General features: G+C 43.1%; 1 protein-coding gene across 1 annotated transcript; it reads right to left on the reverse strand.

Moving 5' to 3' along the window:
• Window positions 1-1,926: 1,926 nt before the first annotated feature.
• On the reverse strand, window positions 1,927-58,606 carry RBM28 (RNA binding motif protein 28). Its single transcript, XM_068275930.1, has 19 exons — window positions 58,415-58,606; window positions 47,798-47,956; window positions 47,610-47,701; window positions 47,265-47,340; window positions 46,682-46,774; window positions 43,077-43,148; window positions 41,457-41,664; window positions 37,069-37,244; window positions 35,093-35,156; window positions 32,461-32,570; window positions 29,313-29,386; window positions 26,525-26,660; window positions 21,185-21,249; window positions 20,137-20,295; window positions 19,205-19,354; window positions 13,899-13,973; window positions 13,176-13,612; window positions 12,252-12,351; window positions 1,927-4,267 (listed from the first exon to the last, which is right to left on the reverse strand). The coding sequence occupies exons 1-19, from the start codon at window positions 58,530-58,532 to the stop codon at window positions 4,127-4,129; spliced, it is 2,505 nt and encodes an 834-aa protein (XP_068132031.1). The 5' UTR covers window positions 58,533-58,606; the 3' UTR covers window positions 1,927-4,126.
• Window positions 58,607-72,089: the final 13,483 nt, after the last annotated feature.

Raw genomic sequence — 72,089 nt, forward strand, 5'->3', positions numbered from 1 at the left:
TTGAAATGCAGGGTTATATTCCGCTTTAAGCATCTGGAGGGCTGCAGGGGAAACCTTTTGTGTGTCAAGCTCTCTGCTCTGCTGCATGGGGGGGTAGAGAAGCTTGATCCTCCCGAGAACGTTGCATTCTTTTAGAGGGAGTAGCAGGAGACGGAGGCTGTTTCATATTGGCTCTCTGCTTCTGTCACGCATGGGATATCGTACCCTGAAGGCATGCGGAAGCTGGTTTTCGCCCCATCAAACTACCGGTAATTAGAGAACATGTTAGTGGGCTTTACCGCATCTTCTAATCTTTGTGAATTGACATTTTACTGACGTGTTGAGTTATTTGCCGAACAAGTGGGTAATTTACCTCACTGCTCGTAATTTCAGCTTGCATTGCGGTAACAGCCCTAGTGAATTGACATTTAACTAAATGATCGGTAAAATAAGGTGTTTTCTGCATTAACGCATGCAGTAATGCTTTGTGAACGCTGGCCAAAGTGTCAATCAAACCCCTGGTGCTGATTAAAGTGGATCCGAGGTGAACTTTTACACATTGCATAATTGTGTTCCTTTCCTATTGTTTATAGGGCATTCCTCAAGCCAAATACTTTTTTGTTTTTGTTTTAATACTCTAATTCCCTATAAACTAAAAAAGCCACGCCCACAGGGTTTCAGAGAGCCTTGGCAGTAGCAAAGGCTCATGGAAGCTCAGTCTGGGCAGGAGGAGGGGGAGGGGTTACTAGCCATTGATTTCAGAGGCAGAGGGGAGGAGGAGAGAGGATTAGACTGATGGCTCAAGATACAGATAAGCCTGCCTCTGTGTAATGTTTACAAACAACATGGCTGCTGTCATTGTATCACAGGAATAAATAATCATATTGTATTAAAACGGTTTGCAGCTAGATTTGCTGTGTAAACCATCTAAACTTTAGATAAGAAATATAGACAAGTTACTTGTTATAGTTAGTTTTTCATCTCGGATCCACTTTAAAGCCTGCAAATTTTCAATGAAAAACCTAAAAATTTTGAGTTAATCAAATCATCAGCTACCACTACATCTTACTGGCCAAATTCCAGGCAGAATACATTTACATATAAATTGCATACAATTAGTCAATAGCATCTCATTTACTATCCCTGGTATGGAAAAAGATATTTAGACTGATGGATCCTAGCATAATAGAGTCACTCTAATAGACTGCCTGGGAGAATGTGGTTATCTTTGTTAGCATAGCAAGAGGTAGGAACCAGTGCTGGGCCGAAATTACGCATGAGCGTAATTACGCATCGTAATTCAATGTAAATTTACGCGTAAGCGCTACGCGTAAATTACGGTCTTACGCGTAATTATTTACGCGTAAGCAGTAGAGTGGTATCGTAATTACACTGTCTACCGTAATTGCTAGGTATGCGTAATTTTACGCGTAATTACTAACGTAAAAACTCCCCTTTTCTAAGAGTAGCCAATCAGTCAACATCCTAAGCAACCAATAGTATCTTCTCCCGCCCTTCAGTATAAGCGTACGTTTTGACGCATACGAATGATATGTACGCAATAACTGTCACATTGACGGCTATTGCGTACATATCGTCCGTATGCGTAAAAAAATACGCATTAATGGGTATTACAGCACTACGCGTAACATCGTAGTGTAAGCGCCTACATTACAGTATCCTTACGCGTAACTGCGTAAGTTTACGCGTAATTACAGTGATGTACCGTAGATAATTTCCTACGCCGTAACCGTAATTGCGTAATGCGTAATATTACGCGTAATGATCCGTAAGCGTAGATTTTTCCATTACGACCAGCAGTGGTAGGAACACCTTATGGAAAGTTACTTTTCAGGGCCACAAAAATAATCTTTAAATGATCTTTTAAAGCAAATTATAAGCAAATAGGTAAAAAAAAAAAAAGTGTTAAAATACGAATAATAGATATAACTTGAGTAATACTTTTTATTTCATGCCTCATGCCTTTAAGCAGGTTTAAAATACCGTGGCTGGATGGTGTGGGTGGTGGCTGGAAGTGTAATGGTGAAGGGCTCTGCCTCTGTCACAGGAGACCTGGGTTCGAATCTCGGCTCTGCCTGTTCAATAAGCCAGCACCTATTCAGTAGGAGACCTTAGGCAAGTCTCTCCAACACTGCTACTGCCTATAGAGAGCGTCCTAGAGGCTGCAGCTCTGGCGCTTTGAGTCCGCCAGGAGAAAAGCGCAATATAAATGTTCTGTGTTTGTTTGTTTGTTTAAAATGAAGCTCTGGTCAATAATGCTATGAACATGCAATTTTAAGATACAGGCTTGTCAGCCCCAGCATGTACTATATAAGTTGTTGCAAGTGTGTATACTGCGGGGATACAAGCTGCAGTGTGTGCTAATTTCAGCTTGATTAATGTGCTGCTTTGAAGCTATGCTCCTGTAGGAGATGCAAACACTGAGTGGGGTGTATGTGCTGCTCAGGACTTTTTTTTGTAAAGTAAACACTGACAGAGCTAAGCTTGTATTTTAGCTCACAAGCAACATCTGTTGTAATACAAGCACCTTGCATTATTGATCATCTTAAAGAGGATCAGTGATGCATTTACAGCATAGTAAAATAAACATATAACCTTTTTCCCCCGTTATGACCCCTCTTCATTTTTTCTATTATCGCCGCTCCCTACTGACAAAAAATAGGTAAATTAATACATTTTAAGTTTTAATCCTGTGGCCAAGATGGCTGTGATGCAAATCAACTACGGAACTGCTTCCAGGTCATCACAGTCTGCAGAGGATGAGAGGAAAGCTCTGTCCCTGTCTATATCCTTCACAGGGACGAGCTGAGCTGAAAGCAACACGAGGCAGATCTCCTCCCTGCTGTCAGCCTCACTAGAGCGAGGCAGATCTTCCACCTGCTGTCTGTAGCGAGCACAAAGGTCACTGATGACTCATATAATGATGTGCCAGCAGGGGGAGGGAAAGGTAGATAGCAGGGAGGGACAGCTGCTGTTAAGCCCCATCTACACGATACGATTCTTTGTGCGATTCGATTAAATCAGACATGTCCGATGGGGATTCGATTCATTCAAGTCGATTTGCCATTGTTTTGCAATGGCAAATCGAAATGAATCAAATCTTGATCGGACATGTCAGATTTAATCGGATCATAAATAGAATCGTAATCAAAGCGCACAAAAAAAAAATCGCATCGTGTAGACTGGGCTTTAGTCTGCCCTTTTCCTGCAGCACAATATTCGTCTAGCAAGACAAATAATTGGAAAGGAGCAGGAGAGAGACAGCACAGCTAATTCAACACAAGAAAGGGAAAAAAAGATTTGTACTTATCAAAGTAACAATTCAGTTCATTTAAATTGCAATTTGAAAAAAAGGTCCACAGAACCCCATTAAGTTATTTTAAGCCACACTAAAATACACTGGCCCACAAACAGTGTTCCCCACAGGCTTAACCACAGAGGTCCTCAACTTTGAGGACGTGAATTCGCCAGGCAAAAAAAAAAAAACGAGTTCTTCAGAGCTACAGCACTAATCAGCACTGTTTCAACCATGTCCCATTCGATAACTTCTTGCACCAACCAGAAATCAACGCACTCCAACCTTGCACTCTGCGGGTTAATATACTGGAGTTGGTCAGTGGCTGTAGCAGCCATGTTGCCCACTCCAGTCAGTGGCAAAGAATTGGGGGGAGGAGCCTTCCATAGTGATCAATGGGCCAATCTGACAGAATTGGAGTTTTAAAACAATGATTTAGATAGGCTTTCAAAATTCTAGTTTATGACTAAATAATACGCTTTTGAAATAATCTATGTGACAAGCTGACTACTGATAAATATGAGCTATATACCTACTAAATCTGAGTATATCATCATGAAAGGCCATTTCTTCTTCTAAAACTGCTTGTCATGTCTATAAGGGTATAGAGGTGTCTTCTGATGTGTCCAAAAATGATTTACCGGTATTCTAATTTATATAAAGACAGGTCTTATTTTAAGACGGGATCAATTGAATCTGGATATTTGTTTCTCAATAAAAAAATATTTCGAATAAAAAAAAAGCATCCTTTTATATAGTCATTTGAAAAGGTAAAATACAGCAGGATGGGTAACCTATACAGTGACCATTGTCCATTAGCAGACATTCTGCTCAGTCATCAAACCACTTGCTTCTTTTAGCAGGGGCGGCTGCAGTGGGTTTCCCCATGATCTTCCGCTTATACTGTTCCACAAGTTGATTAAACCTAGTTTCTGCTGGATTCCGCTGTGGCTGTTTTTTCTTTGCACCTGCCTGTGAAATAAAAATTAGGTTAATTTGGGAAGGGAAAATATCCAGATTAAATAAGAACACTTCATATAACATTGAAAACAGGAGGGCTACATTTTCCAGATTTATGGCTTTAGTACAATGCTTGTAGATTTGCTCTTGGAAGTTGGATCCTAGGCAGATCTCTGGAGTGCATCTGTGGCTTTGAATACACTGGTGTTATTGTATGAGGCTTCCTACACATATCATATAACAACGTACTCTCAACTGTTATATTATCAATATAGGTATGGATTTCATCTGTGTTCATAGAGATCTCAAAAGCATATGATTGTTCAAAGTTCAGCTGGTGTGAGGATATACCAATGTGGATTTAAAGGCCCGTTTCCACTGGCCGCCGCACATCCTGCGAGACGTGCAGCGGCACTTCCTTGTTGAGAGAGTACGCAGCAGAATCCCGGAAGCCATGGTCAAGATTTGTTGGAAGTTATTTTACTGAAAAGGACTCATTTAAGCATATCTGATAGGACTGCATAGTGTCACAAACATTTGGAAGAGTAGAGGAGGTTATATATGATTAATTGCTTTCTAAAAAGGACCTGACTTTGTGGGTAGCCTTATTTAGCTATTTAGAGCCTGCGGTCCCTAAACCTCTGCAGTAGATATGTTTTGAAGAGAGACAGAGGTAGGCTCATAACTAGGAAAAAAAAAAAAACCTAGGCTACATGATCCAGGGTGCTGGGCACATTAGGTAGCCGCCATCCCCGCCACTCCCTTGGCCTGCTAGGGCTCACTTTCACTTTCGTGCCCTCTGGGTCACAATGCTGGAAGGAGAGAGATCCCTCTCTCCCAGCATGCATGGAGGCAAGGGAGTGGCAGAGGGCAGGGCCAGGGAGAGAGAGCTGACCAATGGCAACTCTGGAAAGCCTGCAGGAACGCCCCTAGTGGGTGTTTGAGGAGGGAATCCCTCTCCTCCCATTACCCTTTCAAGATAGCTACAAGTATTGCTGCTAATTTGGAAGGGGGGGGGGGGGCTATAGTGCTGAGGAGGTGGGAGGGCAGAGAGGCGGGTCATGAGTCAGAGAACATGCCTCTGTGTCCCATCTGCGCCCCCCCCCCCCCCCCCCACACACACACACACACACACACACACACACACACACACACACCGCCTTGGGTTCTCTAGAAATAACACATTAGTCCCTTTATAGACAATAAAGAAAGAAGGGCCTACCAATAGGAATACTGATTGAGAACATTATGCAAAACCAGGAAATAAGAAGTATTTTATTGGATAAAATAGTCAAATGCACAATTTGGGAACCATGGTTCACGTACGGTAAGCCTAAAGCTTAACATTTTCTACAAAAAGGTAGAAAAAAAATAGTGAAGGGGAGGATTTTTTGTTTTTTTCAGGGTTTTTTTGTTAGCGACTTCTGCATTTTGAACGTCTAGCATTTGACAGAGTATCTTGCACTTCACACAAATTGATGCAGCCTGCCTGGTGGTTGTTCTGAGCTACTTTTGTTTGTTGTGCCTTTTATTTGGTACAATTAAAAATCAATAAGAAAATGTGATTAAATAAAAAACTACAGGTGACATTCTATTACTGCAGGAGAGAGACTTTACGTCTGATAAACACATGCAGCAACCTTCTATATCTGAAATCATAATACATAAACAGCAGAAGAAAAAATACAGCAGAGGTTACGTTTATAATGAATCTTTTAACAAATTGATAAGGCATATAAAGATTTTGACAGCAGATAAATTTAGATATGTGGAACAGTTTGACACCCTCCTCTGTCAATGTCATCAGTTTAGGCATGAAATGTTAATACAGCATCGTTCACACAGGATTTCTTAATCCGAGTGGCAGAACATGCTGTAGGTCAAATAATAATTGGTGGCGACTGGAATTTTGTGTTAAATTCAAATTTAAATTGAACTTCAAATATTTAATCACAAACACTTTCCAAATTAATCTTAAAGCAGATAGCTCAATTTCCTTTAACAGATCCCAGGAGGGAAATGAATCCTCCCGATTGGACATACACATTTCTCATCTCCACGTCTCCTGTTCCAGGATAGATTTCTTTTTAATAAATCCTCTAAGCTTGGACAACACTCTGCAAACAAAAATCATCCCACTGCATGGTCAGACCAGACTCTAGAAGGTATAGAAATACAATCTCAATGTAAGAGAGAGGCCTTGTGAAAACTCAATTACCCCATCTTAAAAATATAAATATATCTGAAGTTGTATTAGAAAAAAAAAAAAATCACATTAAAGCTATATTTTAGATTGAAGGGCCTGAGCACAGACTTCTATGCTTATTTAAGCAGTGTGTCAGTATGTGACACTGATGTGATGCTCAAATCAGCACAGAAAAGCACAAGTATGCTCAAGCCCTAATCAGACTTCTGCCATACTCTGCTGACAGACTTAAAGGGAAGGTTCAGGGACTGTCAAAAAAAATAAAAATCCGCATCCACTTACCTGGAGCTTCCTCCAGCCCGTGGCAGGCAGGAGGTGCCCTCAGCGCCGCTCCGCAGGCTCCCGGTGGTCTCCGGTGGCCGACCCGACCTGGCGCTCCTTCCGCGTTCCAAAATGCGCCTCACGGCGGCGCGCTGAAGTCATCAGGCGTCCTCCGGGCTTTACTACGCAGGCTCAGAACAACTGAGCCTACGCAGTAAAGCCCGGAGGACGTCCGATGGCGTCAGCGCGCCGCCGTGAGGCGCATTTTGGAATGCGGAAGGAGCCCGACCTGGCCAGGTCGGCCACCGGAGACCACCGGCAGCCTGCGGAGCGGCGCCGAGGGCACCTCCTGCCTGCCACGGGCTGGAGGAAGCCCCAGGTAAGTGGATGCGGATTTTTTTTTTTTTAACAGTCCCTGAACCTTCCCTTTAAAGTGAAACTCCAGACTAAAAATCTACTTGGCAGCACTGAAGAGGCTTGGTGTTTCTTTAACAGTTTTACAGCATCAGAACTTTGTTTTTCTTACGCAAGCCTCATTTGTAGCTGCTCAGAAGCAAAGCTCCATCACATCAAAGAAATCTGCCCGGGCATTTTTCCCCTGATGCTGTGCAAAGCATGATGGGATTTCTGATGTTCGCCTTCTGCTGTTGTGGCGCAACTTTGTTTTTTTTTATTTTGAATTTGAGATTTGAAGCCTAGCACGGGAGGCGTGATCAGGACATAAGACAGTTGGAACTGTGTCTCATGCTCCCCGTCACCTCCTTTCAACCAAAAAGATGTCTGCCCCCATGAAATCACAAATATTTGCCTGTTCTTTTAAAACAGGGTGGGTAAGAGATTATATTACCGATCTATTTTTATTAACATAACTAATGTAACTTTATGACAGTATGTTTGTTTAGGCTGAAGTTCTTCTTTTAAAGCACAACCAATGAAAACGAAGTGAGGCTAATTTGAATTGCCATCAGGTTGATAAGTGAATCTAAACAACGTATAAAAGCAAAGTGGTGGATATGAGTTACATCTGCTTGTCAGTGCACTATGGCTACATTCCTGCTACAGGACACCAGCCAACATGGGGTCCTGAATCTGTACAGATGTACAAGTCCATAAAAAAAGTGTGCGATAACACACAGTCAAATACTGTACAAGGACAATAGCAATAAAAAATAGCAAGCAGTTTCATACTGTTTATCCCCCGCTAGATGGCATATTAGAGCAAGGACTTCTGCCATCAAAGCCGGTATAGCCCCAGGTCATGTGATCCCGAAGTGAAGTGACCACATGGGTTTTGAGTATACTAGTTTGCGAGGCCCTGTACCGAGCTATCTGCTATGAGAAAAAACCCCGCATTCTGAGCTTATAGCATTTGCATGAGAGTATCTTACACTTTACACAAATTGATGCAACCTGCTTGGTGGTTGTTCTGAGCAACTTTTGTTTGTTGTGCCTATTATTTTATACAAAACTAAAAAATTAATAAAAATTTTTTTGATTAAATAAAAAAAACTACAGGCCCAAAAGGAGAATAAAATATACCATCAAGTTAAAGAGATCCTGTATAAAAAGAAACTCCCCTGGAGGATACTTACCTGGGGGAGGGGGAAGCCTCAGGGTCCCAATGAGACTTCCCCCATCCCTCCAGCGTTGGCAATCCAGCGCTGGCTCCCCGAAGCCTCCCGCAATCCTCCCCGGACTAGCCTGACAAAGCTTGATATATTTACCAAGCCGAAATCCAGCGCAAGCGCAGTAGCGGCTCTTCCTTCGGGGTAGGTGGAAATTGCAGAGCCAAATCGTATCCACTCTACTGCGCAGGTGCAAAAGGACTCGCACCTGCGCAGTAGAGTGGATCGATCGGGTTCAGCTATTTCTGCTTAGCCTGAATAAAAAGCCGCTAGTACACCTGCGCTGGATCGCGGAGGGGTAAATATTTACATCTCCACACTTTGGGGGACCCGGGCAGGCTAATGGAGGGACACCGGAGGATGGGGGAAGCCTCGTTAGGATCCAGAGGCTTCCCCTCACGAGGTAAGTATCCCCCAGGGGACGATTTTCTTAATACAGGTTTTCTTTAATTAAACTTCTGTGATATTGATCTGGGCAGTTAAATAGCATAGCAGAGGGGGATGTTAATTAGTTGTAGTTGCTTTGGTGTTAAATTGTAAAGTTAAAAATTAACAGGTGTACTAGAGAGGCAACAAAAGACAACCCCAGAACAGGAATTTTTTTAACAAGTGGAGCCCACTGACATTTTTTTCCCATCTCACCTTTTCTGTTTTTTTTTCACTAGTTTTGGATTTCTCTATGGTCAGAGTCACTACTGGTAATATGAGGCAATACCTAGACCCTACAGAGTTTTCAAAAGTAGTCCAGCTCCTCCAGGATGGCACACCAATAAGTGTCAGTGCTTGTGAGGTTTGCAGTGTCTTAAGAGCATGGATGAGATTCCATGAGGCAGGTAAGTTCTTCTAGGAGAGCTGGACAGGGCCGTTGAAAGGTCCTTAACACATTGAAAGGTCCTTAACACATCAGCAAAACCAGTAACTACTCCTTTGAGCAAAGAAGAACAGTATGAGCACTGCTAGAGCCCTACAAAATGATTTCCAGGAAGTCACTGATGTGTCCATTGCTGACCAAACAACAAAAACAGACTTCATGAGGGTGGCTTGAGGACCAGACGTCTTCTAGTGGGCCCTGTGCTCACTGTTGGGCACCACGAAGTTAAACTTGCATTTGCCTTCACGTACCCAGGTCTGCCACTGGCACCCTATGCTTTTCACAGGCGAGCACAGATTTACCCATTAGGACAGACATGAAAGGGTCTGGAAAAGCAGCAGAGAGCATTATGTTGCCTGTAACATCATTCAGCATGACAGGTTTGGTCTGTGGATGCATTTCCATAGAGGGACACACAGAACTCTACAGGCTAAACAATGATACCTCGGCTGCCATTGGGTATAAGGTTTAAATCCTTGGATCCACTGTCAAACCCTACACTGGTGAAAGGTATCCATGGTCCCCCCCCCCCCTGCACAACAATGCCCAACCTCATGTGGTGAGTGTATGCAGGGAATTCCTGGAGGTTGAAGAAATCGATACCATTGACTGGCCCCTATGCTTGCCTGACCTAAATCCAATAGAACAACCTTGGCACATTGTGTGTCTGTCTATCTGCTGCCAGGTGGCACCTCAAACTGTCCAGGAGCTCAATGATGCCCTGACCAAGATCCAGGAGGAACCCAGGACACCATCCATTGTCTCATTAGGGACATACCCTGAAGTTGTCAGGCATGCAAACAAGCAGGCAAAGACAAAACAGTAAACTGAATTCTGATTTGCTGCAATAACATTTCATACAAATGGAATAGCCCGCCGTGTATTCATTTCACTTTGATTTCCATGGTGTCTTTGAATTCATCCTTGAGGTGGGTTTTCAAAGTGTTTCTTCAAAGTTTACACTTTTACACACACACACACACACACACACACACACACACACACACACACACACACACACACACACACACACACACTTTAGGACGAGAGCAATTTTAACATATCAACGCAGATTCCAATGATTCACCAATAACTTTATTACTACTTATTACACCTAAATGGTTGTTTTTTTCAGGACAAATTAGGCTTTTATCGTGTAATAATTTTTTTTTTTAGTAATTACCTTATGTTATATGCATTTCAAAGGGAAAAACAATGGAAAAAATAGAAAAAACACACCATTTCTCCATTTACATCCAGTATAGCATTACAATAAACAGTGCTAACTATTAGTTAAACCCACAAATTTATTTGCTTATCCTTCCTGATTACAACATTTAGATTACGTTCCTAGTACAAGGTATCGTGACATTATTGTATTTGGAAATAAAGTATTTTTTTTCTATTTCTTGTATTTTGCTTTCTTATTGTACACTATTGATGATTACAAGACCTTATTTGCAAAAATAATAGTAATATAACCTTGTGGCATATATATTTAAAAAGCCAAGTTCCTAAGGTAAAAATATGTTTTTTCTTTTATATTCTGTAATTTTGTTTTCATTTTACAAGCATTTTATTTTGGTACAGAATATGCAAAATTTGAATTGCTTTTGATTCAGTTTGTGACTAAAAGAATACTCAAGGCAAGGGCCTCAACCCTAAAACTCTCAACTCTATTCTACTACCCATCACGGTTTAAAATATTACCACATATGTCTCTTGTAGTTTTCCTACAACTTTCCCAAGTTTGATTATAATTTTGAAATTTACTTTTTATGTTTTGATTAAGTTTGTTCCTACCTATTTTTTATGTGATGGGGATCAAAGCTTTAAGACACTCCAAAATGTATTCTACAACTTATCACGGTTAAAATTATACCACATATGCCTCATTTAGTAACAAACTGGTGGTGCACTTTCCACAACTTCACAAGATGTATATATACACTTCGTGTTGTCATGAAGTGGTTAATGTCGTTGCTGCATATTTCAAATATCACTGAAGGGCTTATTGAAATAGTGCTTAGAACCAAGCAAAAACCGTAACCCAAAGCGACTACAGAGATGCCAGAGCAATACAAGAGAGGCTGGGTGAAATTACCTCAGTACTCTCCCTTTAAAGAGAACCCGAGGTGGGTTTTACAAATCCTAATTTCATACAGAGGCTGGGTCTGCATATGATGCCTAGCATCTGTTGCTATATTATATCCCCCCAGGCCCCCCCCTGCGCTCTGCTGTGCCCCCCAAAGTAAACCGCCATGTTAGCGACACACAGCGTCTCGCCAGCAGGTGGTTTACCTCTGCACTGTCACTCTCGCCGCTCCCCGCCTGCGTCCCTTCCCTCCAATCAGCGAGGAGGGAAGGATCGCAGGCAGGGAGCGGCGACATAGAGGAGACGGGGAAGCGGCGAGAATGACACTATGCATGTAAACAGCCTGCTGGTGAGATGCTGTGTGTCGCTAGCACGGTGGTTTACTTGGGGGGGCACAGCAGAGTGCAGGGGGGGGGGGGGGGCTGGGGGGGAGATAATATAGCAACAGAGGCTGGGCATCATATGCAGACCCAGCCTCTGTATGCAATTAGGATTTGTAAAACCTACCTCAGGTTCTCTTTAACATTTTATTTTTGGTATAATATTAACAAGTTCTAATAATAAACTTAAAGGTACTCCGAGCTCACCCAAAAAAAGAAAGTTGTACTCACCAGGGGCTTTCTCCAGCCCAGCGCTTTAATCGCGCATGCGCAGTACTTTCACGCCGGCCGCCGTGATGACGCGGAAGGAGCAGCCCGACACTCTACCGAGTGTCGCCCGGGCTGCGGCCTGTCAGCCATTCCAGAGCGGGGAGAAGGAGAGGAGCCAGGACGCCGACGTGGGACCTCCCGACCAGCACTGGGCTGGAGAAAGCCCCTGGTGAGTACAACTTTCTTTTTTTGGGTGAGCTCGGAGTCCCTTTAACTTATCTGCAGTTTTAAAGTATCTGCAGTTTGTGCCATGAAGCATACAGGACATTTATCTGTACTAGAACATACCTGTGATACTGCTCCTTTCAACCTTTGTTGTTGCCGGCTCGGTCTGTTGGTTTTAGGTTTGTTTTGTGGCTGCTGTTTAGGCTTACCCTTGTCCCGTGCCCTAGGACAGGAGAATACAAGCATTCTTATAACAATTCATTCTAAATAATTCATAAGAATAGGTCCAAATTAAAGAAGAATTGCTATAATACACGTGAATGTAACTACAACTACATTATCTCTTCTCAATGCACATCAATGCCCATTAAGGCCAGTAACCGGAAATCTAAGCCAATACTGGTCAGCTAGGGCAGGTTATGAATGGAACAGCCAGTAGAAGAGAAAACAGCAAATCTGGATCACTGTAAATAAATGTAAAACCTAAAATGTACACACAAATGTTTATAGCTGACTACCTGCCACCCCCAAAACAATTCCCCTGAATGATTGCTCTTAGCTTAAAAAAAAAAATCTGTTCTAGTGTATGACTTTAGTTGAGCACTGGGTAAGTCCATCTCCATTCACCTCCCTATCACCAGACTTGGCTTGACTGCTGAAAGAGAGCCGCTAAGTTTATTTCAGCAGATGTTAAGTCTGCAATATCTACATGGACATCTGTAGCTGGTCAGCATAAGTTACTTGTCTATGAGTAATGTCTATGTGCACCATAACGTGGTGGGACTTACATCAAGACATAAAATAATGTTTGAAAAATCTTTGTGCAAATACCCTATATGTGTGAGCATCCAATTGCATTAAGGATTACATGTGTATTCTAGTACTGGCATTACTAGCAGCCAGGGGTACCACTGAACAGATTTATTGTTGAACATTTTGCCACCACAAAGACAGAGACAGTCGTCAGACAGGGATCACCAGAAGGCAAAGTATACTTTCTACATAAAAATACAACTGAAAGTTATAGCACTAAAAGAAATGCCTCACCTTATTTTGGGTCCCGTATGAGATGGCATAGGTAACACTTTCCTCCTTTTAGCTCCATTTGCAAGCTGTTCTTGTTCGAGTTCCATCTTAGTTTGGAATCCTGACCACTGAACATGTTGTGAAGGTTCTTTACTTTCTGCCGGTATTTCAGTACTTACATCTGTTTTCTCCATCTTTTTGATGTTTTTCTGCATGGTGGATTCTGTTGGTTGTGTTTTAACTGCTTGTTCTTTCCCAGATGAGACTTGAAAAGATGTGCCTTTAGAGCTTGCAGGGTTCCCAGCTTTGTCCTTCTGTTTTAGCTCTGCTTTTACAGTTGCAGCAGGCTGGGATTTTTCAGCACCTTTTTTCAGTTTCTTCTTTATGTTTCCCTGAGTAGGTTGTGCCTGAGGGGTGCCTGCAGCTTGGAGCTTTGCCTGCTTCTGTCTCAGTACTTCCTGCAGGCAAGAAAATTAACACTTGAATTATTACAACGACTGACAGAAACACAGCATCAGAGGCTTGCTAGCAAGAGACTGTTCAGACCATTTAACGCTCGTGTACCAAAAACAGAGCCAGTTTCCTCCAAATCATCAAGCTTTGATTCAGATTTTATCAGTAAAATACAATTAGGATTTCTCTTTTTGATGTCAAATATTAGCTTTTATTGAGAAAATATTTTCATCACTGTTCACAGGTTGTACTTTTAATTTTACATAAACTTAGCTGCTGCAGTTTCCTCACCAGGCTGCGTTGTGCTCTCCTCTCCTTTAGTTTGAGTTTATTCAGATCCTCAAGTGAAAATTCCACGATTGGTCTCTATAAACAGGAATTACAACACATTAACAAAGGGTTAAAATCTTATAAGATATCCAGAGGTTTCTGGTAAATTGCTGAACAACTCAAAGATCATTTGTCTTCGGCTAGGTTCACAGTGAGATGTTACAGTGCGGTGTATGGCTGCTTTGTAACACGGCTTACCGCACTGCGATGGACCACCTATGCGACCTTCACAGTGCAGCGGGAGCATTGTGGCATAAGAGGCTGTGGCATGGTAATGCATTGCATGTGGTGCGTTACCACTAAATGCGCATGTTAACAAAGACAGTGAAGCATACTTTATACTACTATACATACTGTAGGTTTCACTATACTTTACTGCACGCAACGCAGCTGTACATGCAGTAAGACTTTTTCATTCTGTTACATTCCTGTTATACTGAAAACGTAACAGCCCACCGTAGACGTAGTCTTAGTGTCAAATATTTAGTACTGGCTTTTCAGTAGTGATAGTTCTGACACCAATACATTCTGAACTGTAAAGTTAACCACTTGCCGACCGCACACTCATACCGTGCGGCGGCAAAGTGGTAGCTGGAGGACCAGCGACGCAGTTCTGCGTCGCCAGGTGCCTCCCTAATTAATCAGGAAAGGCCACTCGCGCGAGCGGCCGTTTCCTGTCAGATCACGGAGCGGGTCTCCGTGAATAGCCTGCGAGCCGCTGATTGCGGCTCGCAGACTAAATGTAAACGTAGGAGACACCTGTCTCCTTTGTTTACATTGTACAGCGCTGCTGCGCAGCAGCGCCGTAAGGCAGATCGGCGATCCCCGGCCAATCAGCGGCCGGGGATCGCCGCCATGTGACAGGGGACAGCCTGTCACTGGCTGCACAGGACGGATAGCGTCCTGTGCAGCCCCGATCACCGGGGTGGAGCAGGTAGGAGAGGGAGGGGGGAATTTCGCCGCAGAGGGGGGCTTTGAGGTGCCCCCCCCGCAACACCCAGGCAGGCAGAAGAGATCAGACCCCCCCCCTGCACATCATCCCCATAGGGGGGAAAAAAGGGGGGCAATCTGATCTCTCTGCCTGCTACCTGATCTGTGCTGGGAGCTGCAGAGCCCACCCAGCACAGATCACTAAAAACAGCGCTGGTCCTTAAGGGGGGGGTAAAGGGTGGGTCATCAAGTGGTTAAATAAACATGCATTTCGCTTGACATTACTTGCACTCAGGCCCGCCATCAGGGGGGTACAACTGTGACTTCCGTCACGGGCCCGCAGCCTCGGGCCCGCAGCCTCGCCCCCCCCCCAGGCATTAACCTGCTAAATGGTCTCTTCCGGCCCCCCTCCCCCAGCGGCCGCCGCTGTTAATACCTTAGGAGCAGCCGCTCTCCCCTCTCCGGCGCCTTTACTTTCCAGCAGCATCTCCCGGGCTGCTGTGTGTGATGATGCGGCAGGAAGCATGGCTCGGTTCCCATAGTAACGGCGATACACATCGCCGTTACAGGAAGCCGCTGCCCTGCTTCCTGCCGCATCACACACAGTAGCCGGGAGATGCTGCTGGAAAGTACAGGCGCCGGAGAGGGGAGAGTGGCCGCTGTTAAGGTAACAACAGTGGCGGGGACGAGCGGGGGGCACCACCTACCCATACTGGGGAACTATGCTGGGGCACTATACTGGTGCGCTATACTGGCTATACAGGGGCCCTGTACTAGCTATACTAGGGCACTATACTGGGGGCAACTATACTAGCTATACTGGGGCACTGTACTGGCTATACTGGGGCACTGTACTGGCTATACTGGGGCACTGTACTGGCTATACTGGGGCACTGTACTGGCTATACTGGGGCACTGTACTGGCTATACTGGGTATACTGGGGCACTATACTGGCTATACTGGGGCACTATACTGGCTATACTGGGGCACTATACTAGCTATACTGGGCACTGTACTGGCTATACTGGGGCACTATACTGGCTATACTTGGGCACTATACTGGCTATACTGGGGCACTGTACTGGCTATACTGGGGCAGCAGTCTGTAGGGGGGCCCAGGCTTGATGTTGTGTGAGGGGCCCCAAAATTTCTGATCGCGGCCCTGCTTGCACTATGGTAATTTTGTCTAAAAATTAACATGGAACATACACACACTAATTTTCAGCCTGTTGTGTTGGGATTTACATAATCTTTAGTTGAAGTTATTGTTAAGGATAAGCAGACGAACACAGAATGCAGTTTCTCCTGATGCAAAAATGAACCTGACTGATGGGGCACGTGGACCTCCTTCGCCGGGGGACCTTTCTTCACAGCAGAATCCCTGTGAAGGAGGAACGGTCGGAAGAATGGGGTGCAGCAACCAAAGGCAAGTTAACTCTTCTTCCTGCAGCCCTCATGCCCCAGCAGTCAGGTTCAGTTTCACCTCAGGCAAGCTGCATTCTGCATTCACCTGTTCATTGTAAGGCCTCACACACACCATTCAATGGGCGGTATGTGTGAATTATAACATTCGCATAACACAATGCAAAGTACAGGTGTTGAAACGTGTATGTTATATCATAGTGTGGTTAATTTGTTTTACATGTGCCTATTCATAAATGTCAAAAGCAATCCTGCTGCAGAAGGCATGATAAAATAACAGTCCGTTGCAATGCCAAGACATGAATGTGCCCACTAAATTGTAGTACAGTTGTTAACATGTTGCATTCAGGGGAGGACTGGCCCAGGGGGACGGGGGGGGCAATTGCCCCCCGGGCCGCCCGAATCTTAAGTAATTAGGGCCAGCCGCTGCTGTACGCAGCGGCCGCAGACATACCACAGGTGACAGGTTCGCAGTGGGGATCGCAACCTCGCGCGATATTTCCCGGCAAGTTGAAGTATCCAATCAGAGAAGGGGCTGAGGCGGAAAGCCGTGGTGTGCCCTTGTGCGTGGCTGCGCCTGCGGTGTATGTGAGCGGCACAAGGACACAAATAGCTTAGGTCCTCTCCGGCCCGGTCGGTTGACCCTGCTTGACTCTGCCCCCCACCTGGAGCCATTGCCGCACGCAACGTGCTGCTGTGCCTGCGGTGTCATCGGAGTGAGCTGTCTCACACTTCAGCTTTCTGTGCTGGGGGGGCTGGGGGCCTGGAGCTGCGGCTACGTGTGGCTGGCCTGGTTGGAGGAGTCGGACACAGTCCTCCCCTGTGCTGCTGTGCCTGAAGTGTCGTCGGAGTGAGCTGTCTCACTCTTCAGCTTTCTGTGCTGGGGGGGCTGGGGGCCTGGAGCTGCGGCTACGAGTGGCTGGCTGTCCTGGCTGGAGGAATCGGACGCTCGGGGGGGCTGGGAGTCGGAGAGCCACCTATAGCTGCTTGCTGCTGTGGAGGAGGAGGAGGTGTAGGACTGAGGAGACAGGAGGATAGAGGAGGTCGGGTCCAGGTCGCCAGAGGAGAAGGTGGTTTTTATAAATTTTGTTTCTGTACTTCTCCCTTCTTGTCACTGAGTTACTCACACTTTGTTGCCTGCCTGCTACTGCTGTCAAATTCCATTCTCTGCCCAGGCCAGTGCCCTCTGAGTTGTTTTTTTTTGTGTGATAATCATCCCCATTCTGACCCTGGCCTGAGGGGGAACGTTTTTTATTCTTGTGGTGTGATTGTAGGCAGGGTAGGGGGGAGGCAGGCAGTTAGGCACTGTCAAACAGGTAGTTGGAGGGGGGGGGGGGGTAGGTGTCAGACAAGTAGTTTGTATGGTGGGTGGGCAGGAGTGGGGTTAGGCATCACCAGGTAGGTAGGTAGGTGTGTGTGTGTGTGTGTGGGGGGGGGGGGGCCATGTCCCTCGCCGCAGCTCTGCAGTCAGCCTCCCAGTCCCCGGCGATGGCACCAGTCCAACCTGGATGTCGGACCTGTGCGAGCAGCACTGTCAATCACCGCCACGTGGACCGGAGTGCACAGTACGCTCTGGTCCATGTGGCGGTGATTGACAGCGCCGCTCGCACAGGCGCAGTCGGCCTGACGTCATCGCCGGGGGCTGGGAGGCAGCGAACAGCTGACTGCAGAGCTGCGGCGAGGGACATGCTGGGAGCTTGGGGCTGGACGAGCCCTGGGTAAGTAGCACTTATTTTCATAAAAGAAAAAAAGCCTGATAACTTCTTTAAGGTTAGGCATCAGACACAGACAGGTAGATTGTGCGGAGAAATGGGGTTAGGCATCAGGGGGTGTGTGTGTGTGTGTGTGTGTGTGTGTGTGTGTGTGTGTGTGTGTGTGTGTGTGTGTGTGTGTGTGTGTGTGTGTGTGTGTGTGTGTGTGTGTGTGTGTGTGTGTGTGTGTGTGTGTGTGTGTGTGTGTCATCACAATTTGAAGATTTGCACACAAGAAAGATATGGCTTTGGGCTGGGGATGCCGTGAAACAGGCCTCTAGTTTGTGTTGTCCCCCCAGGCCAAAAGGTCCCAGTCCTCCCCTGGTTGCATTGTTGCACATTCTGCAAAATGTGTACTGAGCCTTACTAATGGGGTAAGAGTTAGTATCAAGCTTATCATAAGAATCAAATATATATTCAATCAAAGAAATTGGGCAGTAACGATCCCCATGTGGCCATACGGAAATAAAATTCCCTATTATAACTAGGTGACTTAAGCCCGTTTAAAAACGGGCTCTAGGTCTGTGTGGAATCCCCATCCCTTCTCCTCCCCTCCCACTCTCCGCAGTGGTGTCACTGCGCATGCGCTGATCCGCCGCAGAACCGGCTCCCTGGTCCCACGCTATCCCTGTGTAGCGTTGTCCGTGCTGCGCAGTGCGCACAATGGTTCAGCACGGACAACGCTACACAGGCACAGCGCACAGGCACAGGGGTTTTATTATAGAGGATGCCCTCTCCTATAGATTCACACATTGCTGTTGTGCTCGCTTTTCTTCTGTAGCCTGTTTTGGAGACAGTAACAGAAATTGCTACCCAGACTCAACACAGAGATAACACATCTACATTAATTTTATTTTGACCTATGCCTGATAAAAAAAAAAATCAGCATAATTAAGTTGAGCAATGAGCTGAAGAAAAGTTGAGGCAGTTCTGAACACTTGCTTCATGAAATGCAAGTTGATATCTATCTATTAAAAACTTTTAAATGAAAATTATACAGCTTTGCATTGGATACAGGAAAGTGGAATGTAAGTGGAACATTCAAATTATGAAATGTAAACCTCATTTACTTACAGTATATCAGCAACCACACTGCAATCATACAGTTATGCATCTGGCCATGTCAAATAAAACACAAAGCAAAGGGGAGGTGCGGTGCTCACCTTTTTTGGACCAAATATTTCAGGGTTGTTATTGACCTGTCTCAGAGCTGCTAGAGCATGGTCATGGTCAGCAAACTCCACAAATGCATAGCCTAGAGACTGGCCCTTCTGATTTCCTCCCAAACCTTTCAGGTCTCGCATCACTCTGCACTAAAAAGAAAAGGAAAGAGGTAAACCGGCAAAAAATGGCAATTGAGATTATTCTTCAAACTGGCTATAACAAGATAGCAACGTGTCAACAATATTGCCTGTACAAGCAAAATAGCTTTTAATTCCATCATCTACAAGCCCAGAATCCAAGTAAAGGCGGAAGCAAGATGTGTGATACCTAATGAAATAAATTTATATATACCGTATTTTTCGGACTATAAGATGCTCCTGACCATAAGACGCATCTAGGTTTAGAGGACAAAAACCAGAGGAAAAAATATATACTAAACCAGGTGCATCCATGGTGAAGGGGCATCTTGTGGCTTATGCCCCCTTTGTACCACATGCCCCCTTGTACCTCTTATGTCTCCCTGTCCTCCTCTATCCCCCTTGTGTCCTCAATAACCAAAACATCTTTGATTTTCGTGTACAACCAATTGTTTTTATCGAATGCCGTTGAATCAAACCTTTTTATCATATCACATGTGGCGGCTCATCATAGATAACTGCCAGATTTAGAGAGACTGCATCTCCCAGTAAAAACTGATGCTTGTATGGCCAGGTTAATACAACATAGATATGGTAAGATTGGATAGGACTATACAATGAAGATTGTATTGGGTAAGGTCAGACTACAGCTCCTTTGGTCTCCAGTGTCCATGCTTTCAAAAGAAACCACTATGATGGAGTCAGCATCTGTACATTTCAACATGCACAATACATTCATATACAAATTAATAGATAAATCACAGAAAATACTGGAGTAAATATAATGTCTTTACCTCTTTGATTTTAACATTGCGTCCTCCTCCTGCAGCAGTCAGAAATAGCTGACGCAACTTTTTATCATCCACAGATTTGGGAATGTTGTGAATGCACAGGCGGGTCTTTGAGACAAAAATATGCTGGAACTTCAACTTCTGACGTTTAATCTCTTCAAACTGGAAATAAATGTAAACCAGCACACTTTACACTTTAGATCAGGGTGTCAAACTCAATTATGTAAGAGGTCAAAAACCAAAACATAGCCCCAGTTGCAGGCCAAATGATTTACTGAGAATTAACATTTATTGAACAGTCTCAACTCAAACTGGCATAACTAATGGATCAGGCTCAATTTGCAGAGTAGTGCAGTTTGCAGTAGTGCAGTTTATCATTTACCTGCTCCAGTGTCATATTGGATCAGCCAAATGCTCTATGTAGTATACCTCTGGCTCCCAGTGCAAGCCAAGTGATGATGAGCTGGAGGTATCAAGGGATAGAGCGTGCGGCTGCCAGGTACAATAGAGGAGTTGTGACAACGCTGGAGCAGGTAAATATTACGCTGTTCTGCTGCGTTGCTTTACAATGCGGGGTGAAGGTGACTGGAATGAGGAAGGGGGTTGCAGGTGTGCGTTTTACCAGTAACATGGGGAGTTTGGATCCATATGATCCCCATGCTTATTTTGCTAAGGGGTCCTGTGGGCTGTTGCGCTGCCAGCTCAAACAGCCAATGTTTCAACCAAAAACACTGTCTCCAGTGTGCTTTGGATGGGAGGACGGTGTACTTCTGTTCTTATACAATGGTGCCCATTTAAAGCTTTCAAAGGCCACATAAAATGGCAAAGAGGGCCGGATTCAGCCCGTGGGCCTTGCATTTGACACCTGTGCTTTAGATGGTTAGAAGCACTGCAGTCTTCAGATCCTAAGACCACTGCCCATAAAAACAAATTTATAAATGTGTTTGGGAAGCACACGTCAGATTTCTGTACCACAATTTTATCCTTTTTGAAAAGAATAAAATCAGTAACAGCTTTATCAGCTACTATACAGTGACATCACACTATTTACCCGAGCTCTTTTGGCCAAGTCCTCTGCACTCAGTCCTTCTGCAGCTTTTGTTCCAGCTCGAATCACTGGAAATTAGGATTAAAGTTAGTTCAATACCGTCATACATGTAAAATTCTACTCAAGATATTTAGAACGCTACAATAAATAACAAGCAATACATTTTTAAAATACACCAACCAAACAATACACTAAAGACAATCAATTCGGTCTAACTCACACAAGCAGGTTTTGCTTTCCAAGCAGTTAGCAGTCAGGAAACGGTTATTTGCTGTAGGTGGAATCTATTGGATCCTTGCAGAAATAGTTGCAGGAAATTATAGCAATTGTGTAAGCACTTGCCAGTCACAGCAGCACTTGTTTTTTCAGTGTTGAGTAGAGATAGTCAATGACATAAGATTTCCAGCTTGCATGCAAATTGTATGCAGCTTAAAAAATAATCAAATTAAAATCCTTAGGAATTGGACCATTTGACTGGTCCAATTCCAAGCTGCAAATAGTTGGCATTACATTTTCATGCAAGAAAGAATCATTAGCATCTCATTGACCATCTCTAGTGTTGAGCTTTACTCCAGAAGCTGCATTACAACTCCAAATGAGAATGTATCAGGACCAACGAGCTGGCGGTTGCAACAAACCACAGTAAAGGTGGTGATAGTTCCCACATAATTACCTCTAAGTCATCCATAATAATCTGTGAATCAAGGGGACTAATGGATTTAAGAAATCTCGGCAGCTATAAGGTGATAAAAGACCAGAATACTAATAATCCGGACATTTGTATAGCACTTTTCGCCTGTTAGACTCAAAGCGCTCAAGAGCTGCAGCCACTAAGAGCGCACTCAATGGGCCTCCCTGCAGTGTTAGGGAGTCTTGCCTTGAACTCCTTACTGAATAGGTACTGACCCTAGCCAGGATTTGAACCCTGGTCTCCCATGCCAAAGGCAGTGCCCTTAACCAGTACTCTATTCAGCCATCCAGCCCTGGAGAATACTCACCAGGGACATATCAAACCATAGTGAAGACAGAACTAATGGTTGTGCAACTGCATGGAAAGCTTGCACAAAAATAGATGTGGTCTTTTGATTATGTTACACGGGTATTTTGGAAGCAATGCATTTCTACTGAGACCCTTTGTCTACTCACTCTATATTGTGTTAGGCAGCTCCCGAAAACCCATAAATCTATCATCATTAAAGAGACACTGAAGCGAAAAAAAATTATGATATGATTTGTATGTGTAGTACAGCTAAGAAATAAAACATTAAGATCAGATACATCAGTCTAATTGTTTCCAGTACAAGAAGAGTTAAGAAACTCTAGTTGTTATCTCTATGCAAAAAAGCCATTAAGCTCTATGACTTTCAAAGTGGTGGAGAGAGCTGTTTTCTGATTTTTATTATCTCAACTGTTCTTGAACTATTTACATTTTCTCTGTCAGAGGAGAGGTCATTAGTTCACAGACTGCTCTGAAAGAATCATTTTGAATGCTGAGTGTTGTGTAATCTGCACATATTATAGAATGAAGCAATGTTAGAAAAAACACTATATACCTGAAAATAAAAATATGAGAATATTTTCTTTGCTGCTAATCTTCTAGTAATTATTCATAGTACACAACCAATTCACTATATCATATTCTTTTTCCGCTTCAGTGTCTCTTTAACCTTTTTTGGTTCCTGGACGTAGAAACTACGTCCAGGAACCATGCGCGTTACCGCGGCTGATCACACGCGTACACGCGCGCTCCCGGCCCGCGGTTCGTTAGCCAGGCAATCAGTGAATCGGGCTATGGTGCCCGATCACTGATTCCTCTCCCCCGCTGAAAAAGCGACAGCTTCTCTCGGAAGCTGCGCCTTTTCTGGCTGTTACCTCCCCCATGCGTCGCTCTAAGCGTATGTTACGCTTAGAGTGACGTCATGTAAACAAACTCATGGCCGCCATCTTGTGGCCAAAAAGTAATACTACAACTAAAAGTAAAAAAAAATTAAAATGAACACACATTGACATTATAAACCTATTGTTTACACCCCACCCTCCCAAAACTACCCAAATAAAATGTTTAATATAAAAAAAAAAAAAAAAAAAAAAAAAAAAAAATTTCATTCCATTCATTCACCAATAACTTTATTGCTACTCATCAGATGTAAGTGATCTATATCTTTTTTTTTTGCCACAAATTATGCTTTGAGAGGGTGATATTTGCTTTTAGTAATTATGTTATTATCTGTGCATTTTAAAGGTTAAAATGAGAAAAAAAAAAAAAAAAAAAAAAAAGAATACACTATTTCTCCATTTCCATCCACTATAGTTTTCAAATAAACAATGTTACCATAGGTAAAACCCACACATTGTATTTGCTAATTTGTCCTGGTTATCTCAACATTTAAATAATGTTCCTAGTACAATGTATGGCGATAATATATTAGTTTCTGGTTTGTGTTTTTTGTTTTCTCATTGTACTCTATCAGTAATTAAAAGCCCTTATCTTCATGATTTAGGGCCTGTTTCCACTACGCGCAGATTCTGCATGCAGAAAACTGACTCCAATGAATGCCTATGGGAAATCTGCATCAGAAAAATCGCGTTCAGTGGAAACAGGCCCATAGACATTCATTGGAGTCAGTTTTCTGCATGCAGAATCTGCATGTAGAGGAAACAGGCCCTCACAGTAATACACTCTCATGGCATACATATTTTAAAAGCTAAGTCCCTAGGGTAACTATGTATTCTCTTTTCAATGCTGTCACTTTTTTTTATTTTTTTTTTATTTTTTATTTTTTTACAAGTATTTATTTAGGGGTATAGAGTACATGAAAATAACAGTTTTATTGCTTTTCATTCAGTTTTCCGGTAAAAAAAAAAAAAAAAAAAAAAAATCACATGACTTAGCCCTCAGTTGTCAAACAACACAAAATCTATTCTCTCACTTGTCACGGTTAAAATGATACCCTATATACATAATCAAATAGCTTATTGGGCATACAGCACACTGTTTACCACAAGTACGCCTATCTACTCCCCTGAGCTTCAGATGAAGTTTTGTGGGGAGTAGATAAGCGTAGCAAGGGATTCAAAGTGGTTAAATATCAATGTAAAGATGATATATTTCTATATTTTGTTTATTTTAAACTTGTAAATAGTGATAGATGCAAAACGAAAAAAATGCACCTTTATTTCCAAATAAAATATTGTCGCCATACATTGTGATAGGGACATCATTTTAACGGTGTAATAACCGGGACATATGGGCAAATACAATACGTGAGTTTTAATTATGGAGGCATGTATTATTTTAAAGCTATAATGGCTGAAAACTGAGAAATAATGATTTTTTTCCGTTTTTTTCTTATTCTTCCTGTTAAAATGCATTTACGGTAAAGTGGCTTTTAGCAAAATGTACCCCCCAAAGAAAGCCTAATTGGTGGCGGAAAAAACAAGATATAGATCAGTTCATTGTGATAAGTAGTGATAAAGTTATAGGTTAATGAATGGGAGGTGAACATTTCTCAAGTGAAAACGACGGAACGCGAATGGGTTAAGTAGACAAAATGGCAATGTGCAGTTTGTTTTTTCTAAATCAGTACATATGCACCCAGTTATGCCTCTTTCATTGCTTAAAGGGGAACTGAAGAGAGAGGTATATGGAGGCTGTCATGTTTATTTCCTTTTAATCAATACCAGTTGCCTGGCAGCCCTGCTGGTCTATTTCTCTGCAGTAGTATCTGATTAAAACCAGAAACAAGCATGCAGCTAGTCTTGTCAGATCAGACTTATAAGTCTGAACCACTGAAACACCTGATCTGCTGCATGCTTGTTCAGGGGCTATGGCTAATAGTATTAGAGGCAGAGGATCAGCAGGGCTGCCAGGCAACTGGTATTGTCTAAAAGGAAATAAACATGACAGCCTTCATATACCTCTTTCTTCAGTTCCCCTTTAAGTTCATAGGTGTGCAGACTTTTTTGTAATTAATTGTCCTGGATATTCCAGTTAGCACTTCAATATAAAAAACAGCATCCATGTGAAATGGCACCTGTGTGAAATACATTTGTAGTACATTCCCAAACTACCATACCAAATTATCACTCTGAAAAATGACAACAAGAACTGAAGGGTTTCTTAAAGGGAACTGGAGTTGAACTGATGGCAAAGGATTTGTACGTACTTGAGGCTTTGTCCAGTCCCCTATAGACTGTCAGCTCCCTTGGCGTCCTCCTGGTCTGACCTGCTGTGCTCATGTGAATCCAGCTGGGTTGCAGGCCACTGCCCTTGCACTATTCCAGGCTGCGCACCTCCTCGATCTCGCTCCTTTTGCCGGGAGCATTCTGCGCAAGCAAAGTTACAGCCTTAATGAACCGTCCATGTGCAGAACATTCCTGGCCATCGAAGCAGGATTGGGTGGTGCACACTGCAGGGACTGTGCATGTGCAGTTGCCCGCATCTGAGTTGAGTCACTGATTTTATGGGCTGGCAACAGCACAACTGAGGTGATTGGAAGGATGGTGAAAGAACTGATGGACTACAGGGGGCTGAAGGAAGCCCAAGGTAAGTAAAAAACCCTTCGCATCAGTGCATCTCAGGTACACTTTAAAGAGACTCCGTAACAAAAATTGCATCCTGTTTTTTATCATCCTACAAGTTCCAAAAGCTATTTTAATGTGTTCTGGCTTACTGCAGCACTTCCTGCTATCACAGTCTCTGTAATAAATCAATGTATCTTTCCCTTGTCAGACTTGTCAGCCTGTGTCTGGAAGGCTGCCAAGTTCTTCAGTGTTGTGGTTCTGCTATGAACTCCCCCTTTCAGGCCCCTCTCTGCACACTGCCTGTGTGATATTTAGATTAGTGCAGCTTCTCTCTGCTCTATTATCTTTTACAAGCTGGATAAATCGTCCTCTGAGCTGGCTGGGCTTTCACATACTGAGGAAATTCAGACAAGGGCAAAGCTGTTTGCAGGAAGAAAAGAGCAGCCTGAAACTTCAGTGCATGAGAGATGCAGGGGGAAAGAAACACACAAATGATCTCTTGAGATTCAAAAGGAAGGGTGTATACAGCCTGCTTGTGTATGGATGTATTTTGTATGTGTGGACATACTGTACATCAACCTACTTCCTGTTTTGGTGGCCATTTTGTTTGTTTATAAACAAACTTTATAAAACTGTTTTTAACCACTTTTAATGCAGCGGGGAGCGGCGAAATTGTGACAGAGGGTAATAGGAGATGTCCCCTAACGCACTGGTATGTTTACTTTTGTGCGATTTTAACAATACAGATTCTCTTTAAGCACATGTTGTCTGGTCAATCGCTTGAGCACAGTAGACTATACACAATGACTAGGTACTCACTTCCTTCTCTTGCCAAATACAGATTCCTTGTGCCCGTGGGCTTTTTCACTTTCTTTTGCCGTAGTTTTCCAGCTTCCTCCCTGCTCACGGCAAGATCCACCAACAACTTCCTCCCAGCAAGCATCAGACCTCCATCCTGAGTCACACCAAAATATTGATAGTTAAAATATGCTGCATGTAATACAACTTCGCAGTTCTATCCTTAAAAGGTCAGTCATAGTCAGCAGTGACTTTCTAGGTTTTAGTAGATGCTGAGAGATTTAAACCACATTGGGCTCTATTCACAAAACTTCTCATAAATGTCTTATTTATCACCTAATTGATAAAAATAACCTTTTAGCACATTTACAACCAAAATAATCACTCGGCATATTCACAGTGGGACGTTGCGTTGTAATGTGACATTAAAGTCGCAACGCAGCATTACAACGCAAAAAAAGGTGGTAACACACATTGGCATACTGTAGATACAGTGGAGCATACAGGCAATGAAAAGTATGCCTCTGTATCTGTTAACGTCTGCGTTTGGCGGTAACGCACTGCAAGCAGTGAGTTACCATAACGCAACATTTACGACGCAACGTTAACGTCACACTGTAAATGTCACATAGGCTTAATATTACAGTGTGTCAACCTGCATTATGACTTTATAATGCAGGACAATAACGTCCCACTGTGAATGCGACCTCAAAGTAAGTTGTTACTGATTAACTTCATTTCAAGATTACTTTTCTTGCCTTAATTATATGACATTTTTTGCTCTTTGTGAGCTTAAGTAACAGATAAGGTAAACACAGAGGACAACAGGTGGAAAAGCTTTGCGAATGCTGCCCATAGTGTTATGTATGGACAAAACTGGTCATCATGGTGCTTGAATATTTGGGAATAAGGAGTGCCTTTAACAATTATAAAGAAATTCCATCCCAATAGGCAAGTGCAGAGTGTATAGAGTGAAGGTCAGTACACACGTGCAACCATTCCGCCAAACTATTGTCTAAACTTGGTCTGTTGGACAACAGTTGTGCATGTGTACCCTGGCAAATGACAAGACGTCCAACTGATAATGTTGTGTGGTTGATCGTGCATTAAGTTGCATGTGTGTACAAGCCTTTAGAGTCAGGTTTATTTGTTAGGCCTAAAGCAAACATGAATGTTAATGAAAATAAACTGATGAGATAAACAAAAAGTATCATTAGCCTTAATCCTAAATAGTACTTTTCAGCAATTACTGATGCAAATGGATTTTTTTTCTCTACAAAGGATTGGCTTTGTGTTACTGCGCATCTGCAGCTCATACTCACACCTGCATTGTACAGCTACGAGAGACAGTAGAGCTGGGGGTCAAATAGGCCATAGGAACCCTCTGGACTATCCAATAAATAAATATTTTATTATTATTATTTTTTTAAATATAAACACCTTTTGATCCTTCACAGGAATGCTTTAAAGGGACACTGAAGTAAAAAAAAAAAAAAGTTTTACTCACCTGGGGCTTCCAATAGCCCCCTGCAGCTGTCCAGTGCCCTCGCCGTCTCCCTCCGATCCTCCTGGCCCCGCCGGCAGCCACTTCCTGTTTCGGTGACAGGAGCTGACAGGCTGGGGACGCGAGTGATTATTTGCGTTCCTGGCCACAATAGCGCTATCTATGCTGCTATAGCATATATCATATACCATATAGCAGCATAGAGGGTGCTAATGTGTCTGGGAACGCGAATAATCACTCGCGTCCCCAGCTTGTCAGCTCCTGTCACCGAAACAGGAAGTGGCTGCCGGCGGGGCCAGGAGGATCGGAGGGAGACGGCGAGGGCACCGGACAGCTGCAGGGGGCTATTGGAAGCCCCAGGTGAGTAAAACTTTTTTTTTTTTTTACTTAAGTGTCCCTTTAAAGAGGAACTCCAGTGAAAACATTGTAATAAAGTGCTTAATTTTTACAATAATTATGTATAAATGATTTAGTCAGTGTTTGCCCATTGTAAAATCTTTCCTCTCCCTGATTTACATTCTGACATTTATCACATGGTGATTTTTTACTGCTGGCAGGAGATGTCAGGGGAAGGAGATGCCGCTTGCTTTTTTGGAAGTTGGAAACAGCTGTAAACAGTTATTTTCCACAATGCAACGAGGTTCACAGACAGGAAATTGCCAGGACCATGGTCCTTAGTTTCCTTGTGGGAGGGGTTTCACCACAATATCAGTCATACAGCGTCCCCTGATGATCTGTTTGTGAAAAGGAATAGATTTCTCATGTAAAAGGGGGTATCAGCTACTGAATGGGATGAAGTTAAATTCTTGGTCACTGTTTCTCTTTAATGTGTACCTGAGATGGTGCCAGAAGAATAAAATATACATACCTGGGGCGTCCACCAACCTCCTCCGGCCTGATCGCTCCTACGCCGTCCACTGAAAATCTGTCGGCCGGGTCTAGTCGGTGCATGCGAAGTCCGGCCAGGAGCACTCCTGTCTTTGGGAAAGTTCTGCACCTGCGTGAGCGCAACCGGGGCCACGCATGCGCAGTTGGCCCTGGACCAGAGGACTTTTCGGGAACAATTGCAGGTGAACGTGAAGACAGAAGAGGACGGCATGGGAGCGATCAAGTTAGAGGGGACTGGAAGAAGCCCTAGGTATGTATGTGTTATTCCTGTGACCACCCCCATCCCCCATCTCACGCTCACTTTAAGAATCTCAAATTTTAAGCATTTTCTTATTAAGAAATATTGTATATGGATATGCATTCCAACAATGTTTGATGCACATTCATTGCATAAGTGTCTGAGCATATCAGTCATACCTCTGATTCATCTCTGGCAGCTGCCACACATTTCGCTGCTGCTTCTTTATCCACAAACTGAACAAAAGCACAGCCTTTAAAATTAAGTCACATAAAAAGATCGTAAGTAAATGGAGTATTCAGCCAATATATACGTAAAAACAATGTAAAGCAAGTGCATATATAGCAATAATAAGTCGCTAATTTAGAATTTAGTTTATATCTTGATGACCAATGACCCAAATGAGCCCAATATACTGTATGTCATGAAAAAGGTCAGATCCTGCCCCTTTATTGTTTCCACAGCATTGTTTTGGAGAACAGACAAAGCAGTCATCTCTTGATTCCCCTATGAATGTTTTCTCTCTCATGTAAACAATTTTCTTTGCTTCTTCTCACCTGTGTGACTGTACACTATAAATAGGGATGTCACCCACCTAACTAATGTCTGGTACACACAATACAATTTACCATAAGACAGGTTGAATCAATTATTTCCAGCAGGTCAGATCTGATTTCCAATTGCTTTTCTGATTGATTTTCCGATCACTTCTAAACAAAATATCAGAAAAACGATTGGAAATCAGATCAGACCTGTCGGAAATAATCAATTCGACCTGTCTATCTATTAGCTTAGCTGAAGCACAGCTGCAACATTAAACTAAAAAAAGTTAGATACTTACCTCAGAAGGGGAAAGCTTCAGGATGCTCCAGAGGCTTCCTCGATGTCCAGAACACCTCCGCTGCTGGCCAGGATCCTGTTCCTCTTCGCAACCACAATCCCCTCCATGTACAAGTGCGGCCAGACTGCACAGGGGCAGCCATTGGTGCATCCGAGCAGTCCAGGTTGCATTCATACATAATCGCAATCCAAGACTTCAATGTGGAGGCTTCCTTAGAGGATCCCAGCATGGCACAGGAGGGGAAAAGGAAGACCGTGGAAGCCTCTGAACCATTAAGAAGCTTCTCCCTACTGAGGCAAGTATCAAACCTTTTTGTTCCCCATTGTGATTCTAAGTACCCCATTACAGTGATAAAGCCTTAGTTAAGCCTTGCAATTTTTTTAAAGGGAACCTGAAGCAAGTAAAATTATTTAAAATAAACACGTGATGTACCTGCAAATGAATATTACATACTCACCTCACTGTCAGTTCCTCTCAGAAGCTCACCATTTTCTACTTACAGTGATCCCTCCAGTTCTGACAAGATTTTGTCAGAACTGAAATATACCAGTTGCTGTCAGTTATATATCATTAGCTGTCAGTTACAACTGAATGTGCAAGGTAATGTCCATGTTTCCCTATGGCTCAAGTGGGTGATATTACAGTTTACCAGTGTGCTGACCAGGAAGCGGTTATGGTGTAATGGCCATTTTTAAAATGGAGGACGGAGAAATCCATTGATCACAGGGGACAAACAGGATGCAGGAGAGGAGAAAGAGATTGAGCAGTAGACTACACAGTTGGTAAGTATGACCTGTGTATGGTTCTTTTGACTTTTTATTTTCAGTTCAGGTTCTCTTTAAGCATTTGATAGTACACTTGTATGGAATGTTTTATGCATTGCCCATCTGAACATTTTGCAATGGTCATTTCAAATACCCAACATGCTCTTTTAGCTCCTTGTTCTGTTGAAATTTCAGTGTAATCTTATTGGAGAGACAGCTGTCCAAGCCCTCCCACTACTACATGCAGCATCCATTGCTTTTTAATGCAATTTTACTGTAATGTGCGGTAAAAATGGGAGGCTGATCTGGGAATTTAACTGAAACTTTGGCAACTAAAAAAGCACATACAGGTAGTCCTCGACTTACGAATGATAAGGATTCTGTGTTGCCATGGGAACAAGCCCAATGTTTTTAAAATTGGACTTACAGTTTGAGAAAAACGCAAAACAAAATTGGCTTTTAAACTTGTATAAGCAGGTAAAGAGGGCAGAGGTGACACAGAGGGGGACACTGGAGGCACAGAGGAGGTACCGGGGACTACCTATATAGAAATTTTCATCACATGAACAGCCGTAACATACTATACTGACCAAGGGTCAGTCACACTAGATCTGCTACTACATTATCATTTATTGGAAGGGGTGGGGTATCAGAACAGACCCATGTTTGCATATGGCCCCCATTCATACTGGATATAGGAATGCCTGCTGCAATATTGCAATGAACATTGCCAACATGAACAATAATTAGCAGGTTGCAGATGCGTTGCCATATCTGACAATATGACAATTCCTCTCCGCAGACAGACTACTGGAGTGCATAGGGTGTTTTACTTGCTCCAGCTGGTCCAGGATAGTGTTACCCATCTCGGACTCTCACTTTCTGTGGATGGAGCTGCTGCTCAGATTGCATAAATCCTTTGTTCAGACTGAAACAGAAGATTGCAGCCTATAGCAGTAACAGTCTGTGGTGCATAAAGTGACCAGTGTTTCATCGGGTTCTGGTGGATTCTTAGGGTTTTCTTTGTTTTCAACAGCATTTCCTGAACAGCAGGTCTAACCGACAAAATAGTGTGCAAGTGAGTAGGGAGGCTGGCTGGCATCTTACTATTTTGGCAGTTATACTGCTGTTCAGGAAATGCTGTTGGTTCCTTTCCGTGATAGTGGTCCTTTAAAGAGAACCTGTACTGAGTAAAAATATTTAAAATAAACACGTGAGGTAACTTCAAATGAACATTACATAGTTACCTTGCCATCAGTTCCTCTCAGAAGCTCAACATTTTCTTCTGACAATAATCCCTTCCAGTTCTGACAATATTTTGTCAGATCTGAAATATATCAGTTGCTGTCAGTAAAATATCAGTTGCTGTCAGTTATAGCTGAGAGGAAAACTAATGTAGCTGGTAATGTCCATGTTTCCCGATGGCTCAAGTGGGCGATGTTACAGTTTAATTGTGGGCTGACCAGAAAGCTGTTATGGGTAATGTCCTTTTTCAAAATGTAGGACGGAAAATTCCCTTGATCACAGTGAAAAAACAGGATGCGGGACAGGTGAAAGACACTGAGAAGCAGATTACATGGAAGGCAAGTATGACTTGTGTATGCTTATTTTGACTTTTAAGTTTCAGTACAGGTTTTTTTAAAAGAAGCTATGTGCCTACACAGATCTGGGGGGGGGGCTGGGGAAGACGGTGTCTAGAGTGCATCATTAGGTTACACCGACCTTTAGAGTGCTCTGTGTCAGGGTGCACCACTATCCGGATGTACTTTATGTTACCAAAGCGCAGGAAAAGTTCCTCCAGATCCTCCTCTTCAGAGTTAAAAGACAGGTTCCTAGCAAGCAGAAAAACGTATCACATTAGTGCTTAGCATCTGATAGTGTTTTTAGAGATAGAATGATGGTGATATGACTGGAGAACATCAGGCACTAGCACTGTACAATATACAAATCTGCCTCCTTTGATCTGTGCAGCAGATACTACTCAAGTTTGCTAACGACACGGGGGGGGGGGGGGGGGGGTGTCAAATAGCCGAGATAAGGTGGCTGATTTTTTGCCTGCCGGAGTGCAGGGGTCCTTCATGGCTTCAGTATACGCTGTAAGGAAGGCAACGTTACAACTGTTTATAGCGGGCGGCTCGGCTTGTGAGTGCGGAGAAACCAATAACAACCAGATAACAGGGAAGTGAGATCTGAAAAAAACAAACAGTCATATCAGATGTTCCCCTGTAACTAATGTACTGGTCTGTTAGTCCGACGCATAGAATGCAAATGACGGGCTACTGAAAGCTAAAGTGATTGAGCAAGCAGCTCTGTTTATTTTTCTGAAACGAAAGCTTTTTTTTTATTTTATTTTGGATGCTGGCTTAAAGAGACTCTGTAACGTCAAAAAGATCCCCTGAGGGGTACTCACCTCGGGTGGGGGAAGCCTCCGGATCCTAGTGAGGCTTCCCACGCCGTCCTCTTTCCCACGGGGGTGTCGCTGCAGCCCTCCGAACAGCCGGCGACAGAGCCGACTGTCAGTTCAATATTTACCTTTGCAGGCTCCAGCGGGGGCGCTGTGGCTGCTCTCGGCTCCGAACTACACGGAAATACCCGATCTCAGTCAGGTCCGCTCTACTGCGCAGGCGCCGGAAACTTGCTCCTGCGCAGTAGAGCAGACCCGACGGCGATCGGGTATTTCCGTGTAGTTCGGAGCCGACAGCCGTCAGAGCGCCTGCGCAGGAGCCAGGAAGGTAAATATTGACGTCATTATTCTCGGAGGGCTGCAGCGAGACCCCTGAGGGATGGAGGACGGCGTGGGAAGCCTCATTAGGATCCGGAGGCTTACCCCACCCGAGGTGAGTACCCCCCAGGGGATCTTTTGATGTTACAGATCCTCTTTAATTTTATGCTACATTTATTTTAACAGTAATTCGGCATAGCGCCCCTTTAAGTGGGAACACGCCTAGCAGTCCAAATACAATCACGTACAATTAAAGGTTCACATTTTATTAATACACTTGATTTGATAGGAGAACAATAAAAACACAAAAAAAAAAAAATTGCGTGGTCAATATCAAGTTAAATACAAAGAGCATATGTATAGGTCTGTAATAAAAGACAGATGAGCTGCTCTGCTGTTTGGCAATATTCTTAGTTGGCTCACATCAAGTGATGGGTTTGTCCGATATATGGAATTCGTGACCTGCATATTTATTGAAGGTTGTCAACTAGTGAAGGCACAGGGATGACCATAATATCCAAGGAACTTGATAGTGCGTAACTGTGCACAGGGCCACAACACAAATTAAAGGATACCCAATGAGATATGTGGCATGATGAGATAGACATTTATATGTACAGTGCCTAGAACACAAATGTGCTGTGTTTCTTTTTTTATGTTGCTGCCTGAAAGAGTTAAACATGGCAGTTCCTGTCTGGGTCAGGACTGAGTGTGACCCTCACTGATAAGAAATTACAACTATAAAACAGTTTCCTAGCAGAAAATGGCTTCTGAGGGCAGGAAAGAGATAAAAGGGGTCAATAGTTCATAGATTTTAGCTCTGGCATACTTCAATGAATGTGTCATTGAGCAAAAACAAAACAGTAAAAACTTGAAGCCATTTTCGGCTAAATTTAAATATAAAATAAAACTGTGGAATATCTTAAAAAGTCATTTCTGGGAGAGGGAAGACAGATACAATTGCTTATTTCATTACTTTATTTTCACCTCGCGTGTCCTTTAATTTAAAGATATAGATGTAGGTGTGTGTGTAGGTGTAGATATATATATATAGATAGATAGATAGATAGATAGATAGATAGATATAGATATTTCTAATAACTTAGTAAGATGGCCAAATGTACCTTTCATATTATAGGTAGACCTCAGTTAAACGAAATAGGGACTGTAGGCTCGTTCTTAACCTGAATCTGTTCTCAAGTCAAAACGCTGTGCCATCTCTGTCACCTTTGCATCCTTTTGCCTCCAGTGTCCCCCTCTATGCCCATTTGTCCCCCTGTGCCTCTATATGTCCCCTCTCTGTGCCTCCGTTTGTACTTCCTCCTTACCCCTGGCTTTGCTCCCTCTGTGCCTCTGATGGTGCTTCCTCTGTGCCCTCACTTTTTCCCCCTCTGTGGCCTCGCTTTGGCCCTCTGGACTAACCTCTGTACGAGTCCAACGCTGTCTGTCCTCCTCTCTCTGCATACAGCTCCCTCTAGCCATGTACAGCACTGCTTCCTGTATGTCATGTGACATACAGGAACCTGTACGTTCGTATCGGCGGGTCGTTCGTAAGTCGGGCGTTCGTAACCCGAGGACTACCTGTATTTGCGATTTTCATACACTTTTGCAACTTCAAATGAGATGGCTCACCTGATAAACAATGTTTTCCCCTCATTAACATCAGAAGGCCGCTGCTGTTTCTTTCCTTTCTTATCTGTCAAGAAATAAGAATATGGTTGCACTTAGTGCTGTTTAAGTATTTAGGCAAAAAAGCGCCCAGTAACATCTTGCTGGATCCTCCAGATGCTTCCTGTGCCCTCCTGGAGACCACTGTTGCTTGGTACCCTTTTAAATTGTGCCCGCACTCCTCTTTGTACACGAGTGCCGCTGTACTGTGACTACGCTCGTATAGGAGAGACTTCAGCTTACTATGCAGATGTACTTGCAGATGCGAAGGTGAAGTACAGCCATGTTCGTATACAGCGGGCACCGCAGCCACAATAACGTATCTGACAAGCTCATCAGATATGTTCCGGGGATCCGTGCGTGGCAACAGTGGGGGCCAGGAGGACTTCAGAAGCCTCTGGAGAATCCGGAGGCTATTCTCTTCTTCATTTCTGTTTTTTTTATAGTCTGCCTCTGGCACACTTTAAAATTAAATAAAGTCACAATAGCTTTTTTTGATCAGTTTTCAGGTGGAAAGTAGTTGAAAATAATTCTAAAACACAGTGCCCTCTTCCTACAGACACTTAAAAGTTAGCGTCTGTTGGAGGTGTATAAGCCAAGTTTTTGTTACACTCCCCAAGACATCTCTCATGAGTGGTGTACATTCCTGCAAAGGTCAGTTCTCCTCAAATGCTTAACTGACAGGTCAAAAGACAATGGCATGAGTCGGTCGAGAAAACAGAGTAGAAAAAGCTTTGTCTTCACCTGGATGTTGCAGTATTAGCTTAATTTATTAGTGGCAACATAGCATGAGCATTTGAAAAAGGCCTGAGTGCCAAAACGTTGCGCTTTCTGTGGTTACCACTATTAAATGAAGCTAATGTTGCAAAGGACAAAAAGTAGGGATAATAAAAATTGCACCCTGCAGAAAGAAAACACAGAGACAACAGGAGCCCAAATGGTGCAGTATGTCACAGTACCAGAAGTATGTAAAATATGTGGATGAATTATACTCACAAAGGTGGGTTGCAGAAGGGCAACCGACTACTAGAAGCAGGTGGAGATGTATAACCGCGACTCCACTCGGGTGACCAGACGGAGCTGGTGATGGTCACAACTCTTGATAAAAAGCAAACCTCAAATGACCTAAATTGGTCAAAGAGGGTTTATCACCCTCTAAAAGGAGGGTGAAGGCACAGGATAAAAGGGAAAGAGGCACCCAGAGAAGATAAACTGCGTTAAAAACAAATAAAAATGAAAGAAGTGAGGTGGCTTACCTCAATGAAGACAAATTCATGTATTAACAATTTTATTGCACTGGCAACGCGTTTCGTGGGTGCATACCCACTTCCTCAGGCCAAATAGCAGTGCCTAATAGTGCTTGTAGCCACAAAGAGAGGTGCCCTTATTTGTGGCTACAAGCACTATTAGGCACTGCTATTTGGCCTGAGGAAGGTATGTCCCCACGAAACACGTTGCCAGTGCAATAAAATTCTATCAATATGTGAATGTCTTCATTGAGGTAAGCCACCTCACTTTTTCCATTTTGTTTTTAACGCATTTTATCTTTTCTGGGCGCCTCTTTCCCCTTAATCCTAAATCCAAGTGGAGACCCAGCTTTTTCTACTCTTTGTTTCTGACTGTACACCCCTGCGGTATACGGGTGTATTCTGATTGACTCCCTGGTGCTACTACTGTCAGTGGTTGGAGCTCTGGGGCAATCCTTTTTTTCGTGGTGGGTTATGAAAACACCCCGTCTTCCGTGCTCATCAAAACATAGCTTACTAGCAAACAGCCAAGGAATAACGCTTATGTTTAATTCTTTGTCTCCCTCATGTAGTAGGGAAAAGAATATTTTTTTGTAATTACTCAGAGCACAGCACAAGTGAAATATGGAATTTAAATATTCAATTTTGAGAACTGATCATTTGGGGTAGTGCTATAGAATTCATCCTTTGTACCCTTTTTCTTGCTGTCAGAATCAGAATCCCCTGAGAGATCATCTTCCATGTCACTCTCCTGTCCAGAGTCAGCAGACACATCATCCTCATCATCACTGCTGTCATCACCACTACTGTCACCATCATCACTGCTGTCATCAATCTTCTTGCTCTTGACTTGAGTTTTCTTCAAAGAGCTAAATCAAATACATAAATTAAAAAACAAATTATCAAGCACAAACATAAAAAGCAATGTGTCATACAACACAACCCAGCTTTATATATCTAATTATTCACATATAAAAACAGCAGCTGGCGGCAGCAAATTAGATTGCTCATACACGGACTGGTTTTCCTAGTGACCATTCCAAAGTTTACTTTTACAATGAACAGTAGTGCAATTTTGCTCAACTACTGCTCAACACCATACAAGATGATTGGAAGTTGTCATATTTGTTCCGAGTCAGAAAATCAAATTGCATTTTCTATCAGACTCAAAATTGATCATAGGTCATCGATCTCTCTTCAGTGCAGTATCAGAATTAGTTGATGGAATCTGCCAAAAGTCCCCTTTATAGTAGAAACATCAAATAAGTTCATTGAATAAGAGTCATCAGAGACTCAAATTAGCATCTGCTCAGTTAAAAATGTATACAGATGTAGACAAAAGTGGAAGATGCTCAGAGCTTTAGGTTGTGAGACATACAGGGATAAACGCCTTGTATGCAGAGCAATGATTTCCAGTGTGCTCCATATTAAGGAATGGATAGATTGATGGATCACATTGAAAGAAGTGACCGATACAGTGCGGATTAGCATCTAATGACATTTATTGGTGCAATCAAACAAGTAAATAACAGTTGCAATTCCATACCAGCACTATGTGCAGGTGAGTTGCAAGGGGACGCATGGCATGACGACCAGTTCGTGTTGCCACTTCTTCTGGGGCTAAATGCACAATGAGCAGGTCAGCATGGAGTTATGAAGAGCTTGCCAGTGAGGTCACAAGAGCGCTGCTCATTCAGCTCCTTACTGCTTCCTCCCAATAACCATGGTAAGAACGTACAGTTAAAAATGTTCAAAAACAAATGAACAGAAAGAAGGCATTACTGCCATGTAAAAAGATAACACACTCCACTTTTCATTTCAGAACAGGAAACAGCAGTTTCCATAAGCCTCATGTAAACTAAAATGAATATAATTTAAAAATAATGAATGGCTACATTTTGCATTGCCTGTCGTTTGGTTCACATACAAGCATACAATCCCCAAAAAATAAATCGTAAGCAGATTGAAAATCCTGATATATTTCAGCCTCACTGTGTGGCTATGCAACAAACCATTATTTTCCAAAGCAGTCTCTCAAACTGGTCTCTAGAAAAATTGTAGTAATCTAAGACAACACAATTTTGGGCTTATAGGTTTATAGCAGACATGGACTCATCTCCATCTAGTGTCCAAATACATTTTATAGTATATTTAACGAAAAATATGAAAAAGTTCTGTACAGAATAGAAACTTTTACAGAGGCCCCAGGTGGAGTCCAGGCCAAGCCCAGTACAAGCAGTGACACATCAGTGACAGCAGCTGCATAGCAAACTTAGTTTTACCCTTTGGATTGAACAAGTACACCCCCATGTTTGCTCCGTAGCACAACTTAAGGCTCATACACACATCAGACCATAGTCTTTGGAAAATGAAAGATCACAGACTAATTTTACCCCCTTCCAAGTAGTATGAGAGCCATACCTACACAGTCTATTCTATGAAGCTGAACTCCCCATCAGACAGAAATCTTTGCAAGATGCTGCAGACAAAGATGCTGTAGACATTCAACAGATCTGTTCCTGCAAAAGATCTGTTCCTGCAAAAGATCTGTTCCTGCAAAAGATCCGTTCCTGCAAAATGCATTCATAGTCTATGATATCTGCAGATCATCATACACACCTTGTTTAACAGACATTCATCTGCAGATCAGATCCACCAGTATGGATTTTCTGATCTGCAGATGATTGTCTGATCTGCAGATGAATGTCTGTTAAACAAGGTGTGTATGATGATCTGCAGATCTCATAGACTATGAATGCAATTTGCAGGAACGGATCTTTGGCAGGAACAAATCTTTTGCAGATACTGATCTTTTGTGTCTGTACAGCATCTGTGTGTGCAGCATCTTGCAAAGATTTTTTTCTGATGGGGAATTCAGCTCCATAGAAAACACTGTGAAGGTATGCCTCTCATACTACATGGAAGGGGGTAAAATTGGTCTGTGATCTTTCATTTTCAAAAGACTATGGTCTGATGTGTGTATGTGGCCTTAGTGTTAAAAAAGGATCCTGGATTTCCTTTTAACCAATGCAAATTCCCGTCTGTCCGGTCGACCCTCTGTCTCTAATACTTTTAGCCATAGACCTTGAACAAACATGTAGATCAGGGGCTCTGACTGAAATTTGACTAGATTAGCAGCATGCTTGTTTCTGGTGTGTGATATAACCCCTACTGATGCCAGAAAGATCAGCAGGATGCCAGGCAACTGGCACTGTTTAAATGGAAATAAATATGCCAACCTCCATACTCCTCTGACTTAAAGGATACCCGAACTGACATGTGACATGATGAGCTAGACATGTGTATGTACAGTGCCTAGCACACAAATAACTATGCTGTGTTCCTTTTTTTTCTTTCTCTGCCTGAAAGAGTTCAATATCAGGTCTTTAGGTGACCGACTTAGTCCTGACTCAGACAGGAAGTGACTACAGTGTGACCCTCACTGATAAAAAATTCCAACTATAAAACACTTTCCTGGCAGAAAATGGATTCTGAGAGCAAGAAAGAGATAAAAAGAGGAATTTTCTTATCAGTGTGGGTCACACTGTTGTCACTTCCTGTCTGAGTCAGGACTGAGTCAGCCACTTACATACCTGATATTTAACTCTTTCAGGCAGAGAAAAAAAAAAAAGAACACAGCATAGTTATTTGTGTGCTAGGCACTGTACATACATATGTCTATCTCATCATGTCACATGTCAGTTCGGGTATCCTTTAAAGCAAAGGGGGAGTTCTTTCTTTCAGAAGCCAGTTCCATTACAGAAAAAAAAGAAAAAGAACTGAGTTGAAGTGAATTATCTTTTAGGAGAATGGCCTCTGTTCCTTGTACCATAAAACATATTATTAAAGCGGATCTGAGATGAAAAACTAACTATAACAAGTTAAGAAAAGGTGGGGGGAAAGGCTGCGCATCCCTAAACATATGTTGCAATTGACTGGTTAATCGCACAGGCATACACCGCTTCTGTTGGACTGAAAAATGCATGCCCTGCATCCAAGACAAATGCTAACATTTATTAAACTAGGAGGAACTTCAGCTTCCAATATGGTTTGCATGCAAAGTATATTATACTAGACACTTGCGCCACGGTAAGGCAAACCTCTGGGCAAGTGACCTAACCTAAATTTAAAACCTTGGGAGCAGCTAAGCAAAAAAAAGTGTAACTTACATTTGGTTGAACAGCGAGGAGAACGCCAGCGCATACCACTAAGGCTGCATCTGAAATGACCACCAGCTCAGTGTGCAGCACCTACATAGATTTTCTGCACACTTTGCATTCAATTCAGATGCAAATCGTATGCAAATCTGCTACTACTTATGCAAACAGGAAACTCAGAAGGAGGGGCTGGGAGCAGCTAACCTGACAGTAACATAGTTACAAAGTTAAGAAAAGGTGGGGGGAAAGGCTGCGCGGCCCTAAAATAAGTAGTAGCAGATTTGCATATGATTTGCATCTGAATTGAATGCAAAGTGTGCAGAAAGTCTATTTAGGTGCTGCACACTGAGCTGGTGGTCATTTAAGATGCAGCCTTAGTGGTATGCGCTGGCGTTCCCCTCGCTGTTTAACTATAACAAGTAACTAGTATATTTTATCTAAAGTTTAGACAGTTTACACAGCAAATCTAGCTGCAAACATCTTCAACGGAATATGATTATTTCTTCCTGTGATACAATGACAGCAGCCATGTTTGTAAAAGTTACACACAGGCAAAGCTGATAGCATCTCTAGCTCTCTGCCTGTGACAAATTCACTCTGCTTTCATCCTCCCCTCTGCCTCTGAAATCTCTGGCTAGTAACCTCCTCCTGCCCAGACTGATCTCCCATAAGCCCTTGCTACAGTGCCAAGGCTCTCTGAAAAAGCTGTGGGCGAGGCTTGTTTAGTTTATAGGGAAGAGTTTTTAAACAAAAAGTATTTTGCTTGAGGAATGCTCTATAAACTATATGAAAGGAACACAATTATGCAATGAGTAAAAGTTTATCTTGGATCCAATTTAAATCTCATTGAGATAATCACAGCACCAGAAAGCATATACTACTTTAAACATACTTCAAGTGACATAACCGTTACCCAACACTCACATTTCACGACCTTTATTTTTCTTTGCTGGCCTTTTATCTTCTGACTGATCTTCATCGCTTAATGAATCTTTCTCCTCTTCTGAAGAGCTACTCTGTTCTTTCAGTGTAGTTTTCTCTTCCTCATCTGATGCGGCATCTTTATCATCATCATCATCATCATCTTTTTCACTCTCCTCTGATTCAGATTGTTTCACATTTTTCTTTGCGTCTGAAAGTGCACAGGCGTACTATTAATGCAATAATGTTTATGATGGATACATGGAGAAAATGCCATTGTCATGATAATGGTCATTTATTTGTTAAGTACCAACACATTGGGCTCTATTCACAAAATGTTTCATCTAATTACCGTAATAAGAATAACCTTTCAGCACATTTACAAGCAAAATAATCACTCAAAGTAAGTTGTTCCTGGTTAACTTCATTTCAATATTACTTTTCTTACCTTAATTATATTATATTTTTGGTCTTTGGTAGCTTAAAAATGTAACAGGCAATCTCGTCCTGTGCTCTTATGGTTCGTTTTTTGTTTTGTGCACATTTTGCATTCACAGTTATTTGCACCACTTATTTATTGCACAATGGGCATGATTCACAAAGCTTTTTCACCTTATGTATGTTAATACATAAGGTGAAAAAGCTTTGCGAATCATGCCCATTGTGCAATAAATAAGTGGTGCAAATGTGCAAATGATAACTGTGAATGCAAAATGTGCACAAAACAAAAAAAAACGAACCATAAGAGCACAGGACGAAATTGCCTGTTCCAATATATAAAATAAGACGCGATGAAATAACTGTACATCTAATATCCAATATCTACTGATCAATACGGATGGGCAATAACATGCCTATTGTTCCAAGTTGATGCAGGATTAAGAACATTTTGAATGCAAACATATGCAGCTTGAAATGGACCAAATTTCACTTTGGCTGGATTTGATTGGTCCATTTTCAAGCTACATACGTTTGCATTCAGAATTTCCATAATCCTGCACCAACTCTGAATTATTTGAATTTCACTGACCATGCCTACTAGTTCGTGAACTGGCAGCTTCTGGGCTACATTGGCTGATCTTCAAATCACCAGTAATTTGCATGGAAAGTACAGGGGTTGAAAGCTCTGCTTGCAGAGGATCTGAAGGCTCTCCAAATATACTCAGTTTACCCTTCTACTACATATATTTGGTAAAACATTGTACAATCAACATTAGTGGGCACCTTTATTTTGTATCACATTATCCACAGACTTCCAAGTGGCAGTCTAGAGCCCATGCTACAACTGCTCCCAACTACACCATTTTTTAACATACTGTAAAGTAATGTAGTAAAGAGTAAAAGCAGTGAAGATTAGTAGAGTTTCACTGTAATTAAAGGTATAGGAGGTCTACAATGCCGCACAGTTGATGTGAGCAGACTTGGAATTAAAGAAATATGAAATCATGATGCCCAAAGACCAAGAAACAGCATGTAGGCAACAAAAGAGGTTTAGAATTATAATTTTTGCTACAGAATATAGTCATCTACAGGTGGCCAATCACCAAAATACTATATTCCTTTATAAACAAATTATGATGTGGGAAATCATAATACTAGAAATAGGCTAAAAAGATAACTTACCGCTGACATTTGCTTTCTGAGTAGCTGCATATTTATCCTTTGCTACAGCCCAATCAACAGCAACAGTACGGTCTGCAAAACACAAAATATAATAAGGGCCAACAGAAAATCATTACGCCAGTATTCGCAAAGAGAAATCTCTTCTTCAGTTCAATTTAAAAACATCAAGACCCTTTCTATCATAGATTTACTAGCCGACACATTGAAAATTCAACTTTTAAAATGATTACTTTAAAAACAGACTGTGAAATGGAAAATATATGCAGGTGTGGTGTGTGTGCGCATGCATACATGGGCCCATATGCAATTCACTTTTTCTCCTAGGTGATCTTTTCACACCTTGCCATAAAATTCCTCCAGCATGCAAGAAAACGCTTGCAATTAAAGTACCCAAAAGTTATAGAAAGAGTACTATCAAAATAATTTTAACATGCTAAAAAGTTATTTTAAAGACAATATGAAAAATATATCCTAGGAGATAACTCAGGAGAAAACTGTAATTGCATATTGGCAATGGTGTGTATGTGCAGTGTGTAAGTGTGCAATGCATTTGTGTAATGTGTACATACACAAAAGGTGCAGTTGTACACAGTCATTGTGACTGTATGTCAGCAACATGTTCAGGGCTGGCTGGATAGTGTACTACAGTGTTTCTCAAACCTGTCCTTGTGACTCCCTAAGGTTGTATGTTTTGCAGGCAACCTCACCTATGCACAGGTGGGGTAATTAGTGTCTGAGCTAGATGGATTCCATGTAGCTGAGATTTACCCCACTTGTGCATAGGTGAGGCTGCCTACAAAACATGCACCGTTGGGGAGTTACAAAGACAGGATTGAGAAACACTGGTGTACTAGTTTAGGGCTCCTCCTCTGACACAGGAAACCAGGATTCGAATCCCGTCCCTTCCTGTTCAGCAAGACAGCACCTATTCAGTAGGGAGTCTAGCCTAAGGACGTCTTAATACCGCTACTGCCTACTGAGCGCATCCTAGTGGCTGCAGCTCAAGCACTTTGAGTCTGCCAGGAGAAAAGTGCAATATGAATGTTATTTGACCTGTATGTGCGTTTAATATGTTACTAATCTTCCGCAAAGTGCTTCTGCTTTAGGGCTTGTTCACATTATAAAATCGCCATCGCAAGTGCTGAGCTATTTATGCTGTGATTTTTTTATGAACTTTTCCCTGCGATTTGCGCTTAGAGAACCACTTTTCTAAGCGCTTTTGTTCAGCACTGTTTTTTTCTCCACTTCCTGACGTCAGTCAGGAAGTTAACTCTTTAACCCGGAAATTAATACATACAATGGGCTTGATTCACAAAGCGGTGCTACCTGTTAGCACGTCTGTGAAAACCCCCTTAGCACATCTAAACCAGCTTTTCGCGCGCAAAACTTTACGCACGCGCGCACTGCACAGAGCCCGCGCGAAGTGCCCATTAAAGCCTATAGGACTTAGCGCGCGCATAGGACTTTGCGCGTAAAGCTTTGCGCGCGATCTGATTGAGAAATTCCGGTGCTAACCTACTTAGCACCCTTGTTAACACGTCTAAAGACTTTAGACGTGCTAAGTAGGTTAGCACTGCTTTGTGAATCAAGCCTAATGTATTTATCCATAGAAGTGCTTGGGAAATCGCTACACAAAGGCTATCATTCATAAGTGTGGTCGGTAACAAAAATCCGTGTGGGAAAATACCGCTTTCGGTATTTTAGAATTCTGGGTGCTCATTCATAAAAATGTTGCCAGTTGCGATAGCAGTGCGGTGATTTCTCGAACTAGGCTGTCGGTAGGCTGGCGTAACAGGAGAAGCTGCCAGAGTCCCTCCGTGTGCTGCTCTCACTGCTGCTGCTTGGGAGGTCTGTCTCCATTCAATTAAATGTATTCCGCATGCTTATCGCTACTTCCAAGGGAGCGGTATTCCCCGTCCGTATACCGCTTGCTCTAATCTTTATGAATTGACATTTAGTAACATTTGTTTAGATAATCACTGCACAAGGCGGTAATTTAATCGCTCTGCTCGGGAATGTCAGCTTTTCATGCAAAAACAGCCTTTATGAATACACATTTTGCTAAGTGGTCGTAAAGTAAGCCGTTTTCAGCATTTCCGCATGCGGGAATGCTTTATGATTGATAGCCAAAGCGCTTTTTCAAGCACTTTGCAATTTTCCTATACCTTCTATTGAGCCAAAGCGCTCAGAAAATGGTACATGTAGCGTTTTTGCGATTTTAGTAAAATAGAAATGCGTATATGTGAACAGTGTCATAGGGAATCATTGCACAAGCGCTTTTGGGGCGATTTCTAAAATTGCCAGCAAATGCTCATAGTGTGAACGAGCCCTTACTGTTACCAATTTTTGCCTGGATTTTAACAACTCTTTGCCTGCCGCCTGCAATGACCTCTGCCTGGATTTATATTACTCTCTCTGCCAGCCACCTGACCCGACCTCTGCCTGGATTTATACTACTCTCTCTGCCAGCCACCTGAACTGACCTCTGCCTGGGTTTTGATTGCTCTTTGCCTGCTGCCTGCAATGACCTCTGCCTGGATTTTGACAACTATTTGCCTAAGACTGATAGCAAAGGGAATAAAGTCCGAAAGTATTCATGCTTCTACTGCCGTGATTGTGATGTCGTGCTCTGTGCCATTCTCGGTTTGAAAATATAGCACATGCGGGCGGTGTATTAAATATATATGTATATACTGTATAGTCTGGTACCTTATTTGTACAGTTTCACTATTTTTAAATTTATAAAATGTAATTTTCACAAATTTTGTGTTCCAGCCTTATTTATACGCAGGATGTCTACCAGGCCTTTAGTCTGATATATTTTGGTGAGTTAAGACTGAAGAATTGGAGGCCTAAAATTCTTGAAAAATGTACCGCTTTTAGGCCCATAAATACAGACAAAAATGCACCGCCTTTAAACGAAAAAAAACTTTTCTGTTACAGCTGATACAAATTCTAAAACAAATCTGCACTGTATCTACTTCCTGAGTCATTGAAGCAGACATATTTTTAACATCCTGTGCTTTCAAATTAGCTTATCTGCCATGGCAATCGGGTGACAAAATAAAGAGATCAAATTACAACTTGTGATGAGACACAAATGAGGGGAAATTAAACAGGCTAAACTGTCTAAATACATACAGTGTGCATTTCCCTAGGTTTTCCTTTTTGTCCTGTGCAAAATGTTCAGGTCCACTTTAAACCATGCATGCTTTAGCTCCTCCTCTTGATCTATACTACAAGCCGCAATTAGGGCCAATTCACACCATAAGAGCTTTTTAAAACGCTTCTGAATTGAAAAGCTCTTGCTAATGCAATGCTATGGGGAATTTCTACAAAATCACATCACTCCAGTGAGAACACACGCATAGGATAACATTAGCAAGAGCTTTTAAAGTGACAAAGCGCTTAGAAAAGCTCTTGTAGTGTGAACTAGCCCTTACAGACACTGAAGAGGTTAAAGAGTGCAAGGAAAAGGATTTAAGAGAGAAAAGCATGATTTGGTTTTTTTTTTTATTACCAGTGTACTGTAAAAGAGAATCAACACATTCTGACATGAAGTTTTATTTGAACACTTTAGCTCCCCTTTAATAAATGCAATTTACCTTTAATATTTTTCATGTTTGTGCCTTTTATTGCTTTGCTAGCTTCCAGCATATTCTTCATTTGCACAAAGGCAAATCCTCGCATTTTCCCATCTAAGAGACAAAAAAAAAAAAACTTCAATAATAGCTATAGATACAGTTCCGAGAGACAGCTGCTCATATCATGAACAAACTTTCCCTCTGCTCTAAAAGATTAGCCACAGAACGTTACATTTTTGGGGAAAAACAAACATTACCATTTATGGAAATCTTAAAAAAAAACCTTAAGTTTTACTTGGTTTCACTTTTGCAGAAGGTAATAAACGGGTTAAGCCTCAGTGTTTACTATATGAAGAGCTGCCTTGGCAGAGCTCTCCTGCGGTCTACTAATAAGAACTAATTACACACAGTGATTTGCCTAAACAAATACAGAACTGAGAAGTGAATTTATTCAGCAACAAAATGTTTAATAAAGATTGTATGCTTTAACTAATATGTCCAATTAATCTGAGTGCAATGTAGACATGACAGTTCCAGATTAAGCTGCTGAGGACAGGTATGTTTCAGCTTGGTTTTTCATTGCGTGCACCTACTCAGAACAAACCTGGCTTTTTTGGGATGTTCACTTCTAACACAGTTCCAAAGGCAGAAAAATGGTTCTTGAGGTCTTCTTCAGAACACTAATGGAGAAACAAATATATGCTATGGTTATTAAACAGTCTATACTGAAATCTGTATTACAATATAAAAACCATGCATAAAGGCTACTTCGCTTGCAGCTTTCCTTGGACAAAACAGGTATTCTACAGGAAAGTCCTAATGTTACATGTCACTATCATATCTCATAAATCATCCTACCACCTAGGCAACAGATTCACAAAACAAACGTATGAAAACCGTGTGCAAAAAAACTGAATCATTGATTTGAATTGGCTATCTAATTCTGCACCTTGAAGCTCAAGTTTCGGATTATTAGTCTTGCTTTTTTCTGTTGTCCTTTCCCATCTTTGGGCTTCTTTTCCACTGAGGGTTCAGCAGTTTCTGAAAAAAAAAAAGATATTGTTTGATAAAGAATGTCACCAATAAGATTTATAGCTGCCATATTATTACAGAGGGCTTGAAATATTATTGTCACACCTTTATTCTTAGATTTTTTCTCCTTGTCAGTGAGTTTCTTTTTGGCCACTGAGACATCAATTCGCTTTCCGTCGTATTCCTTCACTTCTTTCATTGCCTTCTGTGCATCCTCCAGCATGGAAAATGTGACATAACCAAACCCTCGACATTTTTCTGTGCCTAATAATAAAAACACAATCACACTGTTAAACTGTATGCAACATGTCACTAGGCATGAAGATTTCTACTTGTGTATTGAAAAAACAAACATTTTCTTCATCATTGATCAAACTGTGTTAGTAGAAATGTGCATTTAAAGCACTCAGGGCTGGTGCACACCGAGCGGCTTTTTCAGCGTTTCTGCAGCCGCTTGGTCAATGTATCTCAATGGGGTGGTTCACACCAGAGCGGGAGGCGTTTTGCTGAAACGCATACTCCCGGGGTGAGGCATTTTCTGGATTTCGGATGCGTTTCTGCCTCAATGTTAAGTATAGGAAAACCGCAAACCGCTCTGAAAAACGCCTGTTCAGAGCGGTTTTGTCGGCGGTTTTGTTACAGAAGCTGTTCAGTAACAGCTTTACTGTAACACTATATGAAATCTACTACACCAAAACCGCTACACAAAACCGCAAAACGCTAGCTGAAACGCTACAGAAAAATAAGAAAAAGCATTTCAAAATCTGCTAGCATTTTGCGGATCTGCTAGCGGTTTTTGGTGTGCACCAGGCCTCAGTCTGAAGTCAGTTTGTTGAAGCTAGACCAGAATATAGTGAACTGGATAGTTTATGCCTTATACTATTTCAATAAATCAAAGTCAATAGAGCTAAAATATATAAGGCATGATTCATTTTCCCAGATAAGGCAAGGCAAACAGTACATCTGAGACAAAAAAAAAGACAAATTCCATTTGTGCCCAAAATTGGGTCACTAAATTTCAGCTGTATAAAAGACTTACCACAGGCAATGCAGAGAAAGCAAATGAAAGAAAATTGAATGTAAAGCTAAAGCCTCTTACGCACCTAAGAATACTACAGTATAATCTTGTTATAGTTAACTCTGATATAGTAAACCAGGGCTGTGGAGTCGGTACAAAAATCTTCCGACTCCTCAGTTTATGAAACCACGACCCCAACTCTGAGTCGGAGCCATTTTGGGTACCCAGAGTCGGACTCCTTAGTCTAATACTTAAAGAAAATCTGTAACGAAAAAAAACTTCCCTGGGGGGGTACTCACTTCGGGTGGGGGAAGCCACCGGATCCTATTGAGGCTTCCCCAGTCCTCTTCGGTCCCACGGCGGCGAAAATCCTCCCGGAGTGGCGGTGATGTAAATATTTACCTCCGTGGCTCCAGCGCAGTATCCGCTCTCTGCACGGAGATAGGCGAAAATAGCCGATCTCCCCTCCGTCAGGCAGCTCTACTGCGCAGGCGCAAGTCGTCTGCGCAGTAGAGCGGACCCAACGGAGATCGGCTATTTCCACCTATCTCCGTGGGAAGAGCCGCAACAGCGCCCCCGCTGGAGCCAGAAAAGGTAAATATTGCACAGCGCGACAAATTGGTGGCTGTGCTTCCTGGGGGCTGCAGCGTGACCGCCGTGGGACACAGGGGGACGGGGAAGCCTTGATAGGGTTCAGAGGCTTCCCCCTACTGAGGTGAGTACCCCCCAGGGGAACTTTTTTTCAGTACAGGTTTTCTTTAACAGGGTTGTGGATTTTGTACAAAAATCATCCGACTCAGTTTATAAAATCAACGACTCCAACTCCAGGTGTCCAAAATTGCCCCGATTCCGACTCCTCGACTCCAACTCCACAGCCCTGTAGTAAACATTCAGGTATAGTAAGTGTCCAGGTCCCAGCCAAGCACCATTATAAATATATAGGTATATAGGAGTAATGGCAGGTGGAGTGGCGCTGCGAGCCACTTCACCACCCTACACCAGTCACCGGCAAGCCACCATCACTGCCGCTTGTCACCTCCAGGCCAGACCTTCAACCCACTTGCTGCCGCTTCCTGCTAGGCCACCCACATGGAGATCCTCACGCCGAGCTCCAGAGACAGTCTCCTCCAACCACTGCCTCCAGCCTGCTCGGCCACCCACGTGGAGGCACTCCTCTCCTCTAAGCTCTCTGCAGATCACCGCAGCCTCAGAGTGGGGCACTCAACAGGCTCCCTGTGGCGGCACTCAACAGCCACCACAGGGAGCATGCCCCCCTGTGAAACACCCCAGGCTGGCCCCCTGGTCTCATGCGGCTCCAGAACATTGCAAATCCAGTCCACACCACCAATGCTCCAGCCGTGTCAGACGGGACAGTCGGTATGCTACCACAGAGGTCCCCGCCGACCCCCAGATCCTCCACCGCCAAGGGGGCAATGAGCACGGAAGAAGAAAAAGAAGAAAAAAAAAAAAAACTTTTGCCACTTGCGAGGGGTAAGTCACACTGGCTTCCCCACCCCTACTGGCCAGGCGTACGGTCCGCACCTCCTGGGCCACATCGACCTTATGCACCTTGACACCTGATCCATCTGACCTGAGGCACTTTGATGCCTGATCCATCTGATGGTTGCCCTGCATAAGGGGACTCACTCTTCACTGTCCTTCTCACTTTCTTTTTATTTCCCTTCCTTTGTCTCTCCTCTCGCTTCCCCATGGATGGGCCGGGGGGGGGGATCTGATTCAAAGTATCGCTGCAAAAGTGTTTTGAGGGCCATATACAGCAGCGGATTACTCCAGTCCTCATCCGTAAGTTTTCTTCCATCTATGCTATATTCTATGCCTTGTATATTTACTGTATCTACCGTATGTACCACTGTAAGTAGCTATATGCATTGTATGCACCAACTGTATATCTACTGTACGCTAAATGCTACCATTCTACTACTGATCCACCGCCGAACCTGGTGTGCCTAAATCAATTCCAGGTACAACTCTTGTTGTACTTGCCGAAATAAACACGATTCTGATATAGTAAACCCTGATATAACAGAACTTCAGTTATAGTAAACCTGTTTTTATGCTTTTTGGTATTCTATATCTGGCTACAGTGGAAAGTGGGAGGGCACATGCTTCATCCCTCAGTCTGCGACAAATGAGCTGTGGTCGGTGGGCGGGTTAACAGCCACTTGTAGTCTGCTTGCCATCTGCACACTATTCTGGGCTCTGTGGATTACCTCAAAACCACCAGCCGGTGAGCTTTCTGTGTAATCTGCTGCCTGATTACTGAGGGAACTGCCCATCATCTTTGACTTGCTTGTGCATGGCTGCAACACTACAGTATCATCCAGGCTGCACAGAAATATGGCCATAGGAGCACACTATCAGTACTGTACCTGCATTAACTGGAGAGACCTATGCTTCCTGTGCAAGCTGTTGAATGATTATTGCATGCAATTCCCTGCGTATCGAGCACTGTGCATTTTGATTTAGCATTAAAAAATGACTCCCAATTATTGACTGAATTAAGATGCAGTACTATAGTATACATTATGTGCTTGAGTATGACAATTTCTGATATAGTAAACTACTTTGCCTGGTCACTTGGAGTTTACTATAAATGGATACTACTGCATCTCCCACAAGGACCTGAACATGATCCTTTGGACTACAGTTTGGGGCATAGTGCTGTAGAGACCCAACATTAGTCTCTGTTGCAGTGAAGGGAGGAGAAAAGACACATGTTACTTACCGGTAACGTCTTTTCCGGGAGTCGGAAGGACAGCACCCATATGAGATAAATTCCCTCCAGATACTATTGGACAGGAGAAGGTTAAAAATTAGCATACCCTGCAGCAGCATACATATATATATCCCTAACCTGAACCAACCTTCAGTAACAATAAAGATGAACACAATTTAATGCTCAAAAACTCAATTTTATTTATATATATACACACATATACGCATATACCAATCAGGGTGGGTAGCCCGGGTGCTGTCCTTCCGACTCCCGGAAAAGACGTTACCGGTAAGTAACATGTGTCTTTCCCAGGGTCGTCTCCAGGACAGCACCCATATGAGACTACCAAGATTACACATGTGTAAACCATATACCCTAGGGCGGGACAGCTGCTTGCAACACTCTTCTACCGAAGATTAAATCTCTACTGGAATCAAAGTTCAGCCTATAATGTTTTACGAATGTATTCTTATTCGACCATGTTGCAGCCCTACAGATTTGCTCTACAGAAACTCCTGCTCTTTCTGCCCAAGAGGTAGACACAGCCCGTGTTGAATGTGCTTTGATCAACTGAGGTACCTCCTTTCCCTGAAGCTGATAGGCCATAGAATTGTCTGTTTTATCCAACTGGCAATGGATGCCCTGGATGCCTGCTTTCCTCTATTAATACCAGCAATAACACCAGCATTGCCTGCGTCTTTCTCCATGATTTCGTTGCTTCCAGATACTGAATTACACATCTCCTGACATCAAGACAATGAAAGTGTTCCTCCTTTTCATTAGATGGGTCCTGACAGAAAGAAGGGAGGAAAATTTCCTGCGACCTATGAAAACTCGTACAAACCTTTGGTAAGAAAGCAGAATCTAATTTAAGTGTGATCTTATCATCTGATATAATACAGTATGGCTCTGCTATGGAAAAAAAAACAGTTTTTTAGGGTTAACAACTTCTCAGCGATCTCCTGTATTGGCTCAAAAGGTGGACTCATGAGAGCCTGAAGTACTAAGTTCAGGTCCCAAGGAGGCACATGAGATTTAAACGCTGGTTTAATTCTAGACATAGCTCTAAAAAAAAAAAACCAATAAAAAAATTCATTTTCTGCCAATCTCCTTTGTAGAAAGACACTCAAGGCCGCGGTCTGCACTTTTAAAGTACTGATACTGAGTCCTTTTTTCAGTCCTGCCTGTAGAAACTCTAACGGAGTATATTCCTGTTTTGAATCCAGCTTGTTCTCATCGCACCAATGAAGATAGGTTCTCCAAGCTTACAAGTAGATCTTTCTAGTGACCATCTTCCTACTTTGTAGTAGAGTATTGGATAAATTCCCGGAAAAAAACCCCTTCTTCTTTAAAAGTTTTAATTCATCCTCCAGGCCGACAGATGCAACATTTCCAGTTGCGGCTGCATTATTGGACCCTGATGTAACAAATCCTGACGTAGGGGTAACATTACTGGTTCCTGCACTGATAACTTCCCTAACAGAGAAAACCAAGCTCTTTTTGGCCAGAAAGGTATTATTAGTATGCCTGACGCTTTCTCCCTGTAAATCTTGTTGAGGGTTTTTGGAATCAACCTGAACGGTGGAAAAGCCTAAATCAGATGATCCCTCCAGCTCAGTGCAAATGCATCCACTGTGACCGGATTGTCGGTGGGACAGAGGGAACAAAATCTGCGACATTTTGTATTCTTCCTGGTCGCAAACAAGTCTATTGTCGGAGTCCCCCACCTGCGTGTCAGACTCTGGAAGACCTCCTCGTTTAGTATCCATTCTTCTTGGCTCAGTTTTGAACGGCTGAGGTAATCCGCCACAACATTTAAGGTTCCCTTTAGGTGTACCGCCGTCAGTGATGCTAGATTCATCTCTGCCCATTGAAGGATCATGCTTACTCTGTTGCATAATGTTCTGCTCCTGGTTCCTCCCTGATGATTTATGTGGGCTACCACTGTACTGTTGTCTGATCGGATTACTATATGTAGTCCCTGAATGTGTACTTGGAATTGTAAAAGTGTCATTCTAACTGCTTCCATCTCTCTGATGTTGGAATGAGCCCGGGCAAGATCCTTCTCCCAAGCTCCCTGAATTGGAATGTTGTCCATATGTGCTCCCCAGCCCAAAGAGCTGGCGTCTGTGGTTATTATCCTTTGGTATGGCAAGTTCCATAGACGGCCCTCCCTTAAATGAGCTGGCTCCAACCACCAATGAAGTGACATCTTGACATAGTGTGGTATTAGCACCCTCTTGTCTAATGCATTCTGTTTCCTGTTCCAAGATTGCAAAATCCATAGTTGAAGTTGTCTTGAATGCATCTGGCCCCATAGGACCGCCGGGAATGAGGATGTCATAAGACCAAGCAGAGACATGGCTTTTCTTAAAATGATGGAAGTTGAATCCTGAAAAGAAACACATTCAAAAAGTTCTCTCCTTTGTGCAGGAAGATAAACTCTTTGATTAACAGTATTTATCTGAAAACCCAGAAAAATCATAATCTGAGATGGAGTAATGGATGACTTTTTCCAATTGATTAACCACCCTACCGATTCAAGCACCAACACTGAGGTCTGAATCTGGGTGGATACTGACATAGCTGAGTCTCCCCATAAAAACAAATCGTCTAGATATGCTATGATTTGAATCTCCCTAAGTCTCAAGAAAGCAAGGATTTCAGTCATTATTTTTGTAAACAACCAAGGGGCTGAGGAGAGGCCAAATGGAAGAGCTGTAAACTGATAGTGTCTTACCTCGCCTGTTTGATGTATTGCAAACCTCATGAACGCTTGAGACTCCAGATGTATTGGAATATGCAGATACGCGTCCTGTAGATCCAGAGACGCCATGTAAGCTCCGCCTGTTTTCTTGAACCCCAAAAGGAATGTTTAAACCTAAAAGTTATCTTTTTATTCGGAAAGTTTTTCTTAAAGTCTGCTGATCTCTCTAATGTTTCATCTAATTTTGTGCCAAACAAAAAATTACCCTCACATGGAAAGCTACACAGTTTTATTTTGGAAGAAACATCACCTTCCCAGGGTCTCACCCATATTCCCCTTCTTGCTGAATTGGATAAAGCAGAAGCTCTTGCAGTAAGTCTCACTGTCTCATCTGCTGCATCTGTAAGATAATCTACTACCTGAAACAGATTAGGAAAAAATTTGAGTATAACATCTCTAGGTGAACCTTCAGCGATATGCATTTCTAGTTGTTGCAACCATATTTTAAATGATCTTGAGAAGGCCGTACTAGCTACTGCGGGTTTGAAAATTAAAGTAGTTGTTTCCCAATTTCTTCTTAATAGATTATCTACCTTCTTATCTAGGGGATCCTTCAGAACCCCAAAGTCCTCAAATTGTAAGTGCGATTTGCGAGACACTTTAGATAAAGCAGGATCCAATCTGGGAACTGGTCCCCAAATCTTTTGGTCCTCGGGTTTAAAGGGGTATTTCCTATTCATAGACCTAGGTCAAAAGGCCCTTTTTTCTGGGTTTTGCCATTCCCTATCAATTAATTCCTTTAATGTAGAGTGAACCGGGATAAAACTTTTTTTTTTTTTTTTTTTTTTTATCTGTCAGACTTCTATACATTTTGTCTAAAGTGGAAAGATCCTTTTCCTCTTCCTTAATATCCATAGTAGCAAACATTGTACTTAACAATTGATCCATATTATCCATAGAAAAGCAAATCTCTGTCCCTTTCTTGATTCTTGTGACTTAACAGTATCCTCTTCAGTACTCATTTCCTCCAGTGATGAAATCTCACCCTCTGAATGCTCTGAGTCTGAATTCCACTTTCTCTTTTGCCCCTGCTGAGATTCGCCCACAGATGTTAACGCTTTGGGAGAGGAAGGAATTACATTAGGTGGTAATGATTCAGGTACTGCTGAAGAGGTAAATGGGGCAGACTCCTTATAGGATTGAAAAGTAGCTTTTATTTCTGACTTCATCCATCCCATAAGATCTTTAAACATATTCGGGGTTTCCTCTTTAACCACTTTCTGAGTACAGGAACTACATAAACTCTTTCCTGATGCAGATGAAATTTTTGCTGCACATAAAACACATTTCTTTTCTTTACACTTTTGCTCAGCTTTTGGCAATTGCACTGAAGCCTGGCCTGATTCATCTCTTGTTTCCTTTACTTTAACCGGCTTGTCACTTTTTCCAGTCTGGGCTACAAGCAAGAAAAAGAAAAGGACTAAATTACTATCTATAATAACAGAGACCAGAAGCAATAAAGCCCACACTGTGGGTTTACATACCAAACCAGCACTGGAGCTCTGTTCAGCAGATCCCTGCGGAGATACGTCTGATCCTTCCATAGTAAATGAGTATAATGGAAAACAGACTGAGTTGCTTTAAAATGTCTGCCTGGTTCCACCTCTAAAGGCTTCACCCCCCGCAGCCACAACCATGCACATCAGTTCCCTCCTAACCCTTAGACTGGACTTACTTTGCCTGCCAGCAGTGAAAGGGTTAACTCCTGGACAGCGTTCAGCATTCTGGCGCTTCTGCTGCATGCCGCCCCCACGCCAGTCCAGCTTCCGCTCTGCTTCCTAGAGGGGCGTGCTCAGGCTTCCACCCGGTCACCTGACCCGGTGAGCCAATCCGACCTCCGCAAAACGCCGACCAATGCGCGCGCACTGCACGCACAGATTCTCGCCCCATAAGCCTTAGCGTCTTCCTGAGGTCTGTAACACGGAGCCGGCGTCCTCTCCCCACATCAATCCCGCCTGGCTGGTGTGTACACGGGGGGAACAGCCGCTCAGAGCCTGCCAACTGACATGGACTCTCCTGTTCGATCCTCCTCCTTCCGTGGACAGGAATTAAACTGAAGGTTGGTTCAGGTTAGGGATATATATATGTATGCTGCTGCAGGGTATGCTAATTTTTAACCTTCTCCTGTCCAATAGTATCTGGAGGGAATTTATCTCATATGGGTGCTGTCCTGGAGACGACCCTGGGAAAACAATGTTTTGGGGGGTTAGTCAATCATCAGCCTTTCTGAATGCTTAGGTGTCGTCGAGGGGAGGGGGAAGCACCTGTACACATGCAAGATTCTTGACTTAGGTGGTCTTTAAAGAGACTCTGTAACAAATTTTTCAGCCTTAGTTCTTCTATCCTATAAGTTCCTATGCCTGTTCTAATGTGCTCTGGCTTACTGCAGCCTTTCCTAATTGCACTGTCTCTGTAATAAATCTTATTTCCTTTCCTCTGTCGTGTCTGTCGGGCTAAAGCCTCATCTACATGCGTAGATGAGGCTCCGATCCTCCTTATCAATCGAGCCGCTGATGCGGCTCGATTGATAAGATCCGACAGGATGGATCTTGCTTCCACCGATTCCCTGCTCGTTCCTCGCGAGGGGACAATGGCAGGGAATCGAGCAGAAGATAAGCGGCGCCGGCAGGGACAAGCGGGGAATCGAATCCGGCACACGCACAGCGAGCGGGGACACGGAAGAGGCAATCCGGTGGCTAATCGAGCCGCCGGATCGGAGCCGCATCTGAGCGTGTAGATGCGGCTTAAAGGGAAGGTTCAGGGAAGGAATTCAAAAAATAAAAATAAATTTCCACTTACCTGGGGCTTCCTCCAGCCAGTGGCAGGCAGGAGGTGCCCTCGCCGCCGCTCCGCAGGCTCCCGGTGGTCTCCGGTGCCCGACCCGACCGGCTGCCAGGTCAGGCTCCTCTGCGCTCCATTTCCCGGGACTTCTGCGTCCCACGACGGCGCGCTGACGTCATCGGACGTCCGCCGGGCTGTACTGCGCATCCGCAGAACTACTGCGCATGCGCAGTACAGCCCGGCGGACGTCCGATGACGTCATCGCGCCGTCGTGGGACGCAGAAGTCCCAGGAAATGGAGCGCAGAGGAGCCCGACCTGGCAGCCGGCCTGGCCAGGTCGGGAGACCACCGGGAGCCTGCGGAGCGGCGGCGAGGGCACCTCCTGCCTGCCACGGGCTGGAGGAAGCCCCAGGTAAGTGGAAATTTATTTTTATTTTTTGAATCCCCTCCCTGAACCTTCCCTTTAAGGCTTGAATGTGTGGAATGTGCAGGGCTGCTTGTGATTGGATAGAAGCGATACACACCCTCTGCAGGCTCTGTATGACTCACACACTCTGCTTATGTGAGCCTATCACAAGCTGGTTAGTTTGTTTGTAAACACTGCCTAAAACTGTTAATTACAAGCCAGGATTGCAGCAGAGAGTGGCAGAAACAGCACAGAGGGGCACAGGAGAAAATAAGGAATAGAATGGTATGCTTTTTAGTGTAAGAATATTAGAGTACAGATTCTCTTTAATAGCCATTTCAGCCCCATGTAATCCAGTGTGTATACATAGCACAACAGAGCACTGTTCGGATCTTTTCAAAGGAAGCAATGGCAGCAACTGATGTCAGACTCAAGAAGACAGATCTCTCATACCGACATTTGAAGATCACAATTATAGAATATAATGAAAACAATCTCAATTATAATATCACATTGGACCTCAGCAATGCTGTTCTATTTCTGTGTCATGAAGATACTATTTAGATTAAAATAAACTCAAAATGAGAGGAATATGGAATGTGCCACTGCAGACTGACAGATGCTGCAAGTCTGGCTATTATGTTCTTCCTCTGCCTCCAGGACTTTCTGCGCCACTCACCCAAAGCAAGTGTGCAGATCAAGTGTAGCAACTTCGCTTGAAGCATGCCTATTCCAAGTTCTGTTAGTATGAAACTCTCTAAGAAATTACTCAAACTATAAGCAATTGCTTAAAACGGAAAAAGTTTGACAGCATGCATGTACTGATAATGTACTATGATAGCAACATTCCACTAAGTGTCTGTGGAGAGAGTCTAGGATGCAACCTTTTACACGTCATATGTTCTGCAGCTATCCCAGAACATTACGTACACAGTTCTACAAATGTTCCTTTGCAGGGAATGGAGATCAGCCTTCTTATGTGTCACACAAGGAGCTGGAAGAATGGTTCTCACCTCTCTCTCGCACCACGAAGCACTGCCTGAGGGGGCCGCTATCACTAAAGATCTGCTCCAGCCGCTCAGTGCTGGCGTCCACCGGGAGGCCCCGGATAAACAACGTGAGCCCTGCCATAGCGCTTTATTATCTTCACCGAATAACAGCACGTTGCTAACAGGGCGCCGCCATCTTGGCCAACGTGGAAGTACTCCGTGACTCCTTCCGAGTAACGTGCTTACGTCGTTCGTGGAATTGTCTATACGCCGGAAGTTATGGTCCTCTGCCTCAGTTGTATGATATATCAGGATGTATCCCAGTGTTTCTTTACTATTTTATCATGTTTCAACTAGTATTATATTTTATTACATAAAGCATGTTATTTTTGAGTATACTATTATAATATATATATATATATATATATATATATATATATATATATATATATATATATATATATATATATATATATATATATATATATATATATATAATGGGGATATATACAGTATTAGTTGCCACCAGTGTTCAACTACAGAAGAAAACAACTTTTTGAGATGAGAAAAGAGGACACGCCCTGCCACACCCCTGATCACACCCCCATCACACACCCCTAGTCGCGCATGCTGTAAAAATTTCATAAGAAACATATTTTTTTTTTTTTCATTCAAACCACACTGGTCCTTTCTACCCTGGTTCATTTTCCTTTATATTAACATTTTAAAATGAGTAATATATCAATTTAAAGGATGGGAATAAAGTTAGGAGTCAAACATTTTTTAGTAGAGAAAAAAAAATTATATATATATATATATATATATATATATATATATATATATATATATATATATATATTCATAGAAAGAGGGACAATGTCCTGAAAGAGGGACAAATGAGGAGGACAGAGGGACAGGACTCCCAAAGAGGGACTGTCCCTCCAAAAGAGGGACAGTTGGGAGCTATGGCATAATATTACATTCTAAGAAGACACTAAACAGTTAAAAAGATGCTCTAGAGCAGCGGAAAGGCGTTGGAGGAAAAGTAACACAAATGAGGACTTCATGTCATATAAAATAGCCTTGAACAACTTCAGAAACGCACTCTCTGTGGCAAAACAGTCCTATTTTTCCTCCCTAATATCCGCCCATTTACACAATCCAAAACGCTTGTTCAGCACCTTCAACTCCGTTCTCCATCCCCCTCCTCCTCCTCCTTCATCTTGCTTATCAGCTGAAGAATTTGCAACATACTTCACTGATAAAATTGACAACATCAGAAGTGAATTCTCCACGCTGCCCTCAAATCCCACCTCCACACTACATTGACTGCTCTCTAACTGCCTTCTCTACACTCTCTGAACATTCTCTCTCCTCTATAATATCCAAAGCTAATCTAACCACTTGGTCTTTGGATCCTATTCCCTCTCATTTCATTCCACAGCTATCCTCATCTCTCATGCCTGCACTAACATCGCTATTTAACCTGTCCCTCTCCACTGGCATCTTTCCGTCCCCTCTCAAAAAAGCTGTTGTGACACCACTACTTAAAAAAAAGATCTCTAGATCCTACCACACTCGCCAACTACCGCCCAGTCTCACTTCTCCCATTTGCATCCAAACTAATTGAACGCCACATACATGCAGAATTAAGCCATTATTTATCAGCTAACTCCCTACTTGATCAGCTCCAGTCTGGCTTTCGCTCCAACCACTCCACGGAAACTGCCCTTACCAAAGTGGCCAATGACCTTCTTACAGCTAAATCCAAAGGTCAATTTTCCATACTCATCCTTCTTGATCTGTCATCAGCATTCGATACGGTCGACCACACCTTACTCTTACAAATATTTTCAAATGTAGGAATAAAGGGCTTCACTCTCACATGGTTATCTTCCTACCTCTCTGGAAGGTCCTTCACAGTCTCCTACTCAGATCAGATCTCTTCTCCTCATGCTTTATCTGTCGGGGTTCCTCAAGGCTCTGTCCTTGGTCCCCTCCTCTTTTCCATCTACATGCACGGTCTTGGTGACTTAATCAACTCATTCGGGTTTCAATACCACCTGTATGCAGACGATACACAACTGTACCTCTCGGACCCAGACCTTAACTCCCTCCTCAAACGTGTTCCTGTCTGCTTGTCTGCTATATCCTCCTTCATGTCCTCTCACTTCCTAAAACTTAATATGAGTAAAACGGAACTAATAATTTTTCCACCGTCTCTGGCCACCTCTCTGCCTGACATAACTATAAATGTTAATAACACTCCCATAACTTCTGTTCCCAAAGCACGGTGCTTGGGGGTAATATTCGACTCTTCTCTCTCTTTTATTCCTCATCTTAACTCCATAACCAGCTCCTGCCATCTCCAACTCAAAAATATATCTCGCATCCGTCCCTTTCTCACTCAAGACACAACCAAAATGTTAATACATGCTCTTATAATTTCTCGTCTGGACTACTGCAACATGCTACTTTGTGGACTACCTTCTAACAAACTGGCCCCGCTCCAGTCGGTACTGAACTCAGCTGCTTGTCTCATTAATCTTTCTTCTCGATCTTCCTCTGCTGACCCTCTCTGTCAAGCTCTTCACTGGCTGCCAATTAACCAGAGGATCCAGTTCAAACTCCTAACCCTAACCTACAAAGCTCTCCACAATCTCTCTCCCCGGTACATATCCTCACTAATTTCCAGATACAAACCCAATCGCAATCTCAGATCTGCACACGATCTTCTGTTGTCCTCCTCTAGAATCACCTCCTCACAATCACGCTTACAAGATTTTGCACGCGCTTCACCCCTTCTCTGGAATCCCCTCCCACAACACATCCGTCACTCGCCAACCTTTGTTACTTTTAAACGCTCTCTAAAAACTCATTTGTTCCGACAAGCATATGTGCTACCTTAAAGAGTAACTGTCAGGCTGCAGAAGCTAATTTAAACTTCTATTCTCCTGTGTTAAACAGTTTAGAAGGAAGCCCAAAAGCAATTAGTGAAGATAAAAATCTCAGTTACCTTTGATGTGTGCTTATCAGCAAGGCTGTTATTCTTAAGAAGACGCAAGCCGCATACCATACTGCAAAGCATTCTGGGGCTCTCCCCTCGGCTGCTAATGAGACGTTACAGCAGCTTGTAATCGCGTAGCACTGATAAATCTCGGGCAGAGTACACTGCAGGAGTCAGCTATTGTTCCTAGCCACATGGCTCATTAATATTCACTGCACACTGTGTTGTTCAAGTAGGAGCTTATCTGTGATCAGGAAGCAGGCAGGACATGACGACACATTTGACAGAAAAACATGGAGCCTGCCATGAGCTGTCAGGAGCATCTATCTCTGCATATACTATATACAAATTCTGTGAAATCCAAACGTGGACAGTGAAATGCATATGTAATGTAAGTACAGCCAATCTTTAGCTACTGATATATGTGTTTATTTTCTCTGAGACCTTATACCTAACAGCTCCTCTTTAAGCCACTTCCCTTTGTCCTAAGACCAAATTGCACTCTCCTACTAGGTATCCTAAAACACACTGCCTTTATATATTTTATCGTATACTACCCCTCCTCTTGTTTCCCGCCATTCCCTTTAGATTGTAAGCTCGCAAGGGCAGGGCTCTCTCTCCGTTTTGTGTCTTGGAAATCATTATACATTTTATTCATCATGTTACTTTTATCACTGTTATTATCAATTCTGTATTCTGTATGCTGTATCATTTTATTTTTTGGGGGGATTTTGTCACTAATTATGTATCTTGTATATTAGTGTACACCATTGTCTGTATTATGTACCCCATGTTTGTTTCTTACTTTTACAGCGCCACGGAATATGTTGGCACTTTATAAATCAATAATAATAAGTGAAGTCTTGTTATTTTGCAGGAGGTACAGTTACAGGACTGTGTGGTCACAGTGTGGACGTAATCTGGTTAGGTGGCAACTGTGAACTATACTGTTTTCTGTTGCCTAATTTCCTCTTCTAGACAAGTATTTGTTGTACCTGGTCCCAGTGTTTATTCAGGACCTTCTCTTGAGACAGTGAATCAGAATCAATGTATTACAGATGGGGACATAATGTTCTCTCAGTGAGACTATACAGATTCATAAAATATGACAGGATTAAGGGCTGCTTCACACGGGCGTCTGCCCCACGTTTACCACTGGCGTTTGGGACTCAGCGTTAAACGCTTCCATTTAAGTGAATGGGAGCGTTTGTACTAGGCTTTTACCAGCGTTTGCGCAAATGTGGCGTTCAGATCACAACTATCCCTGGCGTTCGAGACAACTCTGGATGCTACATGTAGCATCCTAGGGCGGTTAGCCACCGCAGCTAATGTGACCCTGTGGGGACGAAAACGCTGACCACAACTGAAAGCCTCAACGCAACGCCGCTGACCGTGACACCGCTGAAAGCCGAGTACACGCCCGCGTGAACCAGCCATAAGTCTCTCTCAACACAAAATTGCTACCTAGTCATTTAGGGCATGAATTCTAGAATTTGCTGCCACCATTTGATAGCTACTGACCACTGGACTAATAAATGTAAGCAGTAGGGTTGTGTCATGGGGGCTACAGCATACCTCACAACTTTTTGAGATAAAGCCACACCCCCAGCACACCTCTAGTCACACATACCATGAAGTTTTCATTTAAAAAAAAAATGTTTAATGATTCAAGCTACATTAATCCTTTCTATCCTGGTTCATTTTCCCTCATATTACCATTTGAAAATAATATATCAATTTAAAGCAGGGGTCCCCAAATATTTTGGGTCGAGGGTCGGGTCAACATACTTCAGACTGCTGGGGGGGCCGGAGTATACATAAAATGATGTAGAAATCTTTGCGGGCCAGACAGTAAAGCATACCCAGGTGACAACTTGCAGTCCAATTGGACAGCAGTTTTACCGACCTGATGTGGAATTTGATTGGAAACCAGCGAATTACTGCTTCTTGGCTTCCATGTGGATGGGTGGTGCCAGCACTGCTATTCTATATGCGGACCACCAATAATTAAAGATGTAGCTGACCGCATCTATAAGCAATACATTTTGTGTGGAGGGGGGCGGTAAAAAAGCCTGAGGGGGGCAAAATTCGGCCAACGGGCCTTAGTTTGAGGACCACTGATTTAAAGCATGGGAATACATTAGAGTCAATGAAACATTTTTCAGTAGATAAAATACATATATTTACATAGATCTGTACATGTGTCCTCAAAGAGGGAGAAAGAGGGATATTGTTCCAAAAGAAGGACAGTTGGGGTATGCTACACTGTACAAACATGAACAAATGTAATGGTATGGTTTAAAGTGATAGGACACAACTTTTAGGCTACGTTCACACTACGTGCATTGCGTTATGCGTACCTTATAATGGTTACACACAGCACACTCTCTACACATTAAAGCACGCACTTTCATATCATGAATAATTGCTATGTAACGTGCGTTTTTGAAAACTATCCAGAGACACACGGGAGAAATTTTGTTAGGATGTAATTGTTTACAATGTAGAAATGTAAACATGTCTATACAATAGTATGGGCAGTGAGTTTCATGCCGCAACACAGTCCAACGCAACATGTATAGTGTGAACACACCCTCATGCCCAGTACAAACATCCAATTTTGATTAGCCAATGATTGGCGAGTTTGAGTACATATGTTCCAGTCGCGTTTCATTTGGGCGCAAAGAGAGGCTGTAAGGCGTCTCTCCCTGTGCTCGCTAATCTGAGGTAATATAAAAAATATATTCTTCTACTGACTACCTCATTTTTTTCTGTGTGCATGTAATTCAGGGTTCGGCTGTTGCCGGTACCCGAATTATGGTGATTTTATTGTGGCGCCCAAATCCAGTGCAGTGCGTATGCCATGCGGGAGCCGAAATGACTTGCTTTGGCCAATTTTACAACTTCCATATAGTATAAGTGCCAACAGATTTTGAATACTATAAACAGATTGTTTAGGTAAGCTCTCATACTACATAGAGGTGGTAAAATTGTCCAATGATTGGCCAGTCAAAATGGGCCGTGTCTACTAAGCTTTATGCTGGGCATACATGGCTAGATAGTTCTTATCAATGGAGCCGCTGATGGCTCGATTGATAATATCCAACCTGTCCGATCACTGCGGCGGATCGATTCCGCGCTCGATCCCCGCGGGCGGACAATGGAACAGAAACGAAGCGCTGATAAGGAATGCCCACGGGGACGAGCGGGAATCGATCCGCGCGGAAGAGGCTTGATTCCAGCGCAGAATTGCACCGTGTCTTCCCAGCATTAGAGGCAATCTGTATGGTGCCTTCTCCAGACTGCATGCTCATTGCACAATATGAACACAAAGTGCTCCAATCAGCATAAATATCAAGAAACAGCTAGGCTTGCAAAAGCAAAAAACAAAAACACTTTCCACACAGTCCAGCTATGGTGATGAACCACACCCCAAAAAATCAGTGTTAGTGTGTTGCCGCAGGTTGGTTAGGCCTATTTAGAAATCGAATGTATTGGCTCAGGCTCTCATCACACTTCTTCAATAAAACAGCAATTCAGTATTGACAATTGACATCAGGGATCCACCACCAGGACATCCGTTGGGGGAACAGACTCCCCCGGTTGTATTGACCTCTATTAGATAGGCCAATACAAGTTCTGGGCCCCGTGGATACACTGAAAGCGGATCTCCATCCTAAATGTAAAATCCGTCAGCCTTCCTGTAAAAGAAAGTTATAGTTACCTGCGCTGCCTTCTCCTTCTAAGCCATCCTGAAGATGCCGCATCACCCGACTTATGTTGCGTGACCGTGCCTCCCCGAACAAAAACACCAAGATGTTTACTGGAGTCATGCGCCGTAAGTCGGATGATGCCAGGTCTTCGGGACAGCTTCAAGAGACAAGGCAGCACATGCAACTATAACTTTCTTTTACAGGAAGGCTGCCGGATTTTACATTTTGGATGGAGATCTGCTTTAAGCCTGGATAACACTTTCAATTTTGATTGGCCAATCACTAACCAATTTTACCACCTCCATGTAGTATGAGAGTCAACAGATGTTGAATACTATGAGCAAATTGTGGAGTTACACCTTCATACTACATGGAGGTGATACAATTGGGCAGTGATTAGCCAATCATAATTGAAAGTGTGTACCAGGCTTTAGCCATTGATGGACACCTCTACTTGTCTCAAGCTAGACCTGATAGACCAGGCATGGGCAAACTTGGCCCTCCAGCTGTTATGGAACTACAAGTCCCACAATGCATTGCAGGAGTCTGACAGCCACAGTCATGACTCATAAAGGCAAGTGCATTGTGGGACTTGTAGTTCCATAACAGCTGGAGGGCCAAGTTTGCCCATGCCTGTGATAGACCATTACCAACAGGAACGGCAGTTGTAGTCTGTTGGTACTGGTCTATCAGGATCATCTGCATGCTGAAAACACCTTGGCCCATATGCAATTCACCTTTTCTCCTGAGTTTTCTCCTAGGTGATATTTTCACAACTTGTCAATAAAATGCCTTTTAAGCCATCAGAAAGCAAGAAAATACTGCAAATTATTTTGATAGCACCTTTTCATGTACTTTTGGTACTTGTTTTAGTTGAAAAGTGCTGGAAAGTTATTTTAACTCCAAAATGAAAAATTATCTCCTAGGAGAAAACTCAGGTGAAAAAGTGAATTGCATATGGGCCCTTGATGTCTATCCAGGGAGAAGGGTATCTATCCATGGTGCCCAGAAACCTGTGTTGGCCTATCTAATAGAGGTCAATACAATCGGGAAAGTCTGTTTCCTGATGGGCGATGGATGCCTGATGTGAATTATCATTGCTGAATTGCTGTTTTATTGAAGAAGGGTGATGATCGCCTGAGCCAATACATTGCATTGCACAATATGGGCTAGCAAGTGTTATTGCGTTGTGCTATAATTTAACACAATGAGGCATTTTCAAAGCTTTTTCACTTGTTTTCACCTTATATATGTTACATATAAGCTCCCAAAGAGCAAAAATATCATATAATTAAGGTAAGAAAAGCAATATTTAAATGAAGTTAATCAGGAACAACTTACTTTGAGCGATTATTTTGCTTGTAAACCTGCTGAAAGGTTATTTTTATTAATTAGGTGATAAATAAGTCATGTATGAAAAGTTTTGTGCATAGAGCCCATTGTATACAGTGTCAATAAGGCCTTAGGCCCAGTGCACACCAAAACCGCTAGCAGATCCTCAAAACGCTAGAGGTTTTTGAAGAAGATTTTTAGAGCGATTCTAGGAATGTATAGAGAGGTTTTCTAAACATGCTTAGCGTTTTCTGGAACGTTTTTGTGTAGCAGATTTCATATATTGTTACAGTAAAGCTGTTACTGAACAACTACTGTAACAAAAACGCCTGGAAAACCGCTCTGATCTACTGTTTTTCCGAGCGGTTTGAGCTTTTCCTATACTTTACATTGAGGCAGAAACGCTTCTGCAAACCGCAAAAGTGCTGCATGACCCATGTTTGCGGTTTGCTAAAAACCTCAAACCGCTGGTGTGCACCATCCCATTGAGATACATTAGCCAAGCGTTTTCACAGGCGGAAGCGGTTTGCGAAAAACTTCAAAAACCGCTCGGTGTGCACCAGGCCTTACTGCTGAAAACTACAGATAACAGCAAACAGATAACAGCAAAGCTGGCAGCACAGAGAGTGTATGTCATTATTTTATTTAGCAAATAGGGGTCTGTTAGCGAGAGATGCTCATGTTAGAGAACTCGAGGAGAAGGATGTGAAGAATTTGATCAGTTGATAGCTTTGTTGAGCACATCACACATCTGTGACCAAAATATCAGACTGCAAAATGTATCTTATGCTGAACCTAATCACATTCCTCCATGAGATCCCATACGCATGAGCATAGCAGCTAGTAGCTAAGCTGCTTTAAAATAAGCTTTTGTTAATGTGATCTATGAAACAACAGACTTTGAAAACACCACTGGAATGCTTTCAGATAGTCTGAAAGGGCTGGTGCACACCAGAGCGGTTCTTGAGCGTTTTTTAAAACGCTTGCAAGGGGAAAACCGCTTGGCTAATGAAAGTGAATGGGATGGTGCACACCAGAGCAGTTTGTTTTGCCACAAACACAAACTTAAGTCCTGCAGCATTTTTTAGATTTCTGAGGCGTTTCTGCCTCAATGTTAATGTATAGGAAAGTGGAAAACCGCTCTGAAAACCTCTAGATCAGAGCGGTTTTCCAGGCGTTTTTGTTACAGAAGCTGTTCAGTAACAGTTTTACTGTAACAATATATGAAATCTGCTACACAAAAACGCTGCAAAAAACGCTAGGCATGTTTAGAAAACATGCCTAGAATCGCTCTTAAATCTGCTTTAACCCTCCTGGCGGTTTGCTAAAAAATCGCCAGGGGGCAGCAAATCTTTTTTTAAAAATTTTTTTTTTTTTTTCATGTAGCGAGACAAAGTCTCGCTACATGATAGCCGCTGCTCAGCGGCATCCCCCCAGCCCCTCTGATCGCCGCCGGCGATCGGCGATCAGGAGATCCCGTTCAAAGAACGGGATCTCCTGGAGGGCTTCCCCCATCGCCATGGCGACGGGGCGGGATGACGTCACCGACGTCAACGACGTCGTGACGTCATAGGGGATTCCGATCCACCCCATAGAGCTGCCTGGCACTGATTAGCCAGGCAGCGCACGGGGTCTGGGGGGGGGGGGGGGCGGCTGCGGCGCGACGGATAGCGGCGGATCGGCGGGTAGCGGCGGCGATCGGGCACTGCACGCAGCTAGCAAAGTGCTAGCTGCGTGCAGCAAAAAAAAAATTATGCAAATCGGCCCAGCGGGGCCTGAGCGGTGCCTTCCGGCGGCATAGCCCGAGCTCAGCTCGGGCTTACCGCCAGGAAGGTTAAAAACCTCTAGCATTAGCAGATCTGCTAGAGGTTTTTGGTGTGCACTGGGCCATATATTGTATTAGTAACTCATTTCTTTCTAGTGACTTGGTTTGTAAAGTTGTAGCTAAGGCTGGTTTCACACTGTAAATTGACGTGAGGGATGCGGTGCATCGCGCCCACCACACCGCATCGCCAAAAACAGGCCTTCAGGGAACACTGCATTAGTACACGGTGTTCCCTGTCTGGCCACCAGCCAAGCAGGAAGTGACGCACGCTTTTGGTCACTTCCTACTTCGAGTATGCAGAAGCGTATTGTAAAAATATGCTTTCGCACAGATGCGCCGTGACATTGCAATGTCCACGTCGTTAAAGGACCCTGTGTCGCCATAGACTAACATGAGTTCCGTCCTGACGCAGATCACTGCAGGTCAACACAGATCCCATACGGTAACGTAGTTCTGTGTTGGCGTTAAATTGGGCATTTGCGGCGCAGCGTTCTGCAACGTGGAAAGTATGAACTTCCCCATAGGGTTTCATTAGGCTGCGGTAGCACTGCAGCAATTTGCCGCGCCAGTGTGAAATAGCCCTAAGACTTTGGTTCACATATAAAAAGGTGGATGACCGGTCCTGTCCTGTCAGTTTTTGACAGTTGGCATGTGTCTCTCTGGCTTGGGTCACCCATAAATCTGTACATTTCCTGTCCGGTCCAGTCCTATCTTGTCAGTTTTGTATTAGTTTTCTGTTGGGTGTGTTCACAGATACAATGTGTACAGTTCCAGCTCTGTCAGGTAAAACTGATAGAAAATGAAACTGAAAACTGTGCAGATTTATGTGTGAACCACAGTGGAGAATGTTGATTAACTAATGTGGATGAATGTATTTGATAGTATGATACATGAAATATGCAAGAACTTGAGAAATGTAGCTACACCTTAAATGTTTACAACAGAGGATCAAGCTGTTTGAAGTTGGTTACCTAATTATTCATGTCCCATCCCTACCCACTAGACTAGATGACAATTATCTATTTCTTGACTTAATTCTTCCCATAGGCATTACTTTGATCTGTACTGTTTCCCTCCCATATAGCTCCTGTTTCATAATGTATGTTAATGCTAACAAAGGAAGAGGTCAGAAGGCAAATGTGTGTGCTGTACACAGGACAGGAGTTGTCATGCAAATTAGTAAATACTTAAAACATGGAAACTCTTTCTGTGTTGTTTCTACAAATGATGACGATATTCTACATCCATCTCCAGTTAAAACCAGTGAGTGCATCAAAATACAATGCTAACGGCAGGTTCACACAAAGAGCACTTTTGAGCACTTTTCAAAACCCTGCTTTTTCAAAAACGCTTGGCTTAGGCAACTCTATGAGCAGGGCCTGCTTACTAAACCCCCCCCCCCCCCCCCCCCCCTGGGACGGTCAGGTTCACCAGCAGAGCCACGCAATCTGCGCAATCATGCAAAAATGTGCACAAAATATGATCTGGAGTACCCCTTTACATTCACTGGGGGGATGTGAGTGTTTGTTTGTACTCACTGAGAGAAGCCATTTACCCTAAAACCAGACCATCCACACAGGAAAAAAAGTTATCTATCAGGGGGGACAATAAAGCTCTCCAGGAAGATTCCCCCTTCCTAGTTTTAAAGATAAGGAGATGCATGGAGGAGAACAGACCCCCTCATAAACTCATTAGGACCCATTCACATTCCTGCACGTTTCCTTCTGAGAGTTATGGCCCATACTCACGGGCTACAATTGTCCCTTGTCGCTAGCACACGGGAGCGTGTGCGCGACAGTTCGGCGACAGCTCCTCGCCAGGTCCCTCCGCATACACACGCGGAAGAGGGATGAGTCATGCGGCGGAAGCTGTCGCCGACATTCCTCACCCCCGCCGGAAGCTCCGTGAATTTGATATTGGTTGCTGTCGCTAGTCTGCATACACACGCGGACTAGCGACAGTTGCAGCGAAGTTGCGGCGGCAACTGTCGCCATGCGATTGCCCGCGCCAATCGCCTGGCGACAGCAGCGACGAGCGACGGTCCGGGGTGCGCGCCTCATACTCATGGGTGACCTGTCGCCGTAACACGCGCGCGCCACGTAGTTGTGGCGACAATTGTAGCCCGTGAGTATGGGCCATTAGAGAGCATGACTTTTAATTCCCCTTGATATGAAATAATAAGTCATTCAGACATTTTACTAAATTAATCAGTTTCTGTTGATGCTAGCCATTTCAAAATTAGCAGACAATTATTAAAAATGATTTGTGTGTGGTGGGACCACTCAGCATGGCCCTACCACCTCCTGAAAGCAAGAAACAGTGTGCTGCGCAGTGGCATACCCCAGGACACACGTGTTTGGTACCTGTGTGATGCAGAGAACGCCAGCAGCGTACCTGTGTCACTCTCTACACGTTATAGTTGGCTGTCGCCGTGTAATAACCATTCCAGTTATTGGATATTCTTCCTGCTGGTCATGACAAAGGGTGGGAGAAGACACCCCACACTTTTTACAACTCCGCCCTCTGGCAGAGGAAGAGTTAAAACAACACTGCTGGACACAGGAGAGAGTCCTGCTGCAGCCATCCATACCATCATGGATCGGCTATATTATCAAAGGACTTACCGTATATCCATTCCACAGAACTTTCCAGAATTGGACTTCATATCTTCTGTTGGACTTATTATCGCAAAGGACACGGTAACTTGACAAACTGCTTAGACTGTAATCAGCTATTATTTTCATATTGAACCCTTATTATTTCTGTTTCGATTTGTTTCTATTGCTATATTTAGTTCTGCACTATTTCTTTAAATAAACGATTAAAAATCTTTTGTCTAAGTGCTGTTCTGAAAATCTCTGTAAACGAATTCATATCTCCGTAGAGACTTTACCATAACTGTTCTGATATTAATATTGTTAGTTTTGCTATCTCTAGAAAGTTGTCAAATTAACCCTTTTTCCCCACAGGATTTAGCTAGAGTTAGACTTAGCGCATTCGCGCGCTTTATTGCGGATTGGTGGCAGCGACCTGGCCTCTATATGAGAGCCCAGATTGTATCGATTGTATATCCAATCGAAATTGGACTGTGTGTGGACTCACCAACCAATCCAAAAGGTTACTTTGCCTGCAGTGCTCACTGTCTTCAGGATTCCCTCAGGGTCTGAGGCTTTAGACGGAGCTGAAGTTACTTAAAACAAGCCGAATTATTTCATTCCCCGCCATCCATGGTGGCCTGGAGGGGGAATAGTATTTCATGTGGCCGGGAACTTGTGCACCAGCAGGATCAGCCATATACCGGCTGGATCCTGCGCCCAAGTCTCCCATGCCGATTTGATTTCTCTCGTACGCCCCCATGGCCCGCGCATGTTCTGTAGCTCAGCTGCCTTGTAATAACTCACCTGCTCCATCTCAATCTCTGTCTTCAGCTCCATTGCCTGCATCTTCTCCATCCAGCTCATGCTATGTGTAAATATCATGGGCTGGGTAGGGATGATTGAAGAGATGCAAATACTTCCGAGTTAATGCAAATTTTTATGCACATATATGCAGTTTAAAAATGTACCAATCAGTTTAAACCCAGGTTTAAATTGATTGGTCCATTTTGAAGCTGCATATGTAAGCATAAAAAAATGCATAAATTAGCATGAACTCAGAAGTATTTTCAGATCATTGATCATCCCTAGAGCTGGGCATAGAGAAGAGGCAAGCAGCAATGGAGATCGGGACGGAGCAGCCGCCAGGACAGGTGAGTTATTACAAGGCAGGCGAGCTACAGAACTGCGGGGGCCATGAAGAGCAGTCAGGGGAACACCACCTGGG

The sequence above is a fragment of the Hyperolius riggenbachi genome, chromosome 3 (genome assembly GCF_040937935.1).
Source record: "Hyperolius riggenbachi isolate aHypRig1 chromosome 3, aHypRig1.pri, whole genome shotgun sequence".
NCBI lineage: Eukaryota > Metazoa > Chordata > Amphibia > Anura > Hyperoliidae > Hyperolius > Hyperolius riggenbachi.

Bases quoted from the DNA above. Each gene is read 5' to 3' on its own strand.
- RBM28 (XM_068275930.1), bottom strand. From the start codon at position 58,532: ATGGCAGGGCTCACGTTGTTTATCCGGGGCCTCCCGGTGGACGCCAGC. The intron at 47,957-58,414 runs GTGAGAACCATT...TTTTATTATTAG, and splicing joins CTTCGTGGTGCGAGAGAGAG to GCACAGAAAAATGTCGAGGG. The intron at 41,665-43,076 runs GTAAGTTATCTT...GTGCACTTTCAG, and splicing joins TCAGAAAGCAAATGTCAGCG to ACGCAAAGAAAAATGTGAAA.